The sequence below is a fragment of the Diadema setosum genome, chromosome 9 (assembly GCF_964275005.1).
Source record: "Diadema setosum chromosome 9, eeDiaSeto1, whole genome shotgun sequence".
Taxonomy (NCBI): Eukaryota; Metazoa; Echinodermata; class Echinoidea; order Diadematoida; family Diadematidae; genus Diadema; species Diadema setosum.
The window spans coordinates 37491034-37563122 of record NC_092693.1 but is presented as its reverse complement, the minus strand read 5'-3'; the positions used below and the strand labels follow the sequence as shown (position 1 = coordinate 37563122).

General features: G+C 37.1%; 2 protein-coding genes across 3 annotated transcripts; one reads left to right on the top strand and one right to left on the bottom strand.

Annotated features, from left to right (window-relative positions):
* Positions 1 to 22564: 22564 nt before the first annotated feature.
* LOC140232975 (uncharacterized protein KIAA1143 homolog) lies at positions 22565 to 31928 on the bottom strand. Of its 2 annotated transcripts, XR_011901515.1 has the most exons (4): positions 31747 to 31928; positions 30196 to 30355; positions 28750 to 29046; positions 22565 to 22792 (listed from the first exon to the last, which is right to left on the bottom strand). XR_011901515.1 is itself a non-coding variant. In XM_072313082.1 (3 exons), exons 1-3 carry the CDS (start codon positions 31852 to 31854, stop codon positions 28847 to 28849), a joined length of 468 nt encoding a protein of 155 aa, XP_072169183.1. In that variant the 5' UTR covers positions 31855 to 31928; the 3' UTR covers positions 27392 to 28846. The 2 variants fall into 2 exon arrangements, 1 of the variants encoding a protein (XP_072169183.1); XM_072313082.1 differs by lacking the exon at positions 22565 to 22792 and having other exon boundaries at positions 27392 to 29046.
* Positions 31929 to 35821: 3893 nt separating this feature from the next.
* Positions 35822 to 69819, top strand: LOC140232642 (bolA-like protein 3). Its single transcript, XM_072312742.1, has 4 exons — positions 35822 to 35970; positions 38228 to 38354; positions 57177 to 57265; positions 68036 to 69819. Exons 1-4 carry the CDS (start codon positions 35935 to 35937, stop codon positions 68111 to 68113), a joined length of 330 nt encoding a protein of 109 aa, XP_072168843.1. The 5' UTR covers positions 35822 to 35934; the 3' UTR covers positions 68114 to 69819.
* The last annotated feature ends 2270 nt before the right edge of the window (positions 69820 to 72089 follow it).

Here is a 72089-nt window from a genome sequence, read left to right as displayed (position 1 = left end):
GGATGAAAATATCTCATTTGATCCTGATACTTGGTTTATGTATTTCCTCCATTGCATTAATTTGTAACATAAAGGGGAACCCCCCCCCCCCAGCAAAAAAAAAAAAAAAAACACGAAAAGAAAAACAGAGAACAATGAAGGGAGAGAAAACATAGAGAATAGAAGGAGAGAGGAAAAGAGGAGAAATGATTGACAGAGGTAGAAAAAGAGAGTGATAAGAGAAAGAATGAGCGGGAAGGCAGATAGAGAAAGATAGAAATATAGGGAAAGGAGAGAAAGAGAAAGAGGGGAAATAAAATAGAGAATAACCTAAATCCAACAAGCGTAGGCAAAGCTAATGCTATATAAATCATGATTTCAACATACACTCTGAGAAAAATAGGTTTAACATTGAACCTTTACATGTAACAGATTGTAGCACCTTTATGGGTGCAATTTTGAACCTTTCAGACCAGAATGGTGCAAAGTTGCACCTTCAAAGGTGCTCGCTGGTATGAGAGGTGCAAAGTTGCAGTGGTAAGGTGCTACCATTGTGTAACACGTACTATAAAGGGGCAAAGTGGAGCCTATTTTTTTATCACTTACAGTCACGTGACAGTAGCTCCTATCTCTATTGATGTCACAAGTATAGCCTATAATAAGCCAGCAACATTGTATACCGCTTTTCCTTTGTGTATGTGTGAAAATGAATTATGATGTGAACACAATCATGTCGTTCAAAACTTTCACTTCTGTGCAAAAGATTTTTTTTTTTATTTTAGTTTCAATATCCCATTTCGTGTGTAATGAACACTTCATGCGGGAACTTACAAAAAGTATGAAATATTGATTCGAAATCTCAGGCAAGAACGGTGTGTCTCTCTAAGCTTAACAGCAGGGACAGGGGGCACGTAAAAGTGTCTAACAACTATGGGTTGACATTATTGTCCAAAAAAGGCTTGTAGTATACTTCACTCTTATCGTTGATGGGAGAATTTAGGGTATAAAGTGGACTGCTGGTCCCATCTGAACTCCAACACCTCATGTACCTGCCTTTGAAGTTCCCCTTTAAACATTAATTTGCTGACAGACGTTACCAACAAAAATTTGTAAATAAGTTATGTTATTTCTCATTTTGCTTTTCTTCTCTATATAGGGCCTAGAATTTCATTTTTCTCCATCTTTGAAACACACACAGACGCACAGACTTGGCGTCGACTTTGTCACATTATTACAACTTAACATCTCATGTAGATCGGTATGAATTATGATTGCGTGAATATAAAAATCAATTCATTAGACGTGCGGACGTGTGAGTATGTGTAAATGTACATTATATAATTATTACTGTGTTAATTCGCTTGCGTATTTAACGTTTGTATGCATATGAAATGGGTCTGTTTGTATGTGATCCTTTGTTTGATTGCAGTGCAGATACAATGTATTGTATGAGCATGGACAAGAGAAAGTTATACCATATAAGAAATCAGGATTTTGCACCGCTTGTTTTCCATAATCAGTCTCTGTACGTCCATAACTCAGCAGATCACGGACTTAGCATTGTGTAGAGACAAAGCCATCATTTATAGAGCAATGCTATATGAAGGAAAGAAATAGGCTAATTTCTTTACCCTTTGTGTGCATTAGAGAATGATACTTATCGATAGGGAATTCTAACCGGATATATTTCTTTTTTTAAAAGAAAAATCATATTCAGAGTCTCTGAATTCTTAAACAAATAGGGAAAAAATTCCTCTCTCTCATTTTCTCGCCTGTACCTTAGGGAAAATATCGAGGAAACGGAGGGAATGCTTCTTTTATTTCTCTCTCTCGAAGCTGAATATTGAATAATAGCTTGGCCGTAAATAACAAGAAGGGGAATAGTGTGTCCTTCTTCCAGCATGCTTGTTATCCACCCCCTTTGGCGGCATGGAGATGTCAGTTTGAATGTTGGCATAACAGTGAGTATGTGGCTGGACTTTGGGAGAATGATGTTAAATAGAGTAAAGAGAAATAGCACGGCAGCTAACTGTTCAGTTATCGCGCGCTCGGTACCCGGTTGAGCCCCATGTAGCCATGCAGGTGCATTCTTTGCTGTGTATCCTTTCATATCAAAGTCACTCTGTTATTAACGTGTTGGATACAGGCGCACTATCAAACAAACCACAGTCTACCCTCTACGTTATTAACTGTTTTGCATTTGCGCACACGAAGATTAGTTCAAAAAGACATACACCATACAGCTTTAACTCACCTGTGCAATCAGTACCACCGATTTACAAGGTTAAGAACAAACATGCTATGCTGCATCTCCACTGTGAGATCCTGAGTACTTGATGTCGCCAGTGAAACGGTGTCCGCCAAAAAGCATCAAGTCCGCATGTACTGCGAGCGAGCTCAGTCTATCCCCCTGTTTTCGTGCATGCGTCTCTATCCTTGCATGCACGCTTTCCGAAAAGCAGCTACCAATGCTCCATAATACGAAGGGAGCATTCTCCACTCACGCCATACATCTGCGTTCCTCTTCCCACGGTGGCGGTTCCTCCAGTCCTCCCTACGATAAACCGACACAACCCCGGTTGTTGCCTTCGTTGGGTCGAAGTGAAATGCATTATCATTTCAGCTCGCTCTCCATCTGCCGTAAGGGTAGCTCCCCGCATGCGCTGCAGAACGATCCCCCGCTTTGCTACAAGGAATGCAAGGCTGAAAAGCGGGCCTCATGCACTAGTTCTCAGGCGCTGTAATGAGGTAGGGGCGAGCCCAGTTCCTAATCAAAGTGCCATATCTCAGGCGACGTGAGTGCTTTTGCATCTTAAAGGCAGTTCTCGTCGTTCTATCGACGCCCTCCCTATTGCCACCGAATGATGTCTGGAAAATGATTTGTTAAAGGACAACGTTTGTAACGCTGCAGCTGAAAGTTCATGCGTGTTCAGCGTGGCACACACACACACGCACACACGCATACACAAATTCTGAAATACACAACGATGTTTTTATTTTTCATTGGATGCCTTAAGGCACGACAATTTACCCTGTGGGTTTCAAGCCGTTAAATTCAATGTGTTTACAGTGTATAGTATCAATAACATATTCACTACAAACAGTATACTGTATACTGTGTTTACAGTGCATAGTATCAATAACAATAAATTACATATTCACTACAAACGGTATACTGTATACTGTGTTTTTTATTCTTTTGCCAACCTTTGTCTGGGGGCCAGGGCCCCGTTTTATCAAAAGATAAAATCAATCTTAAATTTCCTTACTACATAGTCTGCCATGGACTTGCAGTTGAAATCAACTTTGCAATCAATTCTGACTCTTCATAAAACGGGGCCCTGATTGTATAATACTTGCGTTTTTATTGTTTCTTGCTACTTAAGTTTACATTATTAGGCCCTCACTTCACAGCAAATGAACCAAGGCACCCTGAGCATTTCAGTAAATTGGAAGAAAAAAAAAGGAGGAAGGATTATTTGCATTCTTCCCTACTGTACAAGCTAATGTCTGAACCATGATATTGTTTGCAGATCCTACGAAATGTCAGCTTTGGACAAAATAATTCTGATGGAAATTCAAATTCTTATATATAAGATGAAACATACCGCATGGATTGTTGGGGTTTTTGTGTAAGTTCACTCCGTCTGTTGATAATGACATGTCTGCACATGCTTTTTATTGTTTCATGATTCATATCATTATTATTTTTTTTTTTAAAGAGATAGAGATCAGGGGAATGACAGAGTAAATATCAGCGTGCCAAGAAGTCCTTTCAAGGTACATATTGAATGTAATACGTTTTACGGGTAAAGAAAGATCCGTATATACACCTGCGATGGATGACACACACACGCATTTTCTATGAAAGCACAATATCATCGATGGCGACTACTATCAGATACACACACACACACACACACACACACGCACACATGCACACACACACACACACACCCACACACACACACACACACACACACACACACTCACTATTTCATGGGCCTATACATCCATACTCGTCACACAGGCACATGTAAACATACATGCATAGTAAATTATATACATGCATACATGTACACGCACACACGCACACACACACACACACACACACACACACACACACACACACATACTAACTATAGCAGACATAATTCATTTTGTTGGTAGTGGTATTAGATATTGACATTGCCCAAAGTAATATAAAATATACAAAATAAACAGTTATCCTTAATCACGGCTTGATTCACATGGTGCATCATGGAACTTAGGAAGATTATTGTGTGACGTTATAATTAAACTATTATGATGACAATAATAATGAAAATATTGGTAATAATGATAGTGATAATAACGAAAATAATGATGATAATGGAGTAACGCCTAATATGAAATTCTTTATCCAGCGTAGCCTCTTCATTATTGCAGTGTTGACGCTGTTAACTCCCTGAGAGCCCTGATGCCATTATTATTACCCTAGTTTTGCCAGGTATATAAAAGTGTCACTGTTAGTGACACTTTTTATATAATTTTTAAAAGAAGAAACGTTTCATAAACTGGTGAAACTTAGTAAAGTGCATCCATGCTTCGCACGCTATTAACACGAACACACCCATATCATTTTAGATAACGAGAACACAATGCACATAATCACTCTGTAACCCTACATCCAGTATACAATGGTGTGTAATCATAAACATACAAGCAGACACGTATTACATGCAAAATCACCTGAAACCGAACACTGCAAGCTTACCGCAAATCCATTTGTTTTACAGTCACCTATACGTTAGATGCTGTCTACCATCACATTCCTGAATATCTACACAATGTCTACCTACAGCTTAAAGATGTTTTGTTTGTTTTTAAACAGTCATGATGCCTTGTTTGACACTTCACGTAGAGTTAATGTAATAATCATATTTGCAAATGTTGTACCTTTTTCTGACAGTACTGCTTAATTTTTTTTTCAACATGGAATGGCGGTTTTATCCTTGAGTGAACGTGTTACATTGAAATGTTTGATCTTTTGTCACTGTTGAAAAAAAAAATAACATCAACATAGTAAAACCCTGCTAACTCAACATTATGACGATAAATGTAGCTCTAAATAAGCTTGACTAACAAAATATCAAGTTGAACTGAAATCAATACGAAATGCTTTCATTTCATGTTTTGGAGTGTTTTTTGTTTCTTTTTTTAGTATGCATGGGTTTTAATTTCCAAAAGCTGCTTGCCGTGGGTCTTTAACAGTACTCATGCATACAACTTATGAAATCAATACGGCAGATGTTTTTCCCGAAATGTGTTTATCCATGCCTACTAGCGTGACGTATCATCGAGACTTCGCTTCAATGTACAGAATGATTGTACCATCACCAAGTATCAAAATGGGATAGATTAATATGAAACCTAACGCGAGTTGCCAGCATGTATCATGTCCCAACACATTGCACGCAAACCGTCAATAGCCTCTCCCTATACCTTCTCGAAATAAAGAAAAACGGCTTGGTTTGATTAATCTCAATAACAATATGGCATTACATGACATTGTGACTACGCCTGAAAGCATTGCATTTTGTTGATGGTTGCATGACTTATAACATTATGTCATGAAATGCTGAAACATATATATGCTATTGACTTCATAACAGTGCAGGGTAAACTACCTTTGTCTTAAACGCTGTCAGACAAAGGATGGAATTAAAATGATAAAACAATCTTTAATGTATAGGAACTATGTGAATGTGATAATTACATACTGAAAGGCTTATCTCACTGCCTATAAAAACGTTTAATATGAACAAAATGGGCTACCACTTGTCCACACAAACACACGCCATTGAGACATCAATTTTATACCCGTTATGAAATTACATACTAGTAGCTCCAGATGTTCGTTGCCTGCGATTAACTGATGGTGTCTCACCAACTACAATAAATCAAATCTTACTTCACGGAGATAAATAATGGGTACGAAAACGTAATATGAATATTAAAGGGTGTGTACAGTTCTGGTTGAGGTGAGGATTTAGCTTTTAACGTTATGCGAGATATTCAGAAACCACTCTATGAGATGTCAAAGAACGTGCAATATTCTAAGCGCTATCAAAAGTTTATTTGACGAAAATTGGTTTTGAAATGGCTGAAATATCCAAAAACAATGTGAAATAAAGAGATCCTAATATAAGGGGTGGCCTGATGCCTTTTATTATCATCATTTTTTGGATATCTCAGCCATTTGAAAAAAAAAATCATCAAATAAACGTTGAATCCTTCTTAAAATTACATTCTCTTTCATATTTCATAAGAGGTTTCGCATTATCTCACTTATGTAATAGGAATGTTCAAAACATGAATCCCCACCTCAACCAGCACTGTACAGTTCCTTTAATGCATGAAAAAAAAAAAATGAAGAGAAACATAATGTATAGGTATAGCAGCCAAAGAATGGTAACTTTTGGCAATAATATTGAATGACAGGAAAAAAAACTGCATAAAGATAATTTATGAAATATTGAGTGATTTCAAGTTCGGTGCTGGTGCTTACAGGAATATTCTCAACAATAGCATCATCGATTATCCCGAACTTGGAATGAGGTTGTCTGCAGGTAGGTGACCGCAAAACTATCACGCAGTTCTGGTAGTAGGAACCCTATATAAGTTATTAAGTTATAAGTATGGGCCCGGTGTTGATATATTATCATTCTTGTTCACGTTGTACGTTGTTTGAGTGATAACTTTTGGTTGCCCAATCGCGGACAAAGATTCTAAATTGAGTGTGCATGTGTGTGTGTGTGTGTGTGTGTGTGTGTGTGTGTGTGCGTGTGTGGGTGTGTATGCAATATCACATATATATATATATATATATATATATATACACACACACACACACACACACACATATATATATATGTATATGTATATATATATATATATATATATATATATATATATATATATATATATACATTTTGTATATATATATCATAAATAATAATAATCATTGATATAATCTATGTGGAGCATTATACGCATACTCAACATGCTCATATGTATTGCAGCTAATTCGACTTATACACCCTGTATAGGACACATGGTAAGAAGATGCAGTGATAAAACATCTCACCATGTAATTCCAGTGTGTTATTTAGACTATACTGATCCGATTTTCAAAGCGGCAACCGATTCTCATGATAGAATTTTTTTTAAAAGTGGGATATAGGGCTCTGAATGATTTGAATCTGTATAGGTAAAAGCTAAAGGAGTATGCCTTGACCGCTTATAACGATGCTAATTTTAATATTCAGGCCACGGACGTACATGTCGTAAAGGTCACACAAAATATTGTGTGAAATTAATGCCCTTTAGTGGCCTCAGCTGTGGCCAATTCAGTTACTAACGGTGAAGACTATTCTTCTCGGATTAAAGGCTAAAGCATACACTTTATTGCGTTATAAGCAGCGGCCGAGTATAATATGATAACCGCAGTATGGTCAACATGTACATTTAGAATGAGTCGATTTGTGTTAAATAATACCTCGCAAAATCACTGTGCTTACGGGGCTGAGGTCATTAAAGTATTCATAACAGTACGGGCATACCGGGACAAATAGATTGAGTACACGAGGGAAGCTCGACTGTGATTTTGAAGCTGTACTCTATACAGCTGATTCACCCCCTCTTTTTTATTTTGGAGGGGGTCTTCAAGTAAGACAAACAATCCCTGTACATGCATGTGTGAACAGACATTATAACAATAAGGTTCGGAAGAAGGTGTTAATGATTACTGTTTATAATGATTTTGTTTAGTGCATATTACGTTTTGGGTGATCCACGTATTAAAAGCTTTGCTTTTTACTGGATCATTCTTTTTCCATATTTTTTCCGACATCTTTTCAAAGTATGCACTGATGTTTAGTTATTCTACTTAGTAGTATAATTATAATTATTATATCTTATCATATACTTAACGATTCATATTGCGTTATCACAGACTATGATTATGTTTGTTTTTGTTTGTTTTTTTCAAACTGACCAAGCAATGTAATGCATACTTTGTATTTTGTTGTACTCTTTGTTGGATGTTGGATGGAAAATAAGTGAAACTGAACTGAAAAAAAAACCCTTAAACTGAGCAGGTCAATGTTGGGCATCGATCAAAGACAATAACGAGGAGGATAAAACCGATGTGTGATGAACAAAGTATGCATCAAGTGCGCCATTATGTTACCCAAGAGGAGTCATGACGTCCACGCTACCACAGTATTCTCCGAGGTCAAAGTTCAATTTTAGAATCTTTTGCTCTGATTTCAGTTGTTGAATTAGTGTTGACAGAAGAAAACAAGAAAGAAAAGGAGTTCAGAGAAGAAGGTACCGAATGATCTCAGGTAAATCTACGACAACAACAATGCGATGAGAATTTGAAGCACTGGTATACAAGAGGGGGAAATTGTGTACCTTGAATTTGCTTTAACCCTGCTCACAACCTCACTGCGAGGTCTGAATTTTAGCTGATAACCTTTCCTAAATAATTGATGCTCAACACTTGTCACATCTATACGTGAAAACAAACCGATTGATGATGATTAACAATATACTTCATGGACCTTTAAGATTAAAAAGCAACAGCACTAACTTCATACAAACATACATTCATTCATTCATTCATTCATTCATTCATTCATTCATTCATTCATTCATTCATTCATTCAAGGTGCAATTTAATTGCCAGTAATGACTGATCACTGCTTTTTGCGTACCTTATTCTTCCTTGCTCTACGATGTCGTGTCCTAGTTGTTATACAGTCTAATTCTTTTGACGATTCTAATATCCTACAACATACTGCGTGACCCGCCTCCTTCTAATTCTTCATAACTGACTACAGCAAATGTTTGTAACCGTGTGCCATAACAGTTTTCAGCTGCCGAATATAATCTATACATCTTAAATTATATAGAATGAATAATATGATATTCCTCTTGCCGATCCTCGCATTAATCATAGCTGATTTTCATTTAAAAGAAGGACACACTTTAATTGCGGAATGCTCTTGGTCTCAATTCATTTTGTCATCACTCTTCCATAACGCGCTGTAAGACAGCATACAATTACGTATGCTCCTCCACCCGGTCAGTCATCCAACAGGTGTCTGCTTGACGGCATGCTTTATAGTCTGACACAAAACGTATTATACGCTGCAGACTTATGCTTATGCACTATACACACATGAATGCATATAGATCGATACACACAATGCACATGAATGCTTGAATCACGATGCATGTAATATGGTAGAATATTGCGAGATAAGGAATACCATAATACAAAAATACATAATTACGTATAGGCACTATATTACACGTTTAGGGTGATGTGATCACAATGTATTATTATTATTATTATTATTATTATTATTATTATTATTATTATTATTATTATTATTATGTAATCAGTATTGCTCGTTTTAGTTTGTTTTACTTTCTTTGTTTTTTCTTTGTTGGTTTCGTGATTTCATCGTTTATTATAGTCCCTTGTTCTTGTTGTTGTTGTTCTGTTGGAGAGGGAACTACAGTAACTGGACGATGCGTTAGCTATTAACAAGTGCAACGTATACGTTGCTGTATGTAAGAATTAAATAGTAAAACATTAACATCACCCTTGCCTCGTTCCTCCCATCCACAAATATTTGAATTGCACAAGTTGTTAGGAGGCCTAAGCCGTTTCTCCCTTAGTAATCAATTCTTACGTTTCATTGCGGTAGGCGCACCATTCTGGTGTTGACCGCATACACTCAGCAGTATGATTATGATTTAATACGCTCAGATAACACTAATGTTTGGGCTGCCATATAAGTTTAATTTACGCATAAGAGAGGCTTTTGTTCGGTCTCTTCTTTTACATTTAAGCTGATCAATTGCTTACTTATGCATCAACAAATAACGGTGGCATTTACTTCTCTCTCAATACATGTATATATATATATATATATATATATATATATATATATATATATATATATATTATACATAATATCCATTTACTTCTCTCTCAATATATATATATATATATATATATATATATATATATATATATATATATATATATTATACATAATATCCATTTACTTCTCTCTCAATATATATAATATCCTTATATATATCCATATATGTGTCAAGTTATTTTCAAGTAACGATGCAATGTTACTTACTCTTATTTTCCAGAGGGTATTATTGCTACATCCTGTACCCCATGTAAAAACATATCTGTCGTGTATATAGATAGATCATCTTCAACATTTATTTACATTACTTCCTACATGTAAATTTATTGTCATTATGTTCTGATAGTTTGCCTTTGTTTCATCGGTTCATGTTTTCAATCATGTCATGTTGAACATACTATGATTTATCATTTGTATTTGATTTTACTGCCTCGGAAATGAAAAAAAAAAAATCCTATTCGTTACAGCCGTGAAACTGGCACCATAAATCAAAGTAGATCTTGTAACAAACGGAACGAATATAATTCATTTTGTCCTAAGATTCATTATCGTTTACCATCTATAACCCGGACATAATATTTGCCATTCAGTAAGTTTTCTTTCTTTGTTTTGCTTATGCATGTGCACACAAGATAAAAAGTGATAAAAAGCGTAACTTTTAACATAAAGTTTTTGAGCAAAATAATTTGGGAGAAATAATTATTATCATACTAATTGAGTAACTTCTGAGTGAAAACATTCCTCAAGAGTGATCCATTATGTCACGCATGAGTGAGGACATAATTACTAAAGACAAAATGGTCACTTTCCAAAAGTCGAAAAAGTCATTTTGGGAAGACTGTGAAACATTCTGCATCTAGTGAATATTTAAAGTGCTGTTGATGTTATACCATCCATTCTTTTTTACCCCTTTTATGCAATATTAAATGTACATTTCAGCTTTTATCGCTTCATTTTTAAAGTGTGCTTACTCATCCATGACATAACGACTTCATCTTCTGCTCTCAGAACTGTGCTGCTACAATGCATGTTAGTATTATTATCTCATTTCCCTTCTTTCAATAAAACTAAATGGATTTTTTTTTGTAGTTATTCTGGGAGAGCTAAACATAACCATTTTGCCTAATATTGTGCTCACCAAATATCTTTAAAAAGAAAAAGAGTGAAAAGTGGCAAGATAAGTACAGTATCCACGGGTGGATCAAGGAAGTCCCTGAAGGTGAGGCGCCTTTGCAAAATTAAAGAGGGGACGCACGCACCCCCTTTTTTCTTTTTATTTCTTTTGTTTCAACCAAAAATAAAGAGGGGGTGCGCGCCCGGTGCGCCCACCCTGGATCCACCACTGGTATCATGGGGTCAAACAATGGATGATAGAATAACAAGAGCACTTACTAAATAAACATTCACCAGAAACAGAATGCTTTACATTCGTGGTCACTTATGCATGACTTGACTGATCATTCTCATTCTATGCAGGCGTTTATACGTCCAGCAATTCCCCAGTGAAATAATTTTGCTACAAACCTTTTCTTTAAAAAAAAAGTTATGCTATTTTAATGGAGGGGAGTCACTTTTTCGTTGTGTGTGTCATGTACATGAGTGTGCTCCCTTGAATGGGAGATATTGCTCTTATTGGTGTGTTCCTATGTTATAAATATGTTTATGGTTGACAAACGTTGATTTTGATGAAAAGCACACATTCCATCAAACCGTTTATTGAGATAACACCTTAAGGATAAATCATTGCCATTGCCTGCAAAGGGATGCATTTTTTTTTTTTTTTGGGAAGAGTCAGATAGAAGATTAATTCTTTCGATGCCTCAGAAATAACACTGAATAGGTTTCCTTTTTTACAGCTTTTCTTCACATTACGAATAATATCTCAACTCCAGGGACACTGGGAACTGTGTCAGAATTCCCCTTAAGAAGGGCATAAAATGGAATCAATCAAATTTATAACAAATTAAAACATTTGAACGGACAGCCCAATTTTCCTCAAACTGCAGCAAATGATTCGTTCATTTCCAACAGTTACTGACACATAACTACATACATGAATTCGGGAGACCATCCCCTTTAAATACATTGAGTTGCTCTACGGAACATCACCCTTTCTCATTGCACGTAATACAAATTGTCTCATTTTTATTCTTTCCAGGTTTCTATCAAGAATTTTAATATTCCAACATGGTAACGAATATTGACATAAGGCAAAATAGACAAAGGGCAAATCCTTGTGATTGGATGTTAGACGTATTTACAGACTGAACCCACAACGCAGACATGGCAGACGGGAACTCAAGCGTGCGTAGTGGAAACAATATCTATTCTTTTATTTCCATCGGATGTTCTTCCCCAGGCATACACTTATACATACCGCTCAAAGTTCAGGAGGGAAAAATGTTTTCCGCATTCCCCCCCCCCCCCCCCCCATGATACGCTCATTGCTTTGCCCCGATCTTGCCCTCCAAACATAACTATCTCGTGTGTAAATGAGTGAGTCATTGTTCACTTTGACTATCACTACCAAAGCACCACCTGTATGCTGTACGAAAGAATTATGCTAAAGACCAACTATTGATGCACTCATTGTGTGTGTGTGTGTGTGTATGTGTGTGTAATTTTTGGATAATGAGTTTAATGAGTTTGGATAATGAGATTTCATTCGTGATGGTTTTCGGTTTTAACAAATTGGTCACTTTATAGCATCATACATACATACTTTTTGTTTTTTTAGTAATCTTTATTTGATTTCTATCATTTCACATAAAAAAAAATCATCTCGAATGTATGAACACAATATACAATCAATAATGTATGAATACAGAAAAAATACATACATGCACACACACGCGCGCGTACACACACACACACACATACATATATATATATATATATATATATACTGTATATATATACATACACACACACACACACACACATATATATATATATATATATATATATATATATATATACGTATGTACTTTTTTAAAGAAAGAAGTGGCGAAATGTGCCGCATTGCCATGAGCAAAGTACCGTGTCCCCAGTTTTGGGCACTTTGCGAGAATATGATTTTTATGTCTGGTAAAAAAAAACAACAAACAAACAAACAAACAAACAAACAAACAAACAAACAAAAACACGGATTCGTTTTTGGTTGAATAAGTCACAAAGTTGAGATTGCATATCTCTGTACAATTTGGTATAAAGTTGTTCGTCTTTGTACAATGTTTTGTTTTGCTTTTGTAAATGCTAATTTTGTGGCATTGAACGAAATTCGAATAAAGAATTAGGCACCTAAGCTGAAACTTCAAGCATTTTGACAGCAAGACGTTATAGCATAGTAGTTATTTGCATTCTTGGGAAAGTGATTAGAAGACAAGCTTAATACTTCGTAACAAAAGAGGTCTATCTCCTTGGTAACGGTTGTGCATGGGGTATAACACGACATGTTCATGAGTGATTTATCAGATTACCTTCATGAGTGTATACACTCATGAAGGTAATCACTCATAAACGTTCCCTTTATATACACACTTTCCAATTTACCTGAATCATCCTTTATTTTCTTTGTTCTCTTTCTTTGTTTTGTTTTGGGTTGGTTTTTTTTTTTCTATTCAGGGCACCCCTTTATTTCTCCAGAAGATAACAATATGAGATGACATCGGATTTGAAAGGCAACGCGATCACCTCCTGATATTTCTTTAATATGCCATCTGGTTGGTCACATCCTCCCCCCCCCCCCCCCCACTTCTCTTCATGCTAGTTTGTCACCTTATATACCCATGTTAGGTCAGTCATTAAGGGTGATGAATGTTGAATCCCTTTAGAGGGTCCCGGCCACGTTTGGTCTTACTACTGTGAAGACACTAAACTCCTCTTCGTTCTCTTCCTGCATGACAGCGATTTGGTGTATAATGGGATTTGTCCAGGGTCTTTGTGTCGGGTTAGTTAGGTTTCCCTATCTTATTTTCTTATGTATTTCCGCTTTTCATATATTATAGTGTATCAATCATGTAATTTGTTGCATTACGTGTGGGGGAATGCACCCTACAAGCACTGCTTTTTAGCATTCCTCCGCATTTCCAGCATTTGCGAATACTTAAACTTTTCTGTAAATCTATCCTTTGATATGATATCGTGCTGAAATTTATGTATCCGATTTCTTTAAAATATATATGTTTCTGTTGGAAATGGAAAAAAAAATGAATGAATGAATGAATGAATGAATGAATGAATGAATGAATGAATGAATGAATGAATTAATTAATGACATTACCGAGCTTTAGATCAGCGACGCGAACGCTAAGACGACGCAGCCTCCCAGGTTGGACAATGGAAACAGCGGTCTCGCGCATAATGTAGAACACCATTTTGGCATATAGCGTCGTCTTTTACAAACATTCGCGTCGCAGATGGCTAAAGCTCGCTAATATAATTATATATCATGTCAGAATGTCAATAGTTACGAGTAAAACGTATTGGCCTAACTGTGTGAGAACTACGACTGTCCTTTTTGTCACGTTTTCTTTGTGAAAAAAACTCCGTCCTCAAAAAGAATCTTGTGAATTAAATGTATATATTTTAAACGAAGACAAGAATGTAATGTATGTTAAAACAGGTATGCTGCATGTATTTCTGTCATTATCCTTTTCTTAAGATTTTGTAAATCTGCCTTAGGATGCAGTGAAATAAGATTGAAGAGGGATTATCTTCCTCGGTGGCACTTAAGTAATAAGCATTCACTAATTGCGGTTCCAGTTTTGTGCATGACACAAGTATCTCATTTTGTAATGCAAATGCCTGCCTGCCGGTATGAACGAGCAAGAAAGATGTGTTTGACAGAATGTATTTGACTGTGTTGAATTTAGAAGGATTCAAAAGAATTGCAACCTTAATTCTACTTGAAGAACGGTACTGGATGACGCATCGATATTTTCAATTAGTGTTTATCACAAATTGGTCTTGCTCATCGCAGGTGAAAAAAAAAAACAACTTTGGTGTAAATTCTTATAGATATCAAATAAGAAAACAGACAAAGATAAAAACGATTTATAAAGATTATTAACAAACATGTTAGTAAGGATAATATAGATATGACCATAACAGAAAGGTGTCTATTTCTTGTCTTTTGTTCATAATACTAAAGCTGAGTTCATTCATCTACGTCATCATTGTGGAATCTTCATTTTTGACATCCTTCTTTGTACACAAATTTCATATCCTGTTCAATCCGTCTTCTTGAACCTTGCGCTCTGATGAATCGATCATGTAAGTTCAGAAGTTTGGCATGTATCATCTCCGTATATGATACAGTCATGCTGCGATATGTAACTATATACAAGATGTCTGTAGATTACTTCAGCAACACACCATATAGACTGATAGATATTGGTTTACAAACTAACGTATAACTATTTCTATTTTGTCGTACATAGGCCTATAGGCCTATTTGATTTCTCTTCATTATGGACTTCTGAAATTTGAAATAGATTAATTGGATAACATAACAAGGCAGTCTTGAATCGGTACCATTAACATTTTTGTCCATTATTAATATTATGTGCAAAAACATGAAACCTTTCTTTTCTCTTGTACCCGTGGAGACAAATTGACATGGAATTACCCTTGACATTTTTGCTTCAAGATATTAGTCCTACTTTGTTGCTATAATGTCTTTAAATGATAAGGTTATGTACTATGTGCTCTTACCTCCTCCCCCCCCCCCCCCCTTACCCTCAAACACGTAAAAACATCAACCACGTGTGTTAATGAGCAGCGGGTATCAGGCTGGTGCTCGTGGCCGTACACCGTCAAGGGCCGGGTGGTGTGAACCTCACGGCTCTCCATGGGCGTCTGTTCTTCCCGGCGGCAAAAAAAGTCTTCTGCATCTCATCGTCGTCACGTCGCCTGTTTAAAATCCAATAAATATTTAGATTCAGCTAGATTGCCTGCCTCATAAAACGAGAGATATCTCTATCGTTGTTGTTGTGGTGGCGCTTTTCTTCGATGTCAACCGTGGCCTTCCCAGTGTCCCGGCCGTTTCACACCCTCGAATTTTCCCCTCGCTGCCACTTCCATGCAATTCATTTTGTCATTCCCGAGATCCATCCTTCTTTTTTTTTGTCACTGCTTTCTGTGATGTTCCGACAAACTGCTCATCCACGTTGCGACCACGGGTTGCGACAGCCTTTTAACCCTAGATGTTTAACCTTTCACCCACTGACAGTGACTGAGGGTACAACTTTGGTATACATAATAAGTTTAAAAGAGAGGTTCAGACGATTCAAGTATCTACATAAATCAAACATTTGAACTGTTTTTTTTTTTGTAAACTAATCCATCAGAATTTGTTCCAATATTTTGATATTCATTGTCAATTTTCTGTATGCTCACATTTTTTTTTTTCGTGATCGTGTGACAAGCCTGCCTCATCCCTAAGCATTAAGGGTAGAGAGCTCGTCAGTCACAAGCAGTGTACACCATCTGTACTAAAGTACTCTACCCCCGTCACATCCATACAGGCGTAGGCCTCAGGACAAGGTAATGTCGATGTGTAGGATATGATATACATACAGGTGTGTAAATAAAACAGATTGAAATACATTCGAGGCGTATTCGAACAAGAACTGTTCCCTTTTTCATTCTAAAGGTGATAGTAAAGGATTCTTTGGTCTTTATTGATCAGGAAAAACGTGACATAGGACCGTAGAAAATTGAACGTTCACCCGATGATTTCTGGAAAAACGTCCGAACGCCCTCTTTAAATCGTTTCCATCGATGTATATTTCACTCGACCGAACCATTTCGCATCTTATCGTTTCTTGACTTCCATTATCACTGAACACGGATTTTTCTAATGTAGCGTACAAAATTCTTATTTTGTTTGTAAAACTACAGCATCAGTTCTTAGGATTTCTTTTTTTTTTTTACATTTGCCGTCAGTGCTCTTTTATTTTTCTCAGCTTTATTTTCTATCATCTCCTCCATATTTTGCTCTAACATGCAACGCAGTGATTTCTACTGATTACTTTTTTTTTTTTGGTCATGACAAACTGTTAATGATGTTTATAAGAAATAAAAGAATGATAAAACTATTAAGAGGGATATGATCGATAACAAGTTGTCTGGTGATATTCCTTTGCTTACTCTTGAAACTGATTCCATTTTCTTCGGTGTCTGTTATTCTGATATACGTATACATATTACGTGTGTGTTTATGAGTTTCTGTCTGTTTGTCTGTCTGTCTGTCTGTCTGTCATGCCTACCGTCTCCCAAGAAGAATTACAGGTGTTTTGTTTCCACGTCACGTGGTCCTTGATCTTCACTACGAAAGAAAATATACGTGCGGTCATGTTGATAAAAGCTAAAACGCACATGCACGTACGGGGAATATTAATTTCTCCATGCCAATATATACAGATGTGGATAAGAATTCATGTCCACACCCCGTGTGGATGTCAGTGCTGTTTTTTCGGCTCAGTTACTCGGTTGACAAATAGTGACGTAACTAGAGCCGTGCTAGGGTATAACGTTTCCATAAGCGGGAACTGGGGTAATCGTGGATTGTTTACCCAGTATGCCATTATTCTCTCACTCTCTTTTTTTTTTCTTTATAGAGGATTAGAAGGATCTTCATGAAAATTGTCTTTTTTTTTCTTATCTGAGTTGATCGCGTTGATGAAGATGTAAAGAACTCGATCGTAAATAACAATAAATGCTTATTTTTTAAAGAGAATAGTTGATAGTGTGCATGTGTGAATGCTTTCATTTCTTTAAGTTCAGTTTTACAAGGTAAACAGGTATCATTACATTGTACTATGATAAATCAATGGACGTCCCAGTCAAGCTTTCCATAATAGCTTAATGACGATCCACACAAACTGTATATGACATATTCCATGTACAAACTATGCGTGCATATTAAATTTGTGTACAATGTATGTATATGCATTTTGTGAATAAGTCAAATCAAATCAAAACAATAATACTCTTTGTGATGATAAAATAATAAAACTCATTAAGCATGCTATCACAATTCACAAAATTATAATTAGCATTCTCTTCAAAGTGTCTCTCTGCGGAAACTTCCGTGCTGGGGACGAATATTAGATTTGAATGTACACCGACATGTACAGCGCTCAAGTCTTAAAGTACAATTGCACTCCATGTTCAGGAGGTTGACTTTAAACATTATTAGGTGAAGTGTGCATAAGGGAGGTTATGCAAGAAGTACATGGTCGTGAATGCACTAATCTAGATTAAAATGCATAATTAGCCCAAGTACGAGGTCGAGATGGAATAGAAGTGCGCGAGGGGTTATCATGCATATTTCGGAGTGTATAACCATTGGCTAGCTATAGTGCACGTACCGTTTGTTATACAATGTTGTAGTATAAGTGTTTAATAAGGTGTATTTATACACTGATTTGTCTAGGCTAGATATTATAGCCTATATACTTTAATAGATTATAGGTGAAATAGTGCAATGTCTGTCTGCATTGCGAAACGGCATATAAATACTACAAAAAACCTCTAATCAATCAGATTGTTTTGACTCACGCCGTCAAGAGTGTTATACCAAACATACTGCCGTTAAATGCATGCACCACCTGTTCGTGCGTATATAGGACTCCGCATTTGACAACTTCATATCAGGCCAAGACAGCAGAACTTCTATATGGTGTTTAAGTTAGTGCAGGTGCATATAGCGTATACTCCTAGTAACAAAGCCCGTAGCACGTGTTGTAAATATATACTGTAGCTCATCGTGGATTCCTCATTAATAAATCGACGTTCTAATTACATGATTACACTGTGTATTGTCTGCGGCCCCCAAGTGATGAAGGTCGTCGCTCGGTTTTGTTATGTTAACGGGCTGGTTTATTATGCTCTCAAGCACACGTTAATTTTCTTCACAAAGCCAATATGAACCACATCTATGCCAATGCCACAATGAAGGTTTTGTTTGGGTGTTCGTGTTTTTCAATTCAGCAATAGCGTTTGTAGTAGACACAGACCGCTGAATGTCTCTTTGATGTCTGTTTAAGAAAGAAATTGCGTTGGCGTCATGGTATTTTCATAAGCGAAATGGGACTACACGAGAAAAATCAACGGCTTACAAAATATAGTGCACCAAAGCGATGAAATCAATTTTGATTTTTTACATGGGATTGTAGTTGTGGAGCAAGAATCTGTAAAGGTAATAATCTTGCTAGTTATCAGTAGCAAAACCTTAAGATAAGATGAAACTGCAAACATATTTTTTGTTCATCAACGAGTTTTTACTACTGCATTTGGTTCGATTCTTTGATATACACTGTAACATTATACGTTGGAAGGTTCTTTGGATACAAAATGTTTGTTGTGCAATGCTGGGTGGCGAAAAGAGAGGGTAAAATGCGTGAAAACGAGATTGTTCATTTGTGTTTGAATGCGTGGTCAGAGAGAAAATGCAAGAGAGTATATTGCAGTGTACATTGTATGTGCTTAGTATGGCTGTGTGTGTGAATATTATTTTGGTGCAAGGGAGGTTTTGTCTATGTAGGTTTTTGTGTATGTGATGTAAATGTCCGTTCGCATTTTTAAGAATAATATTAGAATATTAAAGAATACATTACTTCAGTTGTCTTTGAGGTTAGCATTTCTATTTCTCCTAAAAGACTATAACGTGTATCAGCAGAACAAAAAGACACCAACAACGCACATGCACCTTGCACGCCTTTCTTCTTCACGCCATCAATCTTGAAATTACACATGACACGTTTTGTTTGCCCGGCAAATCCTGACGGAACAAGAAACAAAGATTGATGAAAAGCCTTCAAATTAAATGGAGGGGTAACAGCTTTGGTAAATGTGTGCAATTAGCCTCCTAAAAATATCGAATTTTCTGCTTTTCATTATGTCATCAATGGTATAGACATAAAAAAACAACAACAACCAAACAAAAAACAACACCAATACATGATATCATACCTGGTATCATTAAAAGCTTATTTCGGCTGACTTTGCAGTTGATGACAATAAGAGCTATAATAAATATCTTGAGAGGCGGATCTATACTGAGTACAGACAAATGAACATTTTAATGATTCTAAAGCATTCGATTTGTATTTTAATCAAGTGATCCTGAATTTGTGATGCGAAAACATGTTCACATCAGCAGAAGTCCTGACACCGGACAGGAATTGGATGCCAGGGGCTATATTATAAGCACGGGCACGAATTTTCTTTTCATGGCTTACCATGTACAATCGACATGGCTAGACCCAAATGGCGCCTTCTACACCCTCCAATCGGAAGAAGAGCTCGCTATTGGAATATACCCATGCGTGAAATGTACTTTCGAGCTGCTGCTTAAATACGGTAGCTTGTATACGCAATAGTGTTCTACTTTAAGTGTGTGTGTGTTGTGTGTCCGTGTGTGTGCTTGTTTGGAGTGGATGTGGTTGTAAAGCATTAGCTCAGCTGTGTGACCATCCACATGCGAATTGCTAGAACCTTGGCGCCAATCGATCAGTGCATTGATGATGGCGTCTCTCCTGTGGAGTATAGTGTCTACCCGAGTATTTATCAGCAATTCACTTTTGCTGTTTTGACTATATAAGAAGACAGTACGATAAAGCTAAAACAACAACAACAACAACAGTGCTCAGCAAATCTAAGTGATGCATTGATGCAATAAGCATTATACCCTTTCTTTACATTTAGCGTCATCATAAAACGGTAATCTAAGACACTATAAATAAATGTTATGGCATCTCTTTTCGAGTGGTGTTAATAATATTTATCACTTTAATCCAATTTTGCTGTTTTGACTGTTCAAGAACATTGAACGACGAACCTCTAAGTAATATAAAGCTATATGTGATGCATTGATGCAATTAGCATTATTTCCTAATTTCTTTACGTTTAGGGCCATGACAAAACGGTAATCTATGGCATTATTATCTTATGGCATCTCTCTTCGAGCATAGTGTCAATTTATCACTAATTCACTTTTGCTTCAAAAAGACAGAACAATAAAACTGAAAGACCACTAGTGCTTAGCACGTCTAAAGTGATGCATTGATGCAATAAGCATTATTTCCTTTCTTTGCATTATTTTAGCATCATCATGGTAATCTATTACATTACTTTGAATGGATTCACCATTGAAGGTGTAATGTTTCGTATTTCAAAACTGTTTGAAATTCTGCTATTTACTGTAGTGTCATTATACTTCGTGATGTTCGAGTACGGGTTTTCTTTGTTTTTGTGTGTGTGTTTGTTTGTTTGTTTGTTTATAACCAAAACTGCTTTTTCATTCGCATAATTGATCCCCACATTTTGAATAAAGCCGAGTAGGTCCATACAAAGCAACATAAAAGTGGGTTACGGCGAGAACCAAGTCCACGTGACTCCAGAAATCACGCGTATGAAAATTAGCTTGACGTTTTGCGCAAGACTAGCCATAGTCCATTTACTTACACGGCTTTTACACTCAAACAGTATGAAATTGCTGTCAACACAAGATGTAGAATAATGTACACGTATACCTACCACACTGCAGGCTTTTGGCCCCCTTGGTGCAGAAGTACATTGTGACCTATTTCCAGAGTACACTCGTGTCATTAAAGGCACAATATCCGACCCATAGATCACCAACGGAGCTCCCAAGACATGCACGGAATTATGATACTGCCGTGTATTTGGCTTGATTAATGGAATTGTGCTTTGATAAGATCTTTCTGAGGTTTTAGCAAATACATATATATAAATAATCTAGACACATACATACAAACACACATTGATATGCACACACACACACACACACACGCCCACACACACACACACACACACATACACACGAAAAGGGAGGGGGCTAGGGGCCGCAGCCCTCGGATCTTCCATTTTTGGCTCTTTAAAAAAAGGAAATAAAAATAAAGAAAAGGAAAAAAGGGGGGATATACATTATACACACTGACCCTTCAGGTACTCCACACCCCCATTGGCCTACAGCCCCCCCCCCCACACACACACACATTTTCACATTACACTCATGGGGAATACCAAACATTAGAGCAAAAACAAAACAAAACAAAACAAACAAAAGCCATTCTACTAGTCAGCAAGTTATTCATTTAAGTAGTGATAGAATATCATGCAGGATTATACTCAGGTAATAGAAAACTATAATCATTATGCTTCTATCGAGTCTATACTGGTTGAAGACATGGGGCAAATAGGCCCTACTGCCTATAAGTTGATATCCTTTAGTTTCGATGTTTTCCCATCGCCAGATGGTGGAATTCTGGTGATTATATACATTGTGTATGTTCGAGAAAACCAAATTTTTATACATGTATTCTCAAACATAATCACACTGGTGAATGTGATTGCACATTAAATTTGTATTCTGTATACTCATAGTGAGGATCGAACAATCATTCCAATGGGACTCGCCTTTGTTTCGAGTGAATATATTTGGCTGTGGCATTAGTTGGGGAGTAAATAATGTCATCTATAAATGCAAGAGAATCTTATGGTGAAAACACCAGACCTATAAACTTAACAACAACAACGAAGTTATAGCTCCTTACATCCCGACAATAATTTTCGACCCAATCTGACCACGATCACATCTTCATGTCTCTATATACCGCTGCAATAATTGGACGGTGCTCTCACCCTCCACCTGGGGCAAATCAATCTGTGTAATGTCCCAGTGATTGATGGAATGCGGCAAACTAGGCTCAGCGGAGATATAATGTTGTGATGCTTGTCACGTGCACATCATATCCCTGGATGCACGCTCTCCGGATATCCTAGAGAGGGTTGGAAACGGGGGGAAAGGGACAGGGTAAATTAAGTGAAGAACAAGAGACCCATGGGGTGTAGAGCTCATACTCGAGTACATTATTTTGTATCGCAAGTTTACCTTTCATGCATTCTTGTAGACTACATGTACATTGTATTTAAAGGGATAGTACAGTTTTGGTGGAGATGAGAAGTGGGACTTTAATTGTTTGCGAGATACCAAGAAAACACTTATGATATAGTACAGAACATACCATTTTAAGAGGAATTCAAAGTTTATTTGATGAAAATCGGGTTTGGAATGACTGAAACATCAAAAAACAAAGTAAAACAAAGCGATCGTAATAAAGTGTGGGTCCCACACTTTATTAGAATCGCTCTTTTTTGATATCTCAGCCATTTCAAAACTAATTTTCATCAAATAAATGTTGAATTCCTCATAGAATTACATGCTCTTTCACATTTTATAAGAGGTTTCTCATTATCTCACCAAAAAATGTTAGAAACCTGAAATTTGGTCTCAACCATAACTGTACAATCCCTTTAAACCCAAGAAGAACATGGCAAACTGGCGAGGTTCTGGGGACGGGGGAGGGGGGGGGGAGGAGGGGGGGGGGAGGAGGGGGGGGGGTGATATCCGTCTGTGTAAATTCAAGCACACTGGCGATAATACCTGCCAAGTTTGTAGAAACTTTGACCAGGCATCTTCAAAAAGATCAAAATAATGTGCTGGAAATTGTATGCTTTCCTGCACTGTCTTTCGTTACACATAATAGAAATATTGCTTAACATGACATGACTTGAATGAGCAAGACATTGTAATAGGCCAACTTGGTTGCATTCGTTCATGGTTCATGTTTGCTATGGTTTGAACAACTTCTCTGTGCGTCTCTATTCCTGTATAGTTCTGTGTGCACAGTCAGGCATTGTCAGTCACGTGTAACGCAGAAATAATGAAATCCCTCTCATCCGGAGGACAGAATGTCTGAATGTCGTATTGCTTATTGTAACTTTTCCTGTCTATTCAGGAAATTAAAAAGCGAGTATCGCATGTTCACCTTCCACGCTTATAACATAGCAAACTTAAATATGATGCTTTGGGAAAGGGGGGGTGCATGGCATCCATTTGTATGTTAGAGCAAACTGGCGATACCTGCCAAGTTTGCAGAAACATTGACTGAGCAGTTTCAAGAAGATAACAATGCATGTGAAACTGTTGATCGTCACACGCGAACTTAAAAGTACACTCACTAATTTATTAACTCAGAGCATTTCTGGTTTTACTGATGATTTGATTTTTAAAGATTCTCTACGTTGGGGGTTATGGGGCTCCGGGGCGCCTCCGGGGGCATGATGCCCATTTGTAAAAATACTTGTACAGTGTACAGTATATTCTATCACCCTAGACATAATACTTGGCAAGTATTTGTGACAAATTTGACCATGTGTTTTCAAGAAGAAGATGAAAATGTGAAAAATTGGCACCACTTTGGTTCCCCCCCCCCCCCCCCCCGCCAAAGCGGGGGTACACCCGACTCTGACATGAATAAACTTGAAAATGCTCTCACAAATGATCATACTACAATGTAGGCCTACATTGTAATTCCATAAAGATCTAACATTCAAGATTCTCTAATTTGGGGGTTCTGGGACCCACATACGGCCCGCAAGTGGCACGAACAAACGTTAAACTATACAGTCATCCACCAGTCTACTTACTCATAGCACTAACTTAAAATCCCTCCTTGTTCGACAGAAAAAGATAAGTAAAGAATCCTTAATTTGGGGGCTTGCCTCCCCCACCCTGGTATTGTGCCAACTGGGGTCCAGACAGCGTCCACAAGAGGGAAATGATATGATTTATACGATTCTATCATGCTAGCGATAATACTTGCCAAGTTTGGTGCACATTAGATTTTGACAATGCGAATTAAAGAACATGAAAATGTGAAATCTAGGTTCAAATTTGGGGGGAGGGGAGGGGGATGAACCTATACCCTGATCCGATCTGAACAGACTCAACTTGGACTACAGTCACCAATGAACTTACTCATTGCACTAAGTTCTATCACTTGTGGTTCAGAGAAGATTTTGAAAGATTCTTTAATGGGGGGGGGGGGGGGGGGGCCACCTGCACCTTGGTGGCTCGGGGAGAAAATGGTGCTACAGCTGTATTTGTACACAATGAGATACTATAGGGATGCTATCTGCCAAGTGCAAATCCGCAGTGGGGTATAACGGCAACTAAAAAGAATGTACAGTGTATAAAAAAAAAACATAAGTGTTCAGATTCTGAGATTGCTGCTGGCAGGCTCCTTGGGCCCCATCCGCTTAAATTTTGCCCTATAGCTCCCTCCCCCCCCCCCCCCAAGTAGTTTGCACAACCTGATCACTCCCCTTCCACTGATAATTCCTGTCAAGTTTCTTCAATATCCAGTCCACAATTCTCAAGAAGATGAAAATGTGAATTTGATAAAGTATGATGCACGACACGACACGAAGAGACGGCCGCGGAAGTTGAGCAATCGCAATAGCTCAATTGCAGCCACTTGTCACAGCTTATAAATTAGCTCATAAAAACTAGGAAGCCAATAGAAGAAAAAAATCTCAGCAAGTGTTGCTCCTGGTAGCTGTATAACATTTTGTAAAGGATACACACACACACACACACACACACACACACACACACACCCACACACCCACACACATACACACACCCAATGATGAAGTACACCAGCTGTAATTACAAAGAGGACCAACATTATGATTCTGACATCATCCTAATTCTTCTTGGTAGTCATCTAGATACATTGTACAGTGTTGTATTTCCATCTGTTCACTTTGACATCTCCTTATAAAAAGGGGGAAAAATACAAACCCTTAAAACAGAACAACAGTACATCACAGTTTCAGTTTCACTATCAATTTGGGAAATGAGACAATGATATTTACTGGAATTTCCCTTCTGCTTTACTTAGAGATGTCTTCAAACTTTAGTAGCAGGCATTTAAATGCTGTAGTCGTCACACTGAAGATACAATTTCAGTTTGGTAGCTGTAGCTGTATGTGTAAGTGTGAACAGGGAGGGCAGTTTAAAGGACAAGTTCACCTTCATAAACATAAGGATTGAGAGAATGTAGCAATATTAGTAGAACACATCAGTGAAAGTTTGAGGAAAATCGGACAATCCGTTCAAAAGTTATGAATTTTTGAAGTTTTTGTGCAGTAACCGCTGGATGAGAAGACTACTGCAGTATGTGAATAACTTGATATGTGAATAAAGAGAATTTCACAAAATTTCATCTTTTGAAAAAAGTACACGTTTCCCCGACTCGTTACCGACAAATGTTATGGGTAATATTATTCCCCCTGCCTTTAGAAAGAGGCAAGTCAAGTGCTCTTTTATTATGCGAAAAAAGTGAAAATATGTTGAATTTTCTTTACATTTTCTTTATACTGTTGTACGCATATGACTCACAAGCTGTAGTAGTCTCCTCATCCAGCAGTTCCAACACAAAAATTTTAAAAATTCATAACTTTTGCATCGATTGTCCAATTTTCCTCAAACTTTCACTGATGTGTTCTACTAATATTGTTGCATTCTCTCAATCCTTATGTTTATGAAGGTGAACTTGTCCTTTAACTATACAGTGTCGTTACTGGCGAGATGACACTTCATTTTTCTTGATTTTGGCCATTTTGCTAAATCTTCCACAGAACTATAAATAAAATCAAGTGCCAAAAAAACAAGGATGCGTTTTTGGAAGGATCACATTCGCCAACATCTCTTTTGATTGGTATGGTAGAGAGCCACATATAACCTGCTGAAGTTTCAATGTAGAAGTGGTTAGAAATTCATTCATTCATTCATTCAAAAAAAAAAATGTTCACATGGTTCAATGATTTGATGACAAACTGTTCACATAAATAATATGCTTACAGTCACCACAATATATCTACACACCCTGAAAGAAAAGGAAGAACATAAAGACTGAAAACTTGACAACTTATATCATGTGTCATTCATTTAATTATGTTCTCTCTTGGAATATAAAAATGATGGAAATTACTTTCACTGATGAAACACAGCGCACATTATCCCTTAGTCTTACAGTTCATTATTAACATTCAACAAATGTCACCCTCACTAGATTTAGCTGCTGTCAGCACTCATGAAATAATAAGTGATACTGCTTTTTCTTTTTCCTGATTACATTGTCTGGTTTGATGTATAACTGTGAGAAATATACAGATGAAAAAGTTCTGAAAGTTCTACGAAAATGGACAGGAGCCTCAGGGGATTTGACACTTTGCTGACAGTCAGGACAAATTTGAATATGAAAGGCAGGCCTCACTGAGTGCCTGATTGGGAAAGGGGGCAGGAGATTTCTTCCCCCCCCCCCCCAAAAAAAAAAGAAAATAAAAAATGCATAAATCACATTTACTAAGACTACTGATAAACAAGTTCTTGTTATGAGCTTTATGGGGTGTATGCCTATTACTTTAGAACCCATATTCCCGTTGAGGTCACAGTTTGTCTGCCAATACTGAAAATTTAACCCAATCCCCCCCCCCCCCTCCAAAAAAAAAAAAAAATTGTCCACCCCCCCAAAAACAAACAAACAACAACAACAACAAAGAGAATTAATGGCCCAGATGTCTATGATGATGACAAGGTGTCGTAAGTCCTCTACTATGGCTGCTTTGAGGATCAATTTTACCAACTCTTAATAACAATGGATCAAAGCCCCACCTTCCTTTAAAAAAAAAAAAAGGTTCTACAAGTTTGATGGGAGTCTAATAAAAAGCATTTTCATAATCATGATGACAATCATACTTTGTCCATTTCCTCCTTCACTTACAAAGATGGATATCACCTCTTTAGCATTTATCATTTACACAATCACAAACGCATCTGAAAACAGAAATGAATCCTCTTCAGAAAAATAGTTTGTACTTCAGTAATGCAATTCAATAAGGTAGGCAGAACAGACAGAAGACTACAATCCCTATAATTGGTGAAGATGCCTCATAGAAGCCAAACAAAAGTCTTAATAAGGGGGCTGGGTTAGTGACTCTTATGCTTTCCCTTCCTTTGTCTTTTGACATTCTGCAAAGGCCCTTGTTGACCCACATACTACAGGAGAAACTGATTGAATGCATTATATATTATCAGCACAGCAAACAGTCACTTTTTTTTTCTGTTACAACATGGTCAGGGGCCCTGACTTTCTCACTAAGGGATTACTGCAGTTCAAAATTAACATATCCGGTTTAAAAAAAAAAAAAAACAACAACAGCAAAAAAAGTTCACATCTTAATTTCAGCTTATATAATATGCACAGAAAAATGTGTCAAAAATGGTTCATATCAAGGACATCATACCAAATATGACATCACAAAATGATAAAAGTGTTGCAGCTATCTTGCTCTACAAGCGACTCTGTTTACAACAAAATCCTTTGGACCAACAGGTTTTTTTTTTTATTTATCAAAATTTGCAACGCTAGAACAAATAAAGTGTATAGATATAAAGACATAATCATTTTAGGACCAGACTTCTTCTTTAATGCCATGAAATTGTGGCATACCATGTTTGCTATAATGGGAGCACAGTGTATAAGCTGCAGATAGACTGCTGCCCTCTTTTGTTGACAGACATACAGTGCTGCTGTCACAAGAAATCACTGTGACAACAGCTGAATGCCACAAAGAAGCTATTTTGAAGGTCTTTGTGTCAAGCAATCTACTGTAAAACGAGGAATGTTCGCGTGCATTTTAATTTCACGAGCATCAAGATTTGCGAAATTAAAATGCACGCAAATGTTCTTGTCTACACTAAAATGCATTGAATGCCCGTGGCAATTTGCGAAAATTTCATGCCGTTGGCTCCAATTCGGGAAAATTCCATGCCGCCAATATAACATGTTTTACAGCAAACTGTGCCAACTTGGAAGGTGCTTACTTGGATCCTTGATCAGGGCCACACCTTGCTCTTTTGGCAGCTCCTGTTAAGGCAGCTTACAGTTCTCTGAATTCCTCGTTATATCTGCCTCATACATTCAAGTGTCTTCCTCCTCATCTTCATCCCCTCCAAAGGATAAGAGGCTGGAATTTTTAACCTTCTTTCCTGATCTGTCTCTGTCCATCCTGGCCTTTTTCTTATCTTTGGACTTTTTTGATGACGACACATTCAGGTCCGATTTGTCGCTTTGGCTCCGCTTTGTTGGTTTACGAAACCTGATTCTTCCATCACCAGGATCTGCAAGACAGCGGGTGAACAGAAAAAAAAAAAATACAAATCATGCCAACAAACAAACACAATGTTTTCTATGCCAACTATTGCCAGGATCAAAAATGCAAATTCATTCAAAGAAATGGTTTTGCATCTAGCCTTGCTAGCTATCAAGAGCCCCGTACTTGAGGATCTACTTACAGTGGCATGGCAATATTTTGTACATGACTGATAACCACAACCATAGGAACACTACCCAGTAGGCACCTACATTTAAGGTGGAGATATTATTGTCAAACATCATGAAAATCATAAAGTCAATACCTGTAACAATCGAGTATTACCTATGAGTTTCTGTTTTCTTCTTTTGTTTTGTTTTGCAATATATCTCACATTGTTGAAGTAAAAGTTTGTGAAAAGGAACATGATGTAAGTCATTTTCTCATAAAAGAAAGAGAAAAAAAAAAACACACACAAGAAAGCAATTGCTCTCCCTCTTCCACTGCACAACAAACTTGTGTGTTGACATGGCACAGCTACTAATACTTCTCAATACATTAACTCTTTTTGTGCCACGTTCGTTTGACCGACTCAGCCGATGGCGTGCCAAATTCGCAAATTTTGCTCAAACATACAATCTGCCCAAACCGACTGATAAATCGCCAAATTAAATGCCGCAATACTCGCAATTCCATTCCTGTTGTATGCAGCTTGCATTACATTGTGGTGATTGAATATCAAGCTGTGTTCCCTATTGGATTTGTGACTGCAGTCTAGATACGTTCCTGTCACTGGTTGTTGTTGTTGTAGTTTTTGTTTGTTTTTTTATAATTGTGTGTGTGTGTGTGTGTGTGTGTGTAAAAGTTGTGCCGGGACAATATAAAAGCTACTGATCATTTGAAAGAAAGAAAAAATTATCAATTTGTCATAAAATTTACATCACAGAAAATCTTGGCATTTTTTCTACAACTTGACTCATTGCATGTCCAGCCTAACAAAAATCTATAAAAAGTTACATGAATCTGAAAAACAATGTTTTCCCAAAGCATGCCTACATTGCGTTGCAGTTTCAGAATAATGTGGCACACAGGGGATTAACAATGTGATGCATAAAGAGTTAACAATTGTACTGGTAGTGAACCCCAGCCAGCTTAGCTGGGCATATATCTTCTTTACCTTGGTCCTCTTCCTCTTTCTCTTCTTGGCTGTTTATCTCCTTCAGGGCCTGGTCTGCCTCTTCTTGGGTGAGATCTCCTTTTTTCAGGACCACCACCACAGGCTTCTCATCCTCTTCATCGGGTCTGTCAGGAAGGTCATCCAGTTGGGGTAATTCTTTCTGTCGAGAGAAGCAACACGTCATCAAATCAGACAAGCTCAAACACAAAGAATGTTCCCTCGACCAAAATGTAAACTGTTCGTATCATATTGATATACAGTGTATGTGCACAGGGAATAATTTTCCTGGTGCATGTATTGCATCACAATATTCTATGCATTTTTTTATATATGACTGCTACAAATTTGCATACATAATTTCTTGTGTGTGCAGGTTTTTAACATAGGACTGTACAGAACTGAGTTAATTTAAGTATTTTACCATTGATCAAAACTGTTAATCAAATTTGAGAAGTAAAATTATTCCCTGGTCACTCACTGGTGTGATTGTGTACTGCATCTTCCTTTTTTTTTTTTTTTTTTTTTTTTTTTGTTAAAGTGGGGTAGATGTGGGGTTCCATGTTTCAAGAATTACCAGGCTTATAGTTATCAGTTGGGTTCAGAAAATTTCAGCAGGGTTGCACTGAATGGACTTCTTTGAACAATTGAAGAGTGTTTACATGGCTTCTGGAAGAGAGGGAGAGTATAGTGTAAAGAAAGATTAACTTAAAATTGGAACATCCTACCTGAATTTATCAATTCAATAACGGTACTATTAAATTGTAAAATAACATTGTTCATAATACTACTTCAGTACAAATGTAAAAAAAAATACACCAGACACTGGCCTGTACTTTATAGATCTAGTGGAGAAGAAGAAAAATACAGTCCTAACCAGTCTTGCATCTATATAGCTAAAGCTTATCCAGATAACTTTGCTAATTGAAGTCGCACATTTAGGAAACTTGAAGAAAAAGCATCAGACATACTAGACTATATCCCTCTTTCTGTTTAAAGGCCAAAGGAAATGGCATCTTTCATGGCAAAATAAACATCGACAGGCTGTGTTTCATCATTACAGAGTGTCTGTCTTATCCCTATTACCTGTCTAGTATGAAATGCCCTAGACTAGTTACCCTCTAGTAGCTCTACCCTACCCTGCGAAATAGCTGGTATCCAGAACAATCACCACCACAACAAAGCTTACTTCAAAAGAAACATGAAGCGCACACATTCTAACAATATACTTGACAAATGCTTAAAGTTTTCACTTTTTAATATGAGCAGGGAGCTGTAACCAGGAACAGCCTGACATGAACGTGTTGGGAGTCGCGGTAAAACTTTACCATTAAAATTACAACTTACAAGAAGGGTTCCATAAACACCATCACTAATACAGTAGTACTAACACATCATACATAAATGTTTGATCTAGTTTCTACTTCATACTGTTAGAAACTAACTTCATAGTACATTAGTAGGTTCTATCGACTATAGTATAAATTCAAATCTAAAATTACACAGTATTAAAACGTTAACAGTTAGACCTAGAGGGTAAATACCGTATCTGACCTTCGAATCGACTGTCGGGCCCTCCTTGTATCCAACATCTTTCTTGAACTTAGTGAGGAAACTGGGTTCTGATGGCTTTATGTAAGTTATGTTTCGATTAGCTGCCATTATGTTCACTTCAAGTGCCAGAATGTCTGAAAGCACAACGCAATAATCGCACCGAGCGTAGAGATCCAACACAGAGATCCAGTTCCCAACACAAACGTCGACGTATGGGACACACACAATGTACATAAACAGTGTAGTGTCTGCTCTAAATCTAATGTACGTGTGTCGGTTGCCGACCAAATTTGTCTGCCATTCTTTGGACTGCCAATTTTGAGATTTGAGATTACGTCCGAGAACAAAGGAGCAACACATTGGTGGATAGACTACCAGCTTGAAGCAGACTATCGAAGTTTCTCCTGCAGTTCAAACTTCACTCAGAAAAAGATAAAACAAAATAAGATTGCTTCGTCTATCGAAGTTTCTCCTGTAATTCAAACTTCACTCAGAAAAAGATAAAACAAAATAAGATTTCTTCGTTTCGCAATGTAATAAAATGCTTTTCATTCCCTGCTCCAGTGATGTGTAAGCAGATTAAAATCTTTGTTGTTGAAACATAACTATCTGTTACACTCACATCTTTTTGAGATTCATACCCCTTTCATAAACTCATCCTCCTATTATCCGCATAAGAATAATGCGGACAATTCAATAAAAAATGCGTTCACAAACTCTGAAAATAATCCGCATTATTTTTACGAGCGCCCGTCCTGAAAAAGGCGGATAATCGTCATGGTGACTGCACACGTCCCTCCTGCGGGAAAGACAGGTGACGTTTGACCGCACCCCGGCAATTATCCGCATTATTTGGGTTTGCGTTCATAAACTCAAAATCTGGTCCCCACGCTCCTATTATGCGGATAATAGAAGGGTCGAAATAATGCGCATTATTCTATCCCCGCTCCGATTTTACGACCAAATGTTGCGGATATTATCCGCATTATTGAGTTTATGAAAGGGGTATTAGTTTGACATTTCTATATTCCTCAACGAGGTCGTGCTTATAAATGCGAAAATAAAACAAACATAATACATTTTCTTTTTGTTCCAACCTCTTTTTTTTTTGTGTTTCCTTTATTATCATAATTATCAGCTATTATCAGAATTGAATATCTTTATCCTTGATTTCTTTCTCATTTAAGGAATCTCGATCATATACTTATCCGCACAGGACGCATACTCAACATTACAGAGGGAGTCGACTATATTACTACTACTGTTGGCCCACTTACAGATAAGATCCTGGCTTACTTGAAGCATTGTTTTCATAGTTGATTCCGTCACATAAAGCTTTCATTCAGTCCGAGCCTACACACTAACTTGTTTTATCAACCCCGGTGAGGAAATAGATACGGTAACGGAATAGGCTCAGAAATGTTGCATTTATACTTATTATAGTTATTTTCTGCATATGTTTTGACGTGATAGGCTATAACCAATAATTTTTTATTTGTCCCGGTGATGTATTGCATCATTATTGCTGTGAGATTAGCAGAAATCAATTTAATTCAATTCAATTAAGTTCAAATTAACCATCAGCGGAGCATTTCGCTTTTGAGTGTATGAAGGGCTTATTGTTAATGAGTACTTACAGCTCAAAGGGATAGTCAAGTTTTGCGCGGTTGAGATGAGTATTTAAAATTTAACTTTTTGTTGTGAGTAAAACCTCCGAAATATAACATGGTATACAATTGCAAGAAGAATTCAAAGTATATTTAATAAAAACCGGATTTGAAATGGCTGAGATATCCAAAAATAAAGTATAAGTGGTCCTAATCAAAAGGTGGGTCCCACCTTTTTATCAGGACCATTTTTTTTTTTTTTTTAGATATCAGCCATTTCAAAGCCAATTTTCACCAAATAAACTTTGAATTCCTCTTAGAATTGTATGCCCTTTTTATTTTAAAAGGGGTTTCTCATTATCTCACAAAAAGTTACTATCTTAATCCCTACCTCAACGCAAACTATATTACCCCTTTGATTCATCAATATGAAGATCTATGACAGTATATGATTCGTGTATAAAGCAATAATCATCCAAAAACTGTTGGGAGAATAAAACATACGCTATATATACCGGTATCAAGTATAAAACCTCTTCTCAGTTGGATTCATTCAACACACCTCACACATGTTCCACAGATGGTGTGAAAATATAAGATAATATGGCCTGCATCTGCAAAGGCACTATACGGGAGACAGTGTACGGAAAATCTGTATATCTGTCAGCAGAAAATCATGGGTTACTTGAATGATGGGATATAATATCTAAAAACGTTTGGAGACACACTCTAAAAACACAAATGTTGAATTAGCATTTATAAGGGCCGAGGAGTGACAACATTTTGAAGGTGTTGTTTTTCCTGCTAGATTCAACATTTAAAATGTTATTTTAAAAGTGGGATGCAACACTTCAAAAAATGCTGTCACTCCTCGGCCCTTTTAAATGTTGATTCAACATTAAATTTGCGTTTTTAGAGTGCACAAATTGGTCTCCTTGAGGTCTAATGACCACTAATGTAGTCAAGTTGTTGAATAATATGATTATACATGATTTGTCTCCCTTGCGATTGATCACGTTCACCCGTGAGTAAGTGCGTATATAAATCCAACTTTGAAGGGCTAATGGAGAGCTCAATTTTGGTTGTGAGGAAAGAAGAACTTTTCCTCTTTCCGCACTGGTACCTAATCATGTTGACAAAATACCGTACATGAGTGAGCACATGACCTTTAAAAACAACAAATTGAACTTTTCCAAGTTTGTGTGTTATTGTGAAGTAACAATAATATGCATGTCTCACTTCATGGATGAGATCTGGCAGTGGCCAAATAGGCCATGCAGCCCATACGAATGTAATGCAGGTTTTGGGTTTGTGTGATGTATAGTCCCCCGTCGGTTATAGCAGACTAATTACGGACGTGGCGACTCAAGGATCCGACCAGTTCTTATCTCCACTGTAACCCCCATCAAGGCTTTGTCATATTTTTCTTTATCGCAATTTCAATTTCAGTTCTAGTGGTATGATAAAAGAACATATGGTTATAACCCATAAACTTGGACATTATTATAGTCATATCAAAAAATCGGAAAATCCCGCCTCTTCACTTTAGCTGAAAATTTGAGAGAATATTTGGAAAAATTACACACACACATCAGAATTATATCATGAAAAAAGTTCACCTCATTTTTATAAATCTTTGTTTGGTATCCTTGTTCATATCTATAGCCTATACAATATGAAAGATCATGCTTAGTGTTGTGATTTTCTTTCTTTTGAATCAATAAAACATTTTAAAAAGTTTATCTTAACTTCTATGGCTCATCCCTCTATCATGCAACTCTGCATGTGTTCTCTTACTGTCGGAATATTTTATAATCATATAAACTTATACCATGCACACATGGTGAATATGCACTGTTATACTCATACACTGTAGGCAACCTATATTATGAGAATCTATACGCTCATGTAATTAAAGTTCTCCCCTGCAACTGATTGGCGGATTGCCTTATATCGACGTAAATAAACACTGAATTGATCAGTGTTTAGCAGAAACTAAGATCATGGACATTGGTCGGGCGCGTCTTATCAACTTGCACCCATCTAAAAAAAAAAAAAAAAAAAAAAAAACTAAAACCCCCAAACGACCGGTGAAAGTATTGAAAAAAATCCCACCAGCCAAATTTCCTGAAAAATTCAAAAATAATAAGAGTAATAAAAAAAAAAAGATAATGGTAACTGATGGTAGGCCTAGACAACTAAATCTAATTTACTCGGAAATCGACGTCAACTGATCATCCAACGCCTATGTTTATCTTTAGATTGGCAACAAAAAGTTCACAGTCATTAGCGCCAGGTACGTGTAATTTTTGTCCGCTAACATCGGTCTGAAACATGTGAGAAAGCGCGCTTGAAGAATCCACCGAACCACGAACTCGAGAGCCGCTGTTTTCATTACGCCGCGTGCGGCCGGCTCTGCGGCGCGGCGCGGGCGGGGTGCAGCGGCGTGGCCATCACGGAGAAGCGAGGGTTACTTGTCGGCAGCAGAAGAAAACAACTAGACTCTAAATGTGAAATATCGGTCACCGGTTCAACGAAATTCTCTAAAGCAACCAGCTTTCAGCAAGCCCACCATTTAAAAATGTTCAGAGCTGTTATCAGAAGCAGTGCCAGAATGGTAGGTTCATACATTTCACCGCAGTGACAGTGGGCCTACTAAAATTTATTCTCCCGACAATGACCAGTAGTCCTGAACACTGGAATTTGTGTGTGTTTATGCATTGATATGGAGTAGAATATAAATTTAGCTTGTGTGCTTGTGTTGTCAAGTGACAAGACAGTATAAATTTAGTATCATTTTATAGATGTTGTTAAAGATGAACAGATGAAAGGTGCTTCTAGTTCTACCATACTGACTGTGTGGTGATGTGATTGTTGTGATCTTGTATCAATATTTGTGAGAAAGTTTCTTTAGTCTAGTCGTATTAAAATTGGCAGATCACAGATTCTGGAGGTCAACACTTACAGTATTAAAGTCTAACGTTACACAAGTAGAAACAGTGTAAAAAACCTGCACCAGCACCAAGGCTCGACCTCCCATGCCAAAATTCTACAGCACGCAAAAGCATGTAGGTTTCTACTTGTAGCTGGCGATCTGATTTTGGACAGTGGTCAGTGTTATGATCAAAATTAATCGCACCAGTGACCCCACCATGTTCACTGGTAACAGCGCCCTGGGGTGAGTGTCTAGCAGCTAGGTCGAAATATTATGAGTGGCTTGCTTTACTGTACTGTAAAAGTTGCTATTATATGTTCCTGTAGTTGATGTCTTGATCCTCCGGAATGAAAAACATGCGAAACTCTACTTACCCGGCAGAGCGCGAAAAATTAGTAGTGCGAAAATATCAACTTTTACAGTATTATATCAGTGCGATCTTCTATCAGCATGATCAGTGGGACCTGTATGGCAAGTTCATGCTTCTGCTGCTTCTTTTTCATCTTTTCTTCTTTCTTTTTTTTTTCTTCTTCTTCTTCTCCTCCTTCTTCTTCTTCTTCTTGTATTATAAACAAGGGACAAGGTATGTCCAGATTGCCATACCAGTGTGTGATCACTGGAACTGAGCCAGTGGCAGAGAGTACCTGGTAAAATATACCGGTACATTGAAGAAAGTGAAAATGAGAAAAAAAAAAATAAAGTCGGATTTAATATATTCTCAGGTCAAAAATGCTGAAAAAAAAAATAAAGTCGGATTTAATATATTCTCAGGTCAAAAATGCTGTAAGTGTATTTCATTTCATAACTTTTGTTTAAGTGTTGAAAGGACCAGAGGCTAAAGGTACAAAACTTGGCAATCTAGAGGTGTATAGACCATTCAGTTACAAATGTACAAGTACATAATATGTCCTGAAAATGGTTATTTTGATTTGTAACTTTGGAGAACACTTTGCTCAAATGTTTTAAAATTTCTTTGCAGTTTTATTGCGATTATACTGTTGGCATAGATACAATTGTCATAAAAATTGGTGAAGGTATGGTTATATGAAAGTTGCATACTATTTTACTAAATTTGCTAAGGTACACTATGGCCCGAATTCACGAAGGTGGTACAAATGAAACCATGGTTTAAACCATGGACAAAAACCATGGAGCGCCAAGTGTCGCATGGAATATTTCGTTACGAGATCAGTCAATTTCGTCGATGAAATGATTATTTTGTAACGAAATGACAACATTTTGTAACTAAATGGACATTTCGTCCACGAAATGATAATTTCGTTAACGAAACAGTCCTTTCGTCGACGAAATGACCGATTTCGTAACAAAATATTCCGTGCGACACACTTGGCGCTCCATGGTTTTTGTCCATGGTTTAAACCACTGTTTCATTTGTACCACCTTTGTGAATTCAGGCCATTGTGTGCATTGGCTGTGTATGTGCATGTTTGGCTAAAATTAACCAAAGATGTGAATAGTTAAGATATGGTGGCCTTGAATGCTCATGGACACTGGGGAATGTAGTTTGAGTTTCTCCTTACTGTTTTTCCTGGACTCTGGTTTTGTTTTGTTTTGGGTTTTTTTTTTGTCACTCCCATGAAGGGACATAGAAATGGATTACCTCTACCGTCACTAAATTGAAAAGCTTCTTGCTGCTCTATTTTCTTTTAGGGAAAAATATAAAGTTACAGTGTGTTAAAGAGAGAAAAAGGGTTTAATACATCTAAAGCATTCTTGGCCTTGGAAAAATAGACCTGAGGTAATGAAGATGTTAGTTATTTGATTCTCGAGACATATATAAACTGATATTTAAACAAATCTTGTTCACTTCAGTTACTTCTGCTTTGACACGTACAACTTTTTGAGGATATTGTAGTGACAATGCCATTGAGAGTGTTCTAGCTGTGACCCCTCAGTTCACCTTATTCTCCCCTTGCAGCTGGCTGCGCTGCGTCCAAGGGCCCTGTCCGGTGTGTCGCCCATCACTGAAGGGGAGCAAAAGATCAAGCAGGTTCTGCAGGAAAAGTTCCCAGAGGCCACGAGCATCGAAGTAGAAGACATATCAGGTAGTGATCCAGAACCATTGCAAGACTTTCACACGTAGTTGTAGGCGGCAGGAACAAGTTTTTGCCCATAACGTTCCAATCTGTAAATGTTTCATGCTCTGAATATAAGAATCTTGTGTGTCTGTTTGCATTTGAATTGCTTGGCTCTGTTTCATTTTTCTGTTGTCCTGTAAATAGTGGTTGCATGTACTGTAAAAATGGATATTTTTGCGCACTAATTTTTTGCGCTCGGCCCGGTAAGAAGAGTTTCGCTTGTTTTTAATTCCGCAGAATAAAGAGAGTAAGTACTGGAACATATGGCAAGCAAAAATATTTGTGTCCTTTTATTTTCGCGCTAGGTTCTGGTTGCGCGAAATATGCAAAAATTTCAACACCGCGAAAATTTCCACTTCTACAGTACCATACTCTATATTCACTGTAATGTCCATCCATGTACAATGGTACGTATTTCGTAAAAGGCACTGCTTACCATAAATTGCAGATGAAACAAAAACCCAGCCTTAGTGCTTCAAAATAGTTCTGAAATGTGAGTTAGGGATAAAAAACAACCAGTGTAAAAAGATAATCAGTATAATCAATGTTAAGTCATTATTGTTAATTGTACAAAATGTTAACAATAGTTATAATAAAATTGTTTGTAGACTAAACCATCTACAGTTATATTTAAGTGAGAAAAATAGTGATATTACAGGATGTATCTCCTTATGTTTTAGGCTTTATTACAACATGTTTATATGGTAGGATGTTTTGTGATACAACTGACCTGCACATGTGCATTAAATGTGATAACTCAAACATATTTAAATCACTACTCCCAAACATAAGCAGTACCTTTAAGTTATATCCATGTAATGTTACCCTTAGTGGATACAAGTATACATGAATGTGGTTTAACATTATGTTTTGGGCAATTCCGCAGTTAGGTGGACATGACATGGATAAAAGAAATGTGCCTCTTTATCTTACCCTTTGATCTAGGTATCAACTAATGCCATGGATGTTCACCAATCATTAGGGTCTTTCAAATTCAGTAGATTTTATTTTTCGTATTTACTGATTTTGCGAGATCTAAAACCATCATTTAAAATGTACATGTGGGACTGGGGACGCTGAAATTCACTTAAATGCAAATTACAGTGGGTTCCTTTGAAATTTTTTCCTCAAAGTTTTGCTAAAGGGTAAAAGATGAATACATTTAAATACTCCAGAAGTCATGTGACATTTTGTCAATTACAAAAGGGTGAAATGACCTGCGGAATTACTCCGGACAAATGTAACGTTACTAACCGTAACGTTACTAACCATGCTTTTGGGGGTCTAGCTAAAAAATTATCGGTCGAACTGCTAAAAAAATTTGCATGAACATTTGTCATGATGCAATAATTGAAATTAATGCAACACTTTGTTTGAAGTAACTTGAATTTTTGCACACTTTTTGTTACAAGACATTGATTTTTTTGTCTTGTCCTTTTTTCGTAACGTTACTAACCAGCCCTTTAAGTTGCTATAGCAGTTCTAATATTTCTTGGATTGTGTTCATTCTTTTCTGTATCATAAACCTGGGAAGGATGAACATGTTTTTGACATAATTTTGACTTGAAATGAATAAATGGTAATTTAGTGGTAAAAACAAATATCTAAATTTGTTCAAATGTAACGTTACTAACCGCGGAATTGCCCTTTTGCATATTTCCCAGAATTAGTAACTTGCAAAATGTCACCTCCCTGACATAACTGCATTATGTCATCTCCAAGACTGGAAATCATTAAAATTGTCATAATAGTGATATTACACATAATATGTCTTTCTCATTCCATTACTGTAAAAGTGGATTTTTTTTTTCACATATTTTTGCATATTATGTGATAAGAAACTACATGTAGTGTGAAAATAAAAGCATGCAAACACTTGTGCTTGTAATGTAGTAAATGTATGTTATAACATTTGATCTGTATGATTCTGTGGGATTAAAAGCATACAAAATTTATTTTGCCCAAGTGAGCGCAAAAGAATTACCCAAGAGTTCACAATCCCATTTCAACCACTCACAACATTGCATTTCAAGTCCCAATTTGTGAATGTCATATTTGGTATTTCACAAATTATGCAAAAGTTTCTGAATGAGAATGAATGTTACTGAATGAGATCTCAATTTTGCTTCAGAAGTAGGCACTCAGTTTTTCTATGTAGCCATCTGTTGTAAGATAAAGCCAAAGTGCCAATTCAAAACATGCGTTGCATTTTACATTGATTTCAAACATTTCAAAGAAAAAAAAAAGGCTCTCAGCACAACTTTCTGCAGCCACTTTCGGGTTTCTTCAGCTGACAAGCAAAAAGAAAAAGAAAAAGGGGGGGGGGGGGAAGTGCCCTCAGTGCAACTTCTGCTGCCAATTCTTGGTTTTCCAGCTGACAAGCAAAAAAGAAAAGTGCCTTACCCACATTTCTCATCCATTTGGTACAAATAAAAAAAAAACTTAACCACATTTTTTTTTCCTCGTGCCTCTTCCGAGATAAAAAAAAAAAGAAAACAAGAAAAAGAGGGGGGGGGGGTCCAAGTGGGTTAGACCCTATGTATTCCTATGTATTATCCAAAAAAAAAGTTGGGGGTGCAATAATGTAGCAACTGGTCATTTGAAAGAAAAACCATCATAGATTTGTCATACAATTTACATAAGAGCAAAGCTTGGCATTTTCTGTACAATTTGCTCCTAACCTGTCCAGGGTAACAAAAATCTATAAAAGTTACATAAACCCGAAAGGCATGACTAAGTTGCAGTCTCAGAATAATGTGGCACACACGGGGTTTATACCCTGGCACATTTAGGCCCGAATTCACAAAGGTGGTTTCAAATGAAACTACGGTTTCTAGAAACCATGGTTTTTAGAAACCGTGGTTTCGAGTCTGCGATTCACAAACAGTGGACTCAAAAAACCACGGTTTCATTTGAGTCCACGGTTTGGAACCATGGTTTCAACAGTGGACTCAAATGAAACCGTGGTTTCAACAGTGGACTCAAATGAAACCGTGGTTTCAACAGTGGACTTGACCTCAGAAAAGGGATTTCCCCTATTTAATATTACACTGAGCATGCTCAGTACAGTACACACCTAGCATTGTGTTGTTGTTGTGTTTTTTTAACATGAAAAACATTAAAACATGAAAAACATATCTCCTTCCCCTGTATGCTGTTGCTGAGTCTTATGTATGTTCAATGCAATGCAAATACATGTACACACACACACACACACACACTGACAGAGAGAGAGAGAGAGAGAGAGAAAGACACACACACACACACACACACACACACATTGGATGGAAACTACTGACCCTGACCTGGAAGACCACACTCACGTTGCAGGAAGGATTCAACGTTCATTTGATGAAAATTGGTTTTCAAATGGCCGAGATATCAAAAAAGCGATAATAATAAAAGGTAATAGACCACGCCTTTTATTAGGATCTCTTTGTTTCACCTTGTTTTTGGATATCTCAATCATTTCAAAACCGATTGTCCAGACCTAAATAATTCTATTGTTCATTCCCAATGTTTAACTGTATGGTTTTTACCTTCTGAGCAGTCACAAGTATATGGTATGATCACATAATTTTTGATTAGTGACAAATCCTTATTACCAACAACATAATAATGTACTTTGTCAGAATGGCATTACAATGTACAGTACGTTAGCCATGTTCAGTAGTTTTATCCTCTACTACAGGGCAAGTCCAAGATAATGTCCCCTCAGATGCTCAAAATTCATCTTGATTTTATCAAAAAGTTATTGATATCATCTTGTAGCCAAAGAGTTAAATCATATGTTTCCAGCAAAGAAAATATTGAATTATGCAAATTTATGCAAGAAATATGGCCTTGATTTGCATAAATCAAAAACAAACCTTACGTATGGGACAAATTATAAATATTCATCTAAAATCAGTTGAATTTGTCCTTGACCTAGTTCCTTTATGGACATGACCCCTGTATGAGTTAGTATAATCTGCAATTGGTAAGACAAGGTCAGCACATTAATTATGCAAATTATGCACTTTCCCAGAACATAGTGTCCCATACGTAAGGATTTGAGTATGTTTTTTTAAGTTTTTTCTGAAGATTTGTAACATTGACCAATCATACTTTAGGAAGTTCTAATTTATTCATTTCAACTCCAGATTAGCAAAACTAAATGAGGAAATTTAATTAGTCCTTCATCTTATAACTAATTAAAGTTTGCTTACGTATGGGACAAATGCCTTACGTATGGGACATTACATGCAAAGTGAATGGGAAAACCGCCTTTTGACATGGATGCTATATGTCCTTACATTTGTTTGGTTAATGGTTATCTTTGCACCTACTCTGAAGAATATGTCTATATATCTGCCTCTCCTACTCAGATGACCTCAGGGAGAGTGTAAGGACAGCATTATTGAGTCATTCTATGATTAAGAAAGGAAAATAAAGAATATTCATTTATACTTGTAATTTCTTATTTTCATTACAGGCTGTGCAGCTGGTCTTGAATTAACATTCCCCGTTAACATTTTGATATTGGACATTTTCTTAATTCAGTTATCATTTTCAACTTTACCTCTCTACAAAATGACTTTGTCCAAGAATGGGATTCTCTGAGTGTCATTTTAGGTGCAGTACACTGTTCAGCATGTACCACAGGTTGTACAGCCTCAAAAGCGAAATCAAAACAATTGTGCTTATGGCGCGCATCAATGACAACATTATAGGTCTTACTGAAAAGAAAAATCACTTAAGGTGTGAGCAGGTAACTTTGTCATTACTTGAGTTGATAGCAAAGGAAAAACCCTATGAGAGTACACTTGTACTTTTTATTTTGATATGATTGTTAATATTTCAACTGTTCACCCTCAGAATATGTCATGACTTATCAAGGTCATGAACATGATTTCTGAAAATCCTGTAAAATGAAGACTATAGTTTACATTTGCTATAAACCACAATATCAATACTGGTTCTGTGGTTGCATGGAGTGCTAAAAACACAAATTACACAAACAAATAGGAAATTCAATTTTCTTTTCTATTTTGTGTTTGAAGAGACAGATGTGCTCTGAGACACCTTCATCAACTCATACTTACTTTGTACCCCACATCTACACAATTATCAACATACACTGCAATCTGGTAGTGTATGATCAAATGAGGTTATTAGAATTTATTCAAAATTGTAATTTGCAGATCAGTGAGTTACTTAAGTGTTTCAAATCTAGATTTGAATGTGCAAATGATAATCTTTCCTGTATCACTACACAAGCATGTATGTATGTACAAAGTAGCACAAATTTTGTCGTCTTTGGTTTCATAGACACGAAGCCAAGCAATTTGAAAAAAAAAAAAAAAACAGAAACAGCATTGGTACATACATTCTTCTATCTCCTTAAAATCTAAAACTTTCATTAAAATTTGATTGATTTTGCAGTTCAGCTAAAATTCACATGGCAAAACATGATGATTACAGAGCAAAATGAAGTACTCTTGTTGTTGTGTTTTGTGCTGCATTTCAAACAATTATAAAGCTTTATAAAAACTTAGACAACTTGCAAGGTAAGCCTAGAGCTACTGAAAGTACCCACTTCAAACTGTATCTGCAAATACATTGTACATGACATTTGATTCTAAAGTTGAAATTATCAAGACTACAAATTAGTTATTGTACATGTACATGTATGCTATATCAAGGTCACAAGCTAGAATTTGCTCATTTTTTTTTTCATTTGATGAAAAAATATTGACTAGAGTAATTACAAATGGGCTAGAAATAGAGTGTCAGTATACTATTATCTGCATGTGTAGACATCATGAGGACAGTGTTAATGCATGACGGAATCCAAACTAAGACATTTAATTGTAAATTGGTAATTACTTTTATTTGTTTTATTTTAGCTTTTGCTGGGTACCTGAACCGGGAAAGTACCCACTTAGAAGTCTATTTCATTTGTTACATGTTGTAGCATGATTTGTGGAACTGAATATGACACTATGGGGAAATTTAAAGTCATTCCCATGAATGCATTTGTGCACTAAAGACAAATGTCCCATACGTAAGTTGAGCCATGTCCCATACGTAAGGTGTACTTTCGTTAATTAAACCAACTTCATGAAAATATGCTTTATTCTTTTGCAGTGAAACTTTGCTGAAAGATACTTCAGTATTGTACCTTTCTTCACTTCCAAACAGAACTTGATCAGTAAGGTACTTTCAGAGAATTTTCAGTTCAAACTTTATTTTGAAAAATCCAGTTTTTCTCTGGTCCCATACGTAAGTTGGCATATTTTTCTTAATAAAATAATCAACCCAAGGTCAAATGACACCAAACTTAAACACAATATTCTTCTCAAGAGTACCAGTCCTCCTGATGATAAACAATAAAATCCAAGTGCTCCTTCATTACTTTTCAGAGGTTTGAAATCTCTGAATGTCCCATACGTAAGGTGCGCGATATCTTGGACTTGCCCAACACTAGTAATGTGTTAAATATTTAGAAATATACTAGAAATGCAAGACAGTGAGATGGACAATACATGAACATGCAAATATAGTATCTGCCAACTTTCCTGAACTACATGTAGTACAGAATAAATCCTGATAAAAAGGCATTATTATAAAGAGAGAGATGACTGTCGGTGTCCCCGGATTTAATCAACTGTAGCCATCTGAGATTTTTCTTATGCCTATCAAATGTGGAGCGACTCTGTGGCTTATTTAAGCTTAGGAGACACTTTCTGGGATATTTGGATAGACAGTTTAGCATTCTCTATCTGAGGTGGCTTTTGATGAATTGTGTGATTTTAACAATTTCCAAAGTCATATGCCACTAAATACTGTACGTATACAGGATTATTGTCACTTTTTGACACGTCTTGGCACCTGGCAAGGATTGTCAATGAGAGTAAACTTCAGTTCGATCTAACCAATCACCTTCAGCCTTTACATGACATTGCAATGTTCATGTCTATTCATAGTTTACTATTTTTGACAATTTCACTAAGAATGTGTTAAAGGGATGGTACAGTATTGATGGAGATGAAAATTAGGCTTTAACTTTTTTTTTGCAAGATACCAAGAAAACACTTACGAAATAGTACAGAGCATGCCATTTTAAGAGGAATTCAAAGTTTATTTGACAAAAATCGGGTTTGGAATAGCTGAAACATCAAAAAACAAAGTAAAACAAAAAGATCATAATAAAATGTAGGTCCCACACTTTATTAGGATCACTCTGTTTTGGATATCTTGGCCATTTCAAAACCAATTTTCATCAAAGAGACATTGAATCCCTCTTGGAATTGCATGCTCTTTCATATTTCATAAGAGGTGTCTCACTATCTCACCCAAAAAAAAAAAATAATAATAAAAATAATAAAAAACCTGAAGTTAAAGGGACATATTCCAGACAATTTTCATAATTTCACATCATGTAGTACATAAATCGACTACTCAGTACTCCATGTATAGATTTGTGGAATTTGTTGTGGTTCTTGAGCAGAGAAACAATACTTTGAGAAACCTTAAACAAATTACACTGAACAAGGATGATGACATAGGAGGTTGACACATGGGGTGTTTCAGAAATGTAGCAGTGTAATTCCATTACAATACCGCTTGATTGCGAGTTCACCTGTGAATAATCTATGAATGCCTTCTTCTTTTGTTCTGCTTCCTTGAGCCCTAACTCATGCATTCTCATGGTGACTCTGCCATGTCAGCATCCTTGTTCATTGCAATTTGTTCTAAATTTTGAAAATATTCTTGTTCTTCATCCCTAAATTCTAAAACTCTGTCCTCAGTATTACTTATTTATAGTTGTTCAAATGTAAAAATCTGAAAATCATCCTGAGGCCTCCTTTAAGCCTCCACCAAAACTATATGATCCCTTTAAATGTAACTGATGTACACTGTACACTTTAAGATTCTTTAACTCAACATTAATTCAATGGGGTCTACGTGTATATCCACTGTTTGTATATATGCATATACTTTTTGGGGATAAAGTAAACCAGTTGAATAGAAAAGGGTAACAATTAATTTGACAGCATGTATTCGATGATCAAACAACATGCTTCATTGTTAATAAGCCATGATTACATTTCTGGTGATATTTATATTTGTTTAGTGAGACAGAGGACTAACAAAATATTATTGTTGCCATTTCATACAATAGCGTAGTGTCTTACGATAGTCGTAATACAGTAACAAAGAAGTTCGGATGATGAGACTCATGACCTGAAATAATATGAAATTATTGTAATGCAATGTCTTTAAATGAGATGTCATTTTTTTTTACATTTAGATATATATCTATTTAATCACATTTACATTCTATAAAGCAATAAATGTTAGACATTTTACTGCTGATATATGAATTGCCATTCATCAAAAATTGACGAGAAAAGAAAGAGAAGTATATGATATGCAAATAAATTTCACTTGCGGAGAGGGCAATCATTCAAATGAAATATGGTTCTCAATCATTTTTGCAGTGTATGACCACAGAGGGAAAAATACCATTGATATTTTATTTGAGTATGTAACGAGTACAGCTAATATGATTCCGCCAACTAATTCTTGCCAGTGGATGCATTAAACAAGAGGATTACAGTATTATACTGACGGGATATTTACATTGATCGAATACCTGTTCTTCCTGTTAAGGAAGTACAGGGCTTGTTCCCTACCAGGACTCCTTATTGAGACATGAGTCCTATCGATAGCACCTATGACTCCTGGATAGCGGCAGTACTCATAGAATCTCTGCTGGGTATATTCAATCTCTTCTCTCGTAGTTGGAAACCTGATGAATTCTCTCTTCCTCCTTGCGATGGCTTCCAAAACGTCTCTGATGACTCTGCAAACAGACCACTGTGACATTGATGCCTCGTCCCCATGCATCCGCTGGAATGAATCTGAATAAAAATATGAAACCACTTAAATAGATTTTTGCGTGGATAATCCTTTATCAAATGCAATTGTACACATTTGATTAAAATACAAAGAAATATATAATTTGATTTAAGCCTGTGAAAATGACTGATCCTACTCCCACAGAAATAAGTTCCAAACGCAACAATTTCCCATGTAAACTGGAGTATCCCCCTCCCCCCCACAACAACAAAAATGGTACAAAATGATATGGAGAAAAATGTTTGGCAGCTCTGTTAAATCACTGCTATGAGGAAAACAATTAAAAGTCTAAATAAAAGAAAAGCTGAGCAATACTAACATTAAGAGAGAGTATGCAGATCTAGTGCTCACCAGGGTACACATAATCTCCTGTATTACCAACCTTTAGGGAACCTCCAGCTCCCTCCCATTATGGATGGTCCCACAAAGACTGGTTATAAATCCCCTCACTACTCAAAACAACAATATGAACAAGAACAAGAACAAGAACAACCGCAACAACAAAAGGACAAACATATAAAATGCAATTTGTAAAATTTAATGAGCAAAAATGTATTAACTTACCAACGGCATAAAAGTAGAGAGTGGTCAACACCTGCACATGAACAGGTAGTGCTTCATTCCAATCTGTGTCCCTCCTCAGATCACCTCCAAGCATGTTGATGAGGTGGAGTGCAGAGTATCTTTCGAAAATCTGTAGGTCACTTGAAAAGCTTCATCCTCATACAGTTCAAATGGATTCCGCCTGTCAGCCAATCCTCTTCAAGGCCTTTCAGCTCTCTAGGAATGTACGGGGAAATAATTTGGACAATAATATACATGTAGTTAGAAAATATGTGGTAAAACAAAATGATTCTCCTTGTTGGTCATAAAACATATTCAATAATGAGGTTTATGAAACGAATATCTACTATTCTGTTAACATTTCCTTGGTGCTGTTCACCTCAGCTCTACCCAAGAATGATAGCAGGGTCGGTACAAACAACTCCTTGGGAGTGAGCATTTCTTCTACTATCCTCATGATCAGTCAATACTTGGTGTTATTTCATCTTAATTGAAAAAAAACACAACAACTTTATCCCGTTGAGGACGGTTTGATTTTGCTACAACACGCATTTCCCATAGACACCTGCCCGAGTATACTCGGGACTCGTCCTCAACGGGTTAAGGCAAACAAGAGTATTGGGGAGAACATTACTGTTATATGCTTAAAACAGTAATGTGCCGCTTAATTGTCCTGGATCTAATTCACTTTCATAGGACGACAAAATAAAAATGAAATACACAAAGACAATAAATTGTCGTCACTAATGTCAGTTTTGTCAACTGTCAACTGGTGATTATCATGAATATCTTGAGCCAAATGATCAGTTGTAAAGTACTTGCATAGTCCAGTCAGTAGAATACACAGAATTAAATAGGTGATCTTTAAAATGTCATTATTGTTAATGCCCACTACTCTAATTTGCCATACATTTAACTTGAATATAAGAAGCACCACTGCATGCTGATGTACAGGTGTACATGTGTAATTTGGAAGAATGATAATTTAGTAAGCTTATAAATGTATGTCAACTTTAGCAGTGGCCCAGTTGCTACTGGCAAAACAAAAGTTTTCTCGAGCACCAAAAACTGAGCCCTTTGTAGCCCGGTTGGCCACTCATAACAGTCATAGCAATGTTTCCTGATTAAATTTATTCATGAAAGTCAGAAATTTGTGCTTACATTCTGTATTGCAATTGTATCCGAAATTGAATTTGCCCACCAATCATCTTGGTTAAGTGGCCCAGCTGGCCACCTGAAAAATAAGTTCAGCCATGTATGTCTTACTCATTGTAAGTGAATAATCACTTTGAAGAAGCCATGTTGTCCTATTTCCATGCTTTATCGTACAAAGGAAAACATTGAATGTTATATCAAGGCAAGCACAAAAAAAAAATGAAACAAAATAATACCTTTCAGTCTTTGGAGTATAGCTGGAGATGTCTCAAATGGTTGCGCAGCCATTATTGGTGTTTCCTACATTTGGTACAAAAAGGACAAAGATCTTAACTGCATTGAAGAGATTGATTCAGACTATCAAGTTTTATGACATTTTCAACAACAAAGACCTGCGAACAACAAATGAATAATGAATTTAGAGATTCAGCCATGTTGATACATTTTTCTTTTGCAAGTAAATTATTTGGGAATTTTAAACTTCAAGATGTTTTAATGAAATCATTAGAAGTAAAAGAGAAGTTGTGACATCTTGACAATATTTGAATTAGTATACATAAAAAGAGCTTGTGGGTCTAGCGCCCATACTAGCACAGCATGTAGTATTGCCAGATTTGGGGCATTTTTGTAAATTAAACAAAAGATGCTACCCTGGAGCACCCTGGGGAGCTACACTCACCACATGTACATTTTTAACTCCCCACCCCTTACAGATTTCCCTCCAAGTTTGGTTAAAATCTGCTTGTCAGTTGTTAAGATGGGAATGGTGAGCGATCGCTAGAGCTCACTTGAGCTATTTGGCTCAGGTGAGCTGAAAACACTGTCCAGAAAAATGCAAATGGTCAGTGCCAAATTTGGTAAAAATCTTTCCAATTGTTTTCAAGAAGATGGCAATGTAAAAAGGATGTTGTTGCCGCCCCAGGGCCCCTCTTAAGAGTATTCCATTTGTACAATACTCCCTCTCCACATAGATGCTTACCAATTTTGCCATTTACACAGACCTAGTGATGACATTTTTTTTTTTTTAACAGTAATAATCTCCTTATTTACTCATCTGATTTCTTCAAATATTTTAAAATTCCATATCTTCTCTTTCTTTTTTTTTTCATTCTCTAATACACACTTTTATCATGGTGGATTCTAGTTTAAGGCTCACGATCACCCATGCAAGAATGAATCTGTTTCCGAATTTCATTTATGTACCACAGTGGAATCTTACAATGCAATGATGAACACTAGTGCAGACCAGACGCTGTTTATACGCTATGCGAACCCACGTACGTACAGCGACTGGGCTGTGTATAGTTAGATGAACACATAACTTTCTCACAGGGTACTGTAGTAAGTTCAAGCTTGTAATTATGATTAATAAAATCTCCACAAGTCATGTTTTTAAACTAAAGCAAGTATTCCACATTTTTAATTCCTCCCCAACTTGTGTATTTACGAAAGGATTCTACTTACGGTTTTGTTCTTTACAGCAAAACCAGGTTTCCTGTTGATGGCAGTCAAAGGATGTGTCTACTGCAACAGATAAATCACATAAAAAGGGAATGTGATCCATCTAAATTTTGATAAGTAACTCAATCATTTTCAAAGCAGGATCATGTCAATAATTATATCGAAGAATAAATCGTCGGCTGGCCAATATAATTGGTAAACACACATCACTACATTACATACCTTCACACATCAGTCACTTGTTTTCCGCATACAATTTGACAATTCTCGAGTAGAAGCTGTTTTGATTGAACAATTGGTTAACCACTTGTTAATGTCGTGTTGTACATCATTTCCGCATACGATGTGCTTCGCAAATTTCACAATATACGTCTACGTTCCTTCGAAGCTCCGTTGTTGGCAGACAAACAGAGCTTCGATATCGGAGTTACCCTGTGTAGTGTTAGCAAAGTATATTGTATATCAAATAATAATAAAGAAATATTGCTACTTGTCTTGTATGCTAGCTTTTACTACGTAACAAGACATCAGCGACTTGCGACAGATAAAAACGATGGACTTTTACGGTGGCTTACGAAAACACCAATCAAACATTAATATGACCCAATACTAAAAATTATAGACTAGTCAGCGCAGTTGGACTAGCGCGACAAACGCACCTCGTAGGACCTAGACTAACTGCGACCAGCAGCCCCATACGCATAGCGTAACGCTATGCATATGGGGCTGCTGGTCACACTTTAATAGACCTAACGACACGTGTTAGACCTAGGCCTACTAATCTATCATAAACTACAGATGTTGGTACTCACCAGCAAAAGGTTGCAAATTGAGCACTGTAAAAACAGTATACAGTTCTCTCCTATTGAGGAGACACTGTTCGCGAACGATTGCTCATGTTGCTGCCTTCTTGGAGGACCGTATCCTATCTTTACGGCAGTTCGCAAACTTTTGCTGGGGAGTACCAACGTCTTAATAGCAAGACTTGTTTGTCACACTTTTCCCATTGAATATTTTGGTAATGTTTAATATTACTAACAAAGAACTAGACTCTAGAGTTCTAGTTTCTAATATTTAGAAGTCTATAGGGTCTAAGGTCATTTCAACGTTAGATTATAATGTTCGATTGTGTAGTTTGTAAGCCATTGTAAGAGTTCATCGTTTTTATACGCCCGGACTCGCTGCGGAAAGATCCTTTTGGGACAGCCACCCCAATTACATTAGTAGTAGGACCTAGGCCTAACATAAGTTAGGTCCTACTAACGTACTAACAGTAGGTCTAGAATCTTAATTCTAGGCTTAGGCCTAGATCTACTAGATCCTAGTAGGCCTACTAACACCGTTAGATTTCTACTAACCCGACAAGATGCTGTTTAATAGTACGCTGTTACAGCGACTGCGCTGTGTATAGCAGTTTAGTCTACTACGTTAGGTACTAGTACTACTAGTACATAGATATCTAGTAGGCCTACAGTAGACAGTGAGTCAGTGCAGCTAGATCTAGATCCTATAGAAAGTCTACAAGTTACAACTCTACCTAGCCTAACCTTGGCCTTGCTTGTGATACACATGGATGCACACACACACTCACTTTTATGGGTGGCTGTCCCAAAAGGAACTCTTGCCAAACTGAACAAAGGTCTAACATAACCCCGGGTGCTCCTTGGAATTGTACACATGCAGTTATCAAAGGCCTAGCTAGACCACGTCTAGTCCTATACAGTACTGTACAACGCTTCGCGTTGCATGGGGCTGGTCGCAGTTCTAGACTAGGTCCTAAGTTTTTGGATACGTACTCTTCCGTGAGAACTCACACTTCACTGGTTACCTAGGCCTGGCTAGGTCTCTCGTTTGAGACTGATCCTAGATCCTCTACGGCTACGCTCCAGATCTATACTAGGTCTAGGCCCTAATTACTATTTTGGAATGGTGTATAGGAAGATCAAACTTTTTCTTCAATTCTAGCCAGTTTTGTGTGCCTGCCTGACCATAAGCAGGTAAAGAATAGAGAGAACTGGCAGAGCTCTAGGATTCAAGCAAGGTCACAAGGAGAAGGATGTGTGGTATGGTAGCTCGCCGCTATCTATGACTAATGTGCGAGAGGGAGACACAAAAATATACGTGTAGGACTACACAAAACCTGCTGACGATAACGCATCTCTATATCAAATCCCGTGTTCTGCTAGGTAGCATTGCATGCATTTTATACCATCAATCTAAAATTTTCTTCACAAATAAAAACAATGGATGATAGCGTAAAACACTTCTCATCACTATAAATGGATAAATTACTCACGATTTTCTGAAAGTTGGAGCGAACGCTAGTAATTCTGTAACCATCAATAACACTTTATTCTCTTGCTGAGTGATTCAAGAATTGCCGCGCCGACCACCTCGTCTGCAAAAGTATGTCCCGAAATGCTGCTCTGTGATTGGTTAAAACCACGGTTTCAGTTGAGTCCACTGTTTCAGACCACCCCAAACAGTTGACTCAAAATCGTGACGTAGAAGACTGCAGAGAAACCATGGTTTCTGCCGAAACCACCTTTGTGAATCGCAAGTTGAAACCATGGTTTCAAATCTGCGGTTTGAAACCGTGGTTTCGAGCGAAACCACCTTTGTGAATTCGGGCCAAAGAGTTAATAGCCTTGCCTTTTTTAGTATTCATTGTTGTGACATACTGTATTACACATACATCTGTGCATTGTCACTCTCTTTCTAAATCCTCATAATTTTAATAGATTTTCCCTTTCGTTTTCAACAGCTTCACATACATGGCGCCGTAGCAGATCATTTTGCGGGTGCCCCCCCCCCCCCCTCCACAACAACATTTTAGCAAACTGAATAGTCTGTCTGGCTTGCACAACTAAAACAGCGTGTCTGACAAGTAATATTGGTAATTGCCTGTTTGAAAACTATGGGGTCATTGCCCAACTTTGCCTTGCAAATTTTGCAAAAAGTACTGGGTCATTGTCAAAATCATTGTCCAATTTGCAAGTGTGCAAGAGGGGTTAAATACAAGTACAAGTGTATCTTTCTGACAACTTTCTGTGAATGGTGCATTTTTTACTGGTAGGCAGGTGCCACTGACGTCCCTATGCGTATGTATAATACGGTACCAGTAATACAAATGTTTGCTTCTCTAGCCTTATGTAAGCATTATACAGGTAGATCCACCTGTCTGCCTGTCTGTTAATGCAAAAACATTTCAGAGGAGGATGTAGTCTAGCTGTAATTGCCATTGTTATTTGAGAAGCAGAAAGACTCTTGTGTCGGATTGGCCCACTTTGGGTAGTAGGGAACGCCCCCTCCATCTCAGTGATTGAAGTTGTTAATGTCCCTCATGTAATCTGAGATCTGAATGGCAAATAGTGGGATATTCATGTTTAAAATGCCAATTTCCTCAAATGACGTTTGCTTTTCCCATGTACTTTGAGCTCACACTGGGGATCAGCCATTTCTTTGTCCCACTTCCTTCTCAATGGACCGTGCATTGGCGTCACCTGGCATAACAGGCTGTGTGTGCAGTGATGCATGTCATGGGTTGATATTTGCTTGCAGTCCCGCAAAATGATCTGCTACGGCGCCATCTATGTGAAGCTGTTGAGAACAAAAGGGAAAATCTATCAAAATCTATTATGAGGTCCAGAAAGAGAGTGACAATGCACAGATGTAGGCCTACGTGTAGTACAGTATGTCACAACAATGAATACTAAAAAAGGCAAGGCTATTAACTCTTTATGTGCCAGGGTATAAACCCCGTGTGTGCCACATTATTCTGAGATAGCAACTTAGTCATGCCTTTCGGGTCTATGTAACTTTTATAGATTTTTGTTACCCTGGACAGGTTAGGAGCAAATTGTACAGAAAATGCCAAGCTTTGCTCTGATGCAAATTGTATGACAAATCTATGATTGTTTTTCTTTCAAATGACCAGTTGCTACATTATTGCACAGACATGACTTTTGCACACAAATGTATGACATAAATTAAGAACTTACTCGCGAAATCCAGCAGGGAACACCCCCTGATAGTCAACCACCACATAAAATGTGAGCTACATGAGACAGGAATGGAAACGCGAGAAACGATTTCATTGTGCTGTGGCAATTGGCGATTTATTGATCAGTTTTGGCTGGTTTTTGCATTTGAGCAGAATATAATATGTGAGGTTGGCATGCCGTCGACTGTGTTGTTGTGCAAACGTGGCACATAAAGAGTTAATATGAAATTCCCATCACCCTAGCCAGCCAAAGAAAGCTTCTTCTTTTCAAAATGAATGATGCTTGGATATCGATTTAGAGGCCTGAAATTATGAAAGAGCCCTGAGCTGATTGCAAAAGGTACCCAAAGAGTGTGTGTCTTCTTTTGTACTCGCAAGGCAAACTCTCGAGATGATAATGCCACTGTGCCACATGTCTTGGGTGTGCTCTGTCAGCCACATTTTGGGGCAAATTGCATTCAAATTAGCGCTGAAGTTTTACAACGGGAACATCTACGTAGCTACCTGTAGGTTTTGGTTAGAGCACCCTCAGTGTTCGAGCTTTTATAGTGAAAGTGATGAATCTTGGAAGATCCACTTCTGTGCACTTAAAAGCTCAATTACCAAATAGATTTTTCTCAAAATTATGCATAGTGATGTCCTAAAGGTAGGAGAGGATACCTTTAGGTTTAGTGGTGTTGCCATCAGTGGCCTGTCATGTAAAGGTCATTCTAACTAAATGATCATTTTTAAAGTATGGTGAACAAGACATCAAAATCAAGAAAATCATATTAAAAAAGGTGTCAAAGCAGAGGGAAATGTCTCCTAAAACAGATAATTAATGTGACTTACTAAAAGATATTCGCGCCACTCAGAAATCGCGAGTTAAAACTGACTGATTTGCTTCACCGATATTAGCTCCGGAACAGCTGTCTTTTTCGAGCCCTAAAATATGACGTCACGAAATGAAAAACACCCTTTACGAGTGCAGCGGGACATCGAGGCCACCATTCATAAAGCACGTATTTCTTGGTGGGCGGATGCAGTATCTGGCCTGTCTTTAGTCGCCTCTGCTTTCTCGGCTGAGACATTAAAAACGTCCAAATTTCCCTTATAGTGTACGGAAAGACTTTGAGTTTGACATCGAGAGTGAATTGAGTGATGACAGTGACAATGACACTGATAGTGACAGTGGCAAAGTCGGAGCGGAAGAAGAAGCGATTGAGAGGCGACGGATATGGATGGCCGCCGAGAAGACAACTCGTTTGGGACATACATGGAAACGGGCACACTGCCTCTCCATACGTATGCCCCAAACGAACCACGTCCGCAACGGCCCTCCATAGACGGAGCCCACTGTGTGGATGGAGTGGTAGCACAGCGCACATTTCATGACGTCATAATTTTGGTCAACAAAATTTCGCCGTCAGATCGGGTTCTGGTGGCCTAAAAAGAGTCTTAAAACACCATCTCTCTATCACTCTGGAGACGTTTTTACCTTCTGAAAGTTAATTATTCATATTCCTAGAGACTTAAGCTTTCCAGGAATGTATAAATCACCTTGTTTATGAATATCGTCCTTTTTTTCTCGTTCACCATACTTTAACAGTGATTCTTAACACCATATCTTGGCTGTTAGTAAATGAATTGTTTTCAAATTTGAATGGAAGTGTGTTATTGCTCACTTAAAATTCATGTAATTTCTAGTGACACTCCCACCCCCCAAATTCTGACCTCGATGGTCCACATTTCTCCGCTGAATTTCTTTCAACTTTGCTATGAAGGTCCATCATCAGAAGATCAAGTACGGTATTTTATTTTTCCATTAGTAGTGCAGCTTTCTAAGTGTTCTGATTGTAATAGGATGCTGTATCCACTTTTTCCTTGCACATTTCTTTCAAATTAGCCATCGTACTTGTACCCTGGAGGGTAAATCTAGCCTCCCATCATTTTACTGACTGCCCTGTCATTGGTCTAGCTTTTTAAACCCAAGATACACAAATGCTCTAGATGTTCCAACAATTGCCCAGCTAAATGTTACCATGTGTGTGGTCTCACTGGCTTTTTGGGAAAGTTAACCAGTTCCACTGATAGTCCAGGACTCTTTGGAACCTATGCTGCCTTCTCATCACAGAAGTAAAAAGTAAATGGGTTTGTGAAACAACTAGAGGATAATTGTAATGCAATAACTGCTGATTTATTTAGTCATGATCTCATTCATTGTTTTTTTTTTTTTTCTTTTCTACAAGTATTCACAAGGGGAAAAGGCTGGCCTGCCTTTCATCAGAACTTCCGCAAAACGTAAAAAGTACAGGAGTACAGGCTATGAATTGAATAGTCAAAGACAGTGAACCACAAAAATATGGGATGAGGACTTTTCCAAGTTAGAAGAGCATTGTGTTTTTCAAAGCCTTGGATGCACAGATATTGCAAGGCTATGAACTCAGTTAGACTCAGAACCCAGGTGAATTTTGTTGCCACTTCATGGGATGGAACACCCTGATCAGCAGAGCTGGTCTCCATAATGAGTAAAGGTCAAAGGAAAATCTTGAGCCAAGGATGGTACAGAGCTAAACTATTCCAGGGCTTTTGTAGGAAAAACAATGGGAAAAGAGGGATGTTGGTTCTTTCTCGCTGATGACATCATTGCAGCACTCTTCCTCTAGATGTAATTCAGCTAATTCAGCAGTCTTTGTTTTCTCACTTCTATGCTTCTCAAGGTGGCTGTGGGGCTATGTACCAGGTCCATGTTGAATCCACTGAGTTCCAGGGAAAGAGGACAGTCCAGCAGCATAAGATGGTCAATAAGGTACAAGCTGATCTGGGATTGCCTGTGTGTGTGTGTATGTGTGTGAGTTTTTAATCGTTATATATCTTCAAAAGAAAACAAAAACTCTCGTGCCACACTGCTTTTAAAAGGATCCTTCTTCCTTTAATTCATTTTAAGATATACAATAGAATTTAATCATTCTATGTCTTTAAAAAAAAAAAACACTTTAGTGCTACACTGCTTTTGAAAGGATCCTTCTTACTTTAATTTTGATCATGATTGCTATGATTATGAAAATAAAGATTATAACCATCAGAAATCAGAGAGATCTGTAAACTGGAGTAGGCTTGGCCCTGCTTGAACAAGGGGAGACCTAAATCACAGTCTTAAGCACATGCTAGGGAAACGGAAGTAATCACAATTATTGATCAGAGTAGTGTATCAGATTGAGATTAAACGACCGTGATTTAGAAATGTTGTAAGAGCTGATATGAGAAGAAAGAGGAAATGAACTCTCGTCAATGGTACGAGGGGAACTTTGCCAGCTTCACTAATGATGGTCTTAAATCAATATTTACTCAGTGATCCATGAATTGCAAATGTTAATTGGGGTCATTTATAATGAATTGTATTTTTTTTTTTTAATGTAAGAGAGTGAGCACTATCACATTATTTTATCTCAGTAAATGTTGATAAGAAAATAAGTATGTGCATAATAGTAAAAAAATACCCCTCTTGTGTTTCATAGCAGAAGACAGTTGTTTCAGAATGTCCAAAGTGCAAATAGCTCTGTAATACTGATGCATGGTACTGTGAAACAACATTTAACTTTTTTTTTTTTTTCATGGAATAGTGATGTTAGTCATGGTCATATGCAGATGAGATGAAGTGAAACTTGTGCTTGCAAGTGCACAAATCTTCTCTAACTTTTCTCTTTTGATTTGCATTCAAGAAGAGAATATCATTAGTTTACTGTACCTTTGCATGAAATAGTTCTGAATAATTCAAAGTCAGCAACAACATTGTACCAGTAAATCAAAAGAGCATTACAGTTACAGTTTTGTATTGTATTATTGACAAAAGAAAACTTTTTAATTCTGAATGTACAAACCAGTGAGAGAGTTGTTATGGTGATTACAATTTGTATATCATCATTTTATCTTGTGATCGTTACATTTGAAGGACAAGTTCACCTTCTTTATGTGGATTAAGTGAATGCAGCAATATCAGTAGAACACATCAGTGAACATTTGAGAAAAATCGGACAATCCATTCAAAAGTTATGAATTTTTAAAGTTTCTGTGCAGTCACTGCTGCATGAGAAGACTACTACAGTTTGTGATGTCACATGCATAGAACGATATAGGGAAAATGCACAGATTTTTTTTTTTTTTTTAAAACAAAGTACACATTCCCTCAGCTTGTTACTGACATGTTAAGGGTGATATTATTTTCATTGCCTTCTGAAAGAGGCAAGTCAAGTGCTCTTTTATTGCGCATGAAAAGTGAAAATATGTTGACTTTTCTTAATATTTTTGATATATAGAACTATGTATGTGACATCAAGCTACACTTGCCCCCCCCCCCCCAAAAAAAAAAAAAAAAAAAAAGAGAGAGAAGAAGAAAAGAAAGAAACTCTAATTTTAGCTTGCTACTTCCTCATTCTCCTTTGTTGCTACCCAGGGGTAAACAAACCACAACAAAATGCATTTACCGGTTCGATAAGGCTACCACATGTTCCTGGAGGAAATGTGTGTGTGTGTGTGTGTGTGTGTGTGTGTGTGTTTTATCTCTTGTTCTTTTTTGCCTGCTTTTCATGACTCTGTGCTTCAGATTATCATGTTTGCAGATCTTCACAATTTCCTTTCGTAAAGTTTCTTTTCTTCTTTTCAAATTGACACGCATGTAAATGCAGTCAACCTTGCCTAAAGTAGACCTTGAACAAGTGAAATAATCTACCCCAGATGGACATACAGCTGTACATGTGCGTTAATTCTATTATGAATGTCAAAATTCATGCAAGTCTAATAAGCTGATCAGTGCATCACAATGAACCATGGACATATGAACAGAAATCACTCGCATCATACAGCAGGGAAATTCCCTAACGAGAGGGAGAGGGGTAGGCTATGCAAATTGAGGTGCACACTACCCATGTTTGTACAAAAATGTTAAGCCACTCTTTCATTGCAAGGAGGCAACACCATCGTTAGATAGGAATGTCTTTAATAAGTACTAGAACTGGAGATTTTCAACTTTCTACATTGGAACAAATTTACATAAATTCTGATTTCACATGAAAAAAAAAAGACACAGTATACATGCTATTTTTGGCATTTGGAATGACTCTAACAAGTGCCATGGGTCACCACACAGTGTTGATATATATATTTTGGATGTTTACTTCGTATCCGGGCAATTACCCCCTGAGGGCAATTACCCCCCAGCTAAATACTGGTTAGTGGTAAGGTTAGAGTAAAGATTAGGGTTAGGGTTAGGTTTAGGGTCAGGAGTTTGGGTGAGGGTTAGGATTAGGTTCAGGATTAGGAATATGATTAGGGCCAGGGGAAGGGTCCGGGGTAATTGCCCAGGGGGTAATTGCCCTAGAACCGTTTACTTAGTCCATAAAACTACAATGTACAATCAAACTTATCAAGTAAGTACTGGTAAACAAAAGTTCAGTGTATCAAGATATGAATAAAAGCTATGTTCTTTATGCGTCATGTTTTTGTATCAAAAGTGTAAGACTGTCATGTTTAAACTGCATTAACAACCATGTCTTAGAACTGTTTCACAGAATTGTCATTTTCTATCTCCAGTATCACATGGTCCATGGTGGATCCAGTTATGCCCCCCTCCTGGTGGGACGGGGCACCAAATTGGGGACCATTTTCTTTTTTTTATTATTTATCTTCTTGAAAAGGCATGGCCAAATTTTCTGGTGATAATATTATTTGTTCAAACGGGCATCACACCTTACTTGCGTACCTTCCAATGGGACCCAAAGCACTCAAATTAAGGGATCTTTAAAAATCTTCTCTAGACCCAGGAGTGCTACAATGTAGAGCAACACTTTACATTAGTGCTAGGGATACAAGTACATGTAAGTACACTAGGGAATTTAGTCACCAGTGTAAAGTTTCTTCTATAAAACCAAAAATGCTTTGAGTAAAAACATGTGTATTGTACAAGCGAACTTTCAAGTTTTTATGGCAGATCCAGGGGTAGCCTCCTTGGGGCCATATTTAAATTGGGGGCCAGTTTTCACACTGTGTTCATCTTTTTGAAAATGCATGGTCACAGATGTGACCCGCTACAACAAAAGGATCCTAAAGTCGCTGACGGCTGAGCCGAGAAAATCGAGTTTGAAGTCACGTCATCAAAATTGGTCAAAACAGTCGGATTTCTATGCTCGGCATAATTTTGTAGTGTAATGTTTTGGCTATCAACTGCTGAAATTTCGAAGCTAAATGATCAAAGGAAAGGCAAGAAATCAGCGTTTTACTTGGCCATGTTTTTTTCCGATTTTCAATGTAAAAGAAACATGTCCGAAGATTTGGATTTAGCGCGGCAGCTAGACTCCGTCCCTAGCAACGAGGGAGTGAACTTATTGGTCAGTGCGTGGCATCCTGGTTACTCATTGGTCGTGCGTAGACCGCTGGCGCTAAGCTTGAATGAACATCGCGGAGGTGAAAACTGTCTCGCCTCCCCTTGATCATGATAGCGTCGGAAGGAAAACTTTGAAGGCGTTTTTCTCGAAACTCGTATTTCCTCAACAATTTGACATGCACTAATAAATCATCGATATCTCCGCAACCGAGTACTTTTATGAGTTGTGTTTTATATGAAATTGAAGTAGAAGAGTAAGAGAATTATGTCATGCCGTTTTCAGAAAATTGTCCTCCCCCGACTTTCGGATCCTTTTGTTGTAGCGGGTCACAAATTTTCTACAAACTTGGCAGGTATTATTGCCAGTTTGATACAAATGGACACCATGGCCCCGGGATGTTTTCCAACGCTCTATGCTTTGTGCTTTTGTGGTAATAATTTGCAAAAAAAAAGAAGAAATGTGTGGGAGCAAATTGCCATACTCCTTTTTTATGCCTCCGCCACGAAGTATTGCCGGAGGCATTATGTTTTCGGGTTGTCCGTCCGTCCGTCCGTCCGTCCTTCCGTCCGTCCGTCCGTCCTTCCGTCCGTCCGTCCGTCCGTCCTTCCGTCCGTCCGTAATGAATTTTGTGGACAAGGTAACTATCGAAACCTGTTGAGGTATCCTAATGAAACTTGGCATGTATGTGTATTAGGGGGTGAAGTTGTGCCTATCAACTTTTGGGTGCATATGCTCAAGGTCAAAGGTCAAAAGGTCAAGGTCAAATACATAAAATTTCACTATTTCCACCATATCTATTGAATGCCTAAAGATATTTTCTTGAAACTTAGTGTATACATGTATTACCCAATTAAGATTCTCTGGTTAAAGTTTGGGTCATGAGGTCAAAGGTCAAAGGTCAAAAGGTCAAGTAAAAATATCAAAACTTCTTTTTTTTCTCCGTATCTTGGAAAATTGTTCAAGGTATCTTCATGGAACATAGTATATACATGTACTGACTGGAAGTGATTATCTAGAGAATGTAGGGTTCATGGGGTCAAAGGTCAGGGGTCAAAGGTCAAGTGCAAGACTTCAAAATTTTACTATTACCCTCATATTTATGCAATGCCAGCAGGGTTATTTTTTACACTTGGTGTATGCGTGTGTAACCTACTAGAAATTCTCTGAAAAGTTTTTTTTTCTCTTTTTGCCTCAAAGGTCAAAAGGTCAAAGATCAAGTGAAAGTGCTGAACTAACTTTTTCCTCCATATCTCGGAAGTGGCTCAAGTTACCTTGAAACTTAGTACATATTATGCATGTTCTACCTGAAAGTAATTATCTTATGAATTTTAGGGTCAAGGACCAGATGAAAATGGTAACAATTTACTATTCAATTCAGAAATTGCACTTTTTCTCCACACCTGTACCTTGAAAATTACTCAATGCCTAAATGTATGAATGGGTCAAAGTCAAGTTAAAGTCCTTAAATCCCTAGATACATACTCTCTTATTCATCCAATCAAACCTACATCAAGGAAGGTGAACATTCAACACATTTGTGACAAACTTGTCATTCCAATATTTTGCCAATTTTGTGAAAATGTAATCACACAGTGTCCACATGTACTATCTAGACCTATTGGGAAAATCATGCATTATGGCGGAGGCATACCAGTCACCAAAGCGACATTTCTAGTTTTATTATTATATGATCAGGGACCTTGATCACAATTAGTGCTTGTCAAAGCAATGTAAACATTTTTAACCCAATTATCAAGGACACTTAAAACCAACCAGACTATTAATATAAGTGGACTGAAGCAAGGCCTTGAATGCATTGAGTTGAGTTTAGCCAGTGTATTTGTGCAAAAGTTTCTAAGGGATTTAATTGTTCAGAATCACTTGATAATATATAAAGAAAAGAAGGGCAAATCTATAGAAATTACATGCAAGTTCCAGGGTATTTTGTTCAGTTTTGAGAAGAAGTGACCCGTTGAGGACGAGTCCTGAGTATACTCGGGCAGGTGTCTATGGGAAATGCGAGTTGTAGCAAAATCAGTCCGTCCTCAATGGGCTCATCAATCATGAATGGTATTACCAACTCGGTATGCAGTATTGTATATACAGCACCAGTGTACATGCAGGAACTTTGTAGAGTTAAAAACATCATTTCAAACATTTTATCACCTTCGAAGTTCACGGGATCAAACATTATTGAAATATCCATCGGGGAAATCAAAAGTTACTCTTGGTGACAGGGCATTTTTGTACGCTGCGCCAAAATTATGGAATAATCTCCCTTTGTTTGTAAGACAAGCAGTTACAATTAATGAGTTTAAGGTCAGGTTAAAAAGTCATCTCTTGAAGTAATGTATTTTCTGTTTGAATTTCTTGTATGCATGTCATTTTGTAATGCGCAGTAGAGTATATCATTTAGTAGCTGCGCAATATAAATGTCCTTTATTAATTATTATTATTATAAGATAAATGGTTCTCCCAGTTTCTCTGAAGAATTAATGCTATGCTGTGTATATACTCTAAAACCAGATACGTTCACTGCATGAAACTTTCAAGAATCGGTGCCGATGACATTTTGTTGCTAAATGAAACTTTTTTACATTATACCAAAGAGTACTACATTGTACTAACAGTAACTAGTACTTGCTTTGAACACTTGCTGAATAGCAAACATCAAGAAAAAAAAAAGTCAAAGTATCAAAGCTACTGCTGTCTGTGTCATGCATGCTTTCAGATAATAGCTTTATGTGGTATGTCATTATGTTACCCGTATATAGTCATAGATCATAAAAGGAAGACAAAGGAGTATAAAACAAACCTTTGCAATATAACTTTTACAGTTTTCTAACTTCTAATGCTTGCTCATTTGATATTTTCCTTTCCATACAATAGACTAGGCCAATTATATATGGGCCGTGACGCGAGAAAAGGGCCCTTAGGGCATTAAATACCGAAAATGAGTTTTTACCTCCACATTGTAGAAGGCACTCTGACGTATTTAAATATGCAAACCTTTTTCTGAAATTCCAATCCTAAATGACCCCATTACGACATTCAAAAAAGCATGTTTTGTCCAAAATCCTGTCACTTTTTTGATGCGTCTATGGATGTGCGCGCAGTTAGCAGGTTGATCTTTTTTTTTGCGCGCGCGCGTATTGCTTTGTCAAACTTCCCGTGCCCTTTTCTGGCGTTTGCGCGCAGCGGCGCTAAGGGCCTTTTTCTCGTGTCACGGCCCATATTGATTTAAAGCTTGGCATGTGGGAATTCATGTCAGCCTGAATAAAATTAAGAATATATATATTTGCCCAACATTATATGACTTTTGTGATGACACATCATGTGTAATCATATCATGAAAAATAAGAAAAAACACTTGAAACAGAACAAATTTCTCAGTAAAAACTTTTAAAATGCATCCAGACTATAAGTTCAGATGAAAAAAGTAACTTTTACATGAAAATGCCTTCAGTCCATGATTAGCCATACTTGCTTGAAATTGACATCTCCAGGCATACTGAGATATTTACCCATTTGACACTTTGTGGGATTTATAGCATGTGGGCAGTCACATGTGGAAGATCTTTTCAAGCCTTACTTTGGTGACATTTTCAAAGTTCTGTTTCCAGGTTGTATGTTGTTAAAATCACTTTTTTTATCCTGTTTACTTTGAGAGAGAGAGAGAGAGAGAGACTGGATGATTTGACCTGTAGAGGAATTTCTGTGATTGAGCTGTCGGTAATTTCAACAAATCACTTAAAAACACACCTTTGTTTTCCTACTAAAACATTGTTTTTAAAAACACACCTTTGTTTTCCTACTAAAACACAACATGTTTTCATATTGTTTTCCTTCTATTGTCTCATGTATAACTCAGTGTTGTGATATATTTAGGGATTCTCCCTCTGTCACTCACACAGGGCAAAGTGACCTTGTTAGTTGAATACTTTGATGGTACAATGGAAAGGATTAGAATGGTTTCACATGTTTATCAGGAAGTTCTTCAAAAAAAATCAAGAATTCTTTACTTGTGTATTCAAGATCTACAAAGATGTTACTCAGTGAATGGCCAAATTGGTATTCCTGCCCTAATTATTCACCGGCTCTTTTGACGTCCAAGTGGTTTCTCACACAGCTGTACAGTGGGAACTCAATGTAAAGAGATTTGATATACATACATATGTAACAATACCTGATAATAGAACAAACTAATTTTTCTGGTCCCAATGAATTTACTTTGTATTGTATTATTCATTAACTACTGATGTAACAAAATATCTGATGTAAAGAACAAATAGTCTTGATCCCAATGATCGGGGGGTAACAAAGAATTGAATATGATCTTAAAGGTTAAGACCACCTTGAAATTATGGTGTGATGTGTGTGTCTTCCATGTCATTTAAACTCTCTAGTGATAATTTTGAGTTTGAGGTGATAGATAAGAAATAAGGTTTCCTCCAAATTTCACAATTCCGAGTTTCATGCAGGCTTACAACCATAGAAATCTATTCAAATTTATGAAGTTCTTCCGTCAAGATGTTTTCATTGCAACTGATTGACAAATTGCCCTACATCGACGTAAATAAGCACTGAATTGATCAGTGTTTTAGTAGTAGCCATGATAAAAAATCATGGGCGTACATACTCGAGCAGGATTCGAACCCACGACCTCCTGATCACCGGACAGGCGTCATCTCCACTAGACCACCGAGCTTTCGCCCGACAGCAAGTGTTGGTTCTAATCCTTATAGCATGCAGCGGGTACTGCTTTGTTATTCAAATTTATGAAGTTCTTCCGTCAAGATGTTTTCATTGCAACTGATTGACAAATTGCCCTACATCGACGTAAATAAGCACTGAATTGATCAGTGTTTTAGTAGTAGCCATGATAAAAAATCATGGGCGTACATACTCGAGCAGGATTCGAACCCACGACCTCCTGATCACCGGACAGGCGTCATCTCCACTAGACCACCGAGCTTTCGCCCGACAGCAAGTGTTGGTTCTAATCCTTATAGCATGCAGCGGGTACTGCTTTGTTATTCAAATTTATGAAGTTCTTCCGTCAAGATGTTTTCATTGCAACTGATTGACAAATTGCCCTACATCGACGTAAATAAGCACTGAATTGATCAGTGTTTTAGTAGTAGCCATGATAAAAAATCATGGGCGTACATACTCGAGCAGGATTCGAACCCACGACCTCCTGATCACCGGACAGGCGTCATCTCCACTAGACCACCGAGCTTTCGCCCGACAGCAAGTGTTGGTTCTAATCCTTATAGCATGCAGCGGGTACTGCTTTGTTATTCAAATTTATGAAGTTCTTCCGTCAAGATGTTTTCATTGCAACTGATTGACAAATTGCCCTACATCGACGTAAATAAGCACTGAATTGATCAGTGTTTTAGTAGTAGCCATGATAAAAAATCATGGGCGTACATACTCGAGCAGGATTCGAACCCACGACCTCCTGATCACCGGACAGGCGTCATCTCCACTAGACCACCGAGCTTTCGCCCGACAGCAAGTGTTGGTTCTAATCCTTATAGCATGCAGCGGGTACTGCTTTGTTATTCAAATTTATGAAGTTCTTCCGTCAAGATGTTTTCATTGCAACTGATTGACAAATTGCCCTACATCGACGTAAATAAGCACTGAATTGATCAGTGTTTTAGTAGTAGCCATGATAAAAAATCATGGGCGTACATACTCGCCCATGATTTTAAAATTATACTTTTCATAGAAATCTAGTAGCCCCTTCTTACTTGCACTCCAAACATCTATGCAACCAAAGTGTAAAGTTTAAAAAACATTTTTACCTTGGAAACCTGTAATTTGTCTTCATGCTTTCTGAAAAAAAAAGAAGCATACAGTAAGTTCCACAGTTGTGTGAATGCTACATTTGTGTGGTTTGTAAATTTTGTAGTATGATGAGACCCTTGTTGTTTTTAGTAGATATGAATATACACTGTACACCGCAGCTTCTACACATTGAACGAGAGTTACCTCATTTGAAACAACTTTCTTCAGCTCTCCCAGTCGTGGAGGATGATTTAATGGTACTAGTATTAAAATTATACTTTTCATTCCATATTTCAGAAGTACATGTAATATTCACCATGCCAAGGATTAAAGGGATGGTACAGTTTTGGTTGTTATGGAGATTCAGGTTTTAACTTTTTGTGAGGAAATTAGAAACTACTTGTGTGAAATATCAAAGATCATTCAATTCTAGAGGAATAAAAAGTTAATTTGATGTAAATAACTTTTGAAATGACGAGATATTCTAGTACAAAGGGAAACAAAATGGTGCTAATAAAGTTGGATACTGCCTTTTATGAGGACCATTTTTATTTATTTTTTTTTTTTTGGATATCACGCCATTTCAAACCTGATTTTCATCAAATAATCTTTGAATTCCTCTTAGAATTGTATACTCTCTGTATTTCATATACTGTAAGTGGTTTCTAATTATATCACAAATAGTTAAAATCTGAATCCCCATCCCAACCAAAACTATACCATCTCTTTAAATCTGAGAACTGGCCTGTGAAAAATAAAATAAGACAAAGTCAATCCTGGGCAGATATTTGTTAAAGGACAAGTTCACCTTCATAAACATAAGGATTGAGAGAATGCAGCAATATTAGTAGAAAACATCAGTGAAAGTTTGAGGAAAATCGGACAATCCGTTCAAAAGTTATGAATTTTAAAAATTTTTGTGTTGGAACCGCTGAATGAGGAGACTACTAAGGCTTGTGATGTCATATGAGTACAACAGTATAAAGAAAATGTATAGAAAATTCAACATATTTTCACTTTCACTCTCATAATAAAAGAGCACTTGACTTGCCTCTTTCTAAAGGCAATGGGAATAATATTACCCATAACATATGTCAGTAACGGGTCAAGGGAATGTGTATTTTTTTCAAAAGATGAAATTTTGTGAAATTCTGTTTATATTTTCCTTACATTGCTGTACGCATGTGACATCATACACTGCAGTAGTCTTCTCATCCAGCGGTGACTGCACAAAAACTTCAAAAATTCATAACTTTTGAACGGATTGTCCGATTTTCCTCAAACTTTCAATGATGTGTTCTACTAATATTGCTTCATTCTCTCAATCCTTGTGTTAATGAAGGTGAACTTGTCCTTTAATGTCTCGTTTAATAATGGTTTCCTCCCCCGCCCTCCTGCAGGCATTATCGGAAGAGGTGAAGCAGATGCATGGGTTGAGGATAACTACGACAGTCCCTGAGGCAGGGAGTAGCAGCTGACAGACTGTGGAGTGACAGGGGTAATGAACTGTGACCATCACGCCGCCTTTTGTTGGATTCGAAAGGGTCGCTGTCTGGAAAGATACAGGCAGGAAGGACTGTATAGGCCTGTTCACACTGAAGATCTATTTGAGGTTTTGGATCATGTTGCATGTAAATCAATTTTATTCACTACCATTAACTCATTTAATGAGATTTTTTTTTGAAAGTGACAATATTTCAACTGTCCAAACTGTGCATGCCTAAGCAATGAGCAGAGTGTGACTTAAGGCAATCTGTTAATGCAGTCCTAGTGCGGCATGTTGTATCATGGGATCAAAAATCTGGAGTTTTTGTCGCACACCATTTACTCTTTCTAAATGAGGGAAATCCATGTGATGGTTTCAACAAAAGACAAAATCGAGATGAATCGATTTTTATATTGCAGGTGGTAAAATTGTGTGTGTGTGTGTGTGTGTGTGTGCACATACAAAAATGAGTAATGATTGTTATATCATGTCTCAAGAATGGATTGTTCAATATTTTTTTATTTTATTTTAGGTGTGTGTAGACAGGGCTAATGTGTTGGCAAAGTTTCAAACAGGTAACTGCAGAACACTTGTTGCCATTGAAAATCCCAGAATACATCATTCAGTCATTACTATTTTGAGGGTGAATTTCGATTGGTTGGACACCTGCAGATGAGGTGTATCAAGAATGTTCGCAGGCTAGAACTTGCAGTTTGCAGAGAATGAATATGTTTCAATGTATTTAATGTTGATTTACAGCATGTTTTCTTTCTGTATTCAGTCATGATTCAAGGTAAAGAATTACTGATTTGGGATTTACTTTGTTGCAGGTATGAAGTGACGAGAACAATAAGTTTATACCAAAAAATAAAAGATAAAAGAATAAAAATACAGTATTACCTTTGCGTTCACACATACACACTCTCACACCCACAATAAATTTAAATCATTTGTGGGCATCTATCAATTACTTTTTTTAATGGATCATGAAAGTATTTGTACATTTACATCCTTGTATACTAAAACCACCCTGTAATACATGTATGTAAAATTACAAACCAATATTTTAATCTAATTGCCCATGGGAGGTTTGTCCTGCAGCTATCAGTTTGATACAATATCTTCATGTACATCCATGCTACATGCAGTGATGTCTGAAATGAAGTTTTGATATTGGTTTATTTTCAACTTGATTGCGGTGACATGTAAATGCCTTGATTATTTATGTTCATTCTCAGGACACGTGATAGGGATCATTATGCACTGAGATCTTTTTGTCATGTACTGAAAGTAAGATAAAGATCACATATTTAAGATGTTGGTGATGTTATTAAAGCCATTGTTTCAAGAGATAATCCTCATAATGGAGACATGGGCTACCTTTTTTTGAAATCATAGTAATAACCTCTTGTGTATATGCATGCTGTTGCCACAATTTGCATTATGGTGTGTATGCTAACTATACCTACAGTGAGAAAAAATGCCCAGGATGACCTGATCTTGGCAAGACAACATTTCATAGAATTCATTTCAAGATGTATGACCTACTTGTATACACAAACAAATTTATGGCTAGTTCAAATACATTCTGGGCCAAAGAAGAGCACAATTTCTATGGAAATTTATTAGTTTCTGTTTTCCTTCAAGAAAAAAGAGAAAAAAAAAACAAGGAATGAATGATGTGTACTATGGCTGACTTTAACGGTAAAGAAATAAAAAAAAAAAAAGCTCCATCATACATGGAAGGCATACATGTACATGATATAGTGGAAGTACTGTTATAATAGTGGAATGCTTAGGGTTCTTATTTGTGTGTTTGATAGTTGAATATATATATATATATATATATATATATATATATATACATGTTGCGAATTCACGTATTGGCTCCAATATAACGAAGAATCAAGAAATAAACTAGTAATGCATTATTTGCCACCGAAAATTTGAGTTGTTCAATAAACTCATTCTTATTGGCGAAATAATGCTTTACTAGTTTATTTCTTGATTCTTCGTTTTATATATATATATATATATATATATATATATATCCCTAGTTGGCACCTTAGGGAGACATATTGGGGGGAAGTGTCTTTATTAGGGAGACAACTGGTCATTAAGGAGACAATTTTCGTGTCTCCATTGCGTAAACTGCCATTGAACATGTAATAATAAATTTGCATATAAAACAAATGGAAATGTCTTCCAAATGACCCATCTAGGAGTATATATATATATATATACATATATATATATATATATATATATATATATATATATATATATATATATATACATATGTGTGTGTGTGTGTGTGTGTGTGTGTGTGTGTGTGTGTGTGTGTGAGCCCTACACGTACATATGCAAAAACTGGAAATCTGGAAGTACATACAATTTTGCTCTGTTCAAGTGGCTGTAGAAACAGTGGTAAAATCATACAAGCAGAAAGGCACTAAAAATTCGTTGAAATCTGACATATTGAAAGAAAGTTATGGAATCTAAAACTGTCACATATTAGCGTAAAACTGTGGTACGTGCATTGGCCACAACCATTTATGCAAATAAGATGGGGTAATGACACTTTGCAAGTCCTCCATCAATCTGCACTCAATCCATTACTGAATTTGTAAGTAAAAGTAAGTAAAAAAAAAAATAAGTAAAAAAAGCCATAGTGTTCGTGGGACCTTAATGCCCTTATCATTCTGAACCAACGTGTTGTTGTCAGCATGATACCAAAAAAGGAAAGAAGAAACCTTCTTTTGCTGACATGAAACTACTCTTGTTTCTTGATATCCTAACACTTCTGTCTGTAAAAGGTGAAAGATTAGTAGTCGCCGAATTATTGAACAAATAATAATTTTGCATTTTGGATGTACAGAAAGTGATGATGAGACATTAATGTGAAGCTGCATTGTGAATATACACTTGATACGAAGATATAAGGATGTTATGACTTTTTTCAACCATTTATCAAAACATTTGTTTTCATTTTCAAATATTTCTCACACTCTGCTGCTCACTAGCGATTGAAATTGTTTTGGATTTGTTCGTTCTTGGTTTTGTGCAGGAGGATGACTTTCTAAGAGAATCTACTGCATTGTCTTTTTATTTTCCAGTTTTCTTCCAAGGATTGCTCGTATTAATGGCAACATTATAATGTACTGGGTGAGCTCGGTTCAAACAAGTTGTGCCTTTATGAAAAACTGTTCACTTCTGTCCTAGTAGGTGATCACAATATATGTTCTGTCATAACCACTTGACTCCTGTAGTTCCGATTTGAAAGCACTACATCAGTCACTAGGCCTATACTCTGCAGGACTCGTTGCCCTGGAAGTGTGGCAACAGCATGATGGTTGCCTTGATCATTTCTTTGAAGGAGTGCAATTCCTAAACTTGTCATAACGATATGTTCCCGCTCGGAATGACCTGGTAAAATCTGCATATTTGACAAAACATTGAAACCCAGGAAAGCGCTGACATCCTTAGCTATCTCGGGCTCCTTCCATCCCCGGGCTGAGGCAGAGACCCTGCATACCCAAGGTTCTGAACTTCTTGCCCCATCAAGTGGCATTTGGCAGGTTTCAATTTTGAGCCAAACTAATTCAGTCTGGTATAAAGCACACGATCTAAGCGCTCGATATGGGAGTCGAAGTTAGAGGAGAATAAAATGATGACATCAAATATTATCAGGACATCAATGTGGTACGAATCTCGTGGTGCATTGCTCAGTCAAAAAGGAAGCTATGTATACAAGGTCAAAGCTCATAGGCAGGGGTCAATGAACTTTAGGGCCCAATGTTAAGTTTTTATGGCGCGTTTCTATTATGGGTCATAACTTGTGATCCATAACTCCATTTGTGACTAAACTTGGATGGTAGATGTCCCATGGGGAGTGGATGGTCACCACAAGGTCGATGGTCACAAGCATGGGTCAACGAACTTTTAGAGCCCAATGTTAAGTTTTTATG

Excerpts from the sequence above, each read along its gene's own strand:
- LOC140232642 (XM_072312742.1), top strand. The coding sequence starts at position 35,935 with ATGTTCAGAGCTGTTATCAGAAGCAGTGCCAGAATG. Across the intron at positions 38,355-57,176 it reads CGAAGTAGAAGACATATCAG|GTGGCTGTGGGGCTATGTAC; the intron begins GTAGTGATCCAG and ends ATGCTTCTCAAG. Across the intron at positions 57,266-68,035 it reads AGCATAAGATGGTCAATAAG|GCATTATCGGAAGAGGTGAA; the intron begins GTACAAGCTGAT and ends GCCCTCCTGCAG.
- LOC140232975 (XM_072313082.1), bottom strand. The coding sequence starts at position 31,854 with ATGGCAGCTAATCGAAACATAACTTACATAAAGCCATCAGAACCCAGT. Across the intron at positions 30,356-31,746 it reads GCCCGACAGTCGATTCGAAG|AAAGAATTACCCCAACTGGA; the intron begins GTCAGATACGGT and ends TTCTCTCGACAG. Across the intron at positions 29,047-30,195 it reads GAAAGAGGAAGAGGACCAAG|ATCCTGGTGATGGAAGAATC; the intron begins GTAAAGAAGATA and ends GCTGTCTTGCAG.